At 43.1% G+C, this 72,089-nt stretch overlaps 1 protein-coding gene across 1 annotated transcript; it reads left to right on the top strand.

The window, feature by feature from the left end:
• The first annotated feature begins 10,602 nt into the window (after nt 1–10,602).
• On the top strand, nt 10,603–25,121 carry RCN1 (reticulocalbin 1). The gene is made up of 6 exons (XM_004369750.1): nt 10,603–10,982; nt 17,246–17,439; nt 18,474–18,652; nt 20,374–20,434; nt 23,452–23,651; nt 24,720–25,121. The coding sequence occupies exons 1-6, from the start codon at nt 10,729–10,731 to the stop codon at nt 24,825–24,827; spliced, it is 996 nt and encodes a 331-aa protein (XP_004369807.1). The 5' UTR covers nt 10,603–10,728; the 3' UTR covers nt 24,828–25,121.
• The last annotated feature ends 46,968 nt before the right edge of the window (nt 25,122–72,089 follow it).

Below are 72,089 nucleotides of genomic sequence, written 5' to 3' on the forward strand. Positions count from 1 at the left end.
TTTGGTTGCATCATCTTTCTTGGGAATAGGCATAAATATAGATCTCTTCCAGTCAGTTGGCCAGGTAGCTGTCTTCCAGCGCTGCATCCATTTGTTAAAACATTTCAATTGATATCAATTCCTGGAGCATGAACATCAATATCCTAGGCATTAGTGAGCTGAAATGGTATTGGTCATTTTGAATCAGACAATCATATGGTCTACTATGCCAGGAATAACAACTTGAAGAGGAATGATGTTGCATTCATTGTCAAAAAGAACATTTCAAGATCCATCCTGAAGTGCAACGCTGCCAGTGATAGGATAATGTCCATACGCCTACAAGGAAGATCAATTAATACGACTATTATTCAAATTTACACACCAACCACTAAGGCCACAGATGAAGAAATTGAAGATGTTTACCAGCTTCTGCAGTCTAAAATTGATCAACCATGCAATCAGGATGCATTGATAGATAATTACTAGTGATTGGAATGCAAAAGTTGGAAACATAGAAGAAGGATCAGTAGTTGGAAAATACAGCCTTGATGATGCCGGAGATAGCATGATAGAATTTTGCAAGACCAACGACTTCTTCCTTGCAAATACACTTTTTCCCCAACATAAACAGTGACTATACAAGTGGACCACGCCAAATGGCATACACAGGAATCAAATCCAGTACATCTGTGGAAAGAGACAATGGAAAAGCTCAATATCATCAATCAGAACAAGGACAGGGGCCAACTGCAGAACAGACCATCAGTTGCTCATATGCAAGTTCAAGTTGAAATTGAAGAAAATTAGAACAAGTCCACGAGAGCCAAACTACCACCTTAAGTATATCCCACCTGAGTTTAGAGACCATCTCAAGAATAGATTTGATGCACTGAACACTAATGACCAAAGACCAGACGAGTTGCAGAATGATGTCAAGGACATCATACAAGAAGAAAGCAAGAGGTTATTAAAAAGATAAGAAAGAAAGAAAAGACCAAAATGGTTGTCAGAAGAGACTCTAAAACTTGCTCTTGAACATCGAGTACCTAAAGAAGATTTCAAAAGGTGGCTCGAGAAGACAAAGTAATGTATTATAATGACATGTGTAAAGAGCTGGAGATAGAAAACCAAAAGAGAAGAACATGCTCAACATTTCTCAAGTTGAAAGAACTGAAGATAAAATTCAAGCCTTAAGTTGCAATAGTGAAGGATTCTATGGGAAAAATATTTAACTATGCAGGAAGCATCAAAAGAAGGTGGAAGGAATACACAAAGTTATTATACCAAAAAGAATTGGTCAACTTCCACCATTTTAAGAGGTAGCATATGATCAGGAACCGATGGTACTGAAGGAAGAAGTACAAGCTTCACTGAAGGCATTGGCTAAAACCAAGGCTCCAGGAATTGATGGAATATCAATTGAGATGATTCAACATAGTGGGATAGGCAGCAGTTATTTAAAGCGGCAGGACTCAATCTACAAGATTGTATTGTGTCTGGAGCAAATCTCTTTTGAGATAGAAAAGAGAGAAGCAAGCAGAGATACAGGGGGGACCTCATACCACTGAGAAAGCAGTGGCAGGAGCAGAGTGCATCCTTTGGACCTATGGTTCTTGTGTGGAGAGGCTCCTAGTCCAGGAGAAGATTGATGACAAGGACCTTCCTCCAGAGCCAACAGAGAAAGCCTTTTCCTGGAGCTGATGCCCTGAATTTGGATTTCTAGCCTACTAGACTGTGACAGAATAAACTTCTGTTTGTTAAAGCCACCCACTTGTGGGATCTCTGTTACAGCGGCACTAGATGACTAAGACACATGCTAATGACAGCCATTCTGCAGGTTCTCGAGCTGGTGCTCTCTTGATCTTGCCAGATGTCAACAGAGGTTTTCTGATAATAATCAGGATTCATATTCTTTCTTCAAACGGTCCTTGACTGGTGTGTTAACTGGTATGCTAAGGGGTTGCAGTTGTAATCTCTTAATTGCAAAGAGGCCAGTTTGATAAGAGCTGGAGGGGGGGGGTGGTTGTACGGGGAATGATGTGAGCAGTAGACAGGCATAGGATCACCCCGAAGGGCCTGATGTGTGATTCTGAATTTGACTCTGAATGAGATGGATCATTACTCTAGGATTTAAAGCAGTGGAGTGTCATCAGAGTTTTGTGGCATTCAGAGATTTCTCTGGCAGAGAGATCAGTTAAGAAGCTGTGGGTGGTAATCCTGGTGAGAAGCAATGAACACAGTTGGTAATGGAGGGGCAAGTAGAGATTTTTCGGAAGATGCAACTGAATTAGCAAATAGAGTAGGAGCAGGAGAGATCTGGAATGACACCCTTGGAGTGTGTAACCATTCACTGAGTTAGCATTAGAAGCAGTCCACTATTCTCTTTATTGGTTTAGCTATCATGCTGAGTTGCTGGTTGTTTTTTGTTTGTTTTTAACAACAGTTTAATTGAGATAGAATTGACAAGCAATAAACTGCACATAGTTAAAGTGTACAATGTGATGAGTTTTGACATATATACACACTTACAAAACCATCATTATAATTAAGATAATGAAAATATTCATCAGCCACAAAAAGTTTTCTCATATTCCCTTAATAATTTTTCCCTCCACCCCCCTCTCACCCCCTTCCACGACCAGACAACCATTGATCTGCTTTCTGTCACTGTAGATAACTGCATTTTCTAGAGTTTTATGTAACTGAAATTATACAGTATGCACTCTTTTTTGTCTGGCTTCTTTCACTTAGTGTAATTATTTGAGATTCATCCGATCTGTGTGTTAATTCCTTTTTATTGCAGAGTAGTCTTCCATTGTAAGGATATAGTACAATTTCTCTGTCCATTCACCCACTGATGAAGATTCAGGTTGTTTCTAGTTTGGGTCTATTACAAATAAAGCTTCTGTGAATATTTGTGGACAAGTCTTTGTATGTACATATGCTTTCCTTTCTCTTTGGTAAATATCTAGGAGTAAAACATCTGATTACATGGTAGATGTATACCGAACTATTTAAGAAACTACCAAACTGTTTTCCAAGGTAGTATTACGATTTTACATTCCCAACAGCAGTGTCTGAAAGTTGCAGTTCCTCTATATCCTCACCAACACTTGTTATGGCCAGTCTTTTTAATTTTAGTCACTCTAATAGGTGTTTAGCAGTACCTCAATGTGATTTTAATTTGCTGAGCATCTTTTCATGTGCTTATTTGCATCTGCTATGGATTGAACTATGTCCCCCCCCCAATAAAATATGTATTGAAGTCCTGGCCCCTGTACCTGTGGATGTGATCCTGTTTGCAAATAAGGTTGTCTTTTGTTATGCTAATGAGTTCATATAGAGTAGGGTGGGTCCTAAACCTAACCACTTCTTAGTTATAAAAAGAGCAGAATAAAGGGACACACACACAGGGGGAGGACAATTGTCAGGTGAGGATCCATCAACAAGCAAAGAATGCAAAGGATTTCCAGGAGACGCTAGAAACTAGGAGAGAGGCCCACAGTTATAAGCTTTGTCAAATTTTGTCTCACAGTCTTTGGCTTGTCCTTTCATTCTCTTAACAGTTTCTTTTTTTCTCCTTGTTTTTCAGTTTGGGAAGTTTCTATTGACATATCTTCAAGCTCACTGATTCTTTTGTTGTGCTTGGGAATTTTTGGGCTCTTTGGATCTGTGGATTTATAGGTTTCATCAAGTTGTGAAAATGTTTGTCCATTATTTCTTCAAATATTTTTTCTCTTCTCTCAGCCCTCACTTCAGGGACTCTAATCACCCGTATACGAAAATCAAACCAAACCCGTTGCTGTTGAGTTGATTCTGACTCATAGTGACCCTATAGGACAGAGTAGAACTGCCCCCATAGAGTTTCCAAGGAGCACCTGGTGGATTCGAACTGACGACTTTTTTTGGTTAGCAGCTGTAGCTCTTAACCACTATGCCACGAAAGTTTCCACCCATATATTAGGCCACTGGAAGTTGTCCTATAGCTCTCATGCTATATTTTTATATTCAGTTTTCTCTGTGTTCTTCATTTTGGATAATTTCTGTTGCTATACCTTCAAGTCCATTAATCTTTTTTCTGTTTAATCTGCTGTTAATTCCATACAGTGTTTTTTTTTTTATCTTAGTTATCATTGTTTTATCTCTATACATTCGATTTGTGTCTCTGCTTAAGTTTTTGAACACATGGAATACACTTATAACAGTTTCAATGTTCTTTCCTTCTAATTCTAACATCTGTATCAGTTCTGCTTCAGTTTGATTATTCTCCTAATTAAGGGTCAGGTGTTATTTCCTTTTTGCATTTTTGATTGGATGTTAGAAATTGTAAGTTTTACCTTGTCAGGTGGTGGATATTTTTGTATTCCTATAAGTTTTCTTGACCTTTGTTGTGGGATGCAGTTAAGTTACTTCGGAGCAGTCTGATCTTTTTGGATCTTCCTTTTATGTTTTGTTAGGCAGTTCCAGAACAGTGCTCAGTCTAGTGCTAATTATTCCCCATCACCGACTGCTCTACTCAGTACCCTATGATTTATGAGATTTTGCAATCTGACTGATGGGAACAGGCACTGTTCCTGGCACTCATTGTTCCTTCTAGTACTTTCAGATGGTTCTTTCCTCGGCCTCAAATGCAGCCACTGATCAGTAGTCCACTGAATACTAAAGGGGAGCCCTCTGCCGATCTCCGAAGTTCTCCCCTGTGCAGCTATCTCCCTTCTGGTACTCTGTTCTATGATCACTGGCTTACTTCATCTCTCTGGACAATCAACTCCATCTTTTCAATTCAGGGATTCTGCCAGGCTCCATCTTAGTTCCCCTCCCTGCATCATGGCCTGGAAATTCTCACAAGGCAATAAACTAGCGCAATTGTAGCACTCACGTTGATTATTTCTCATCTCTCAGGGATCACTTTCCTTAATTACCTGACTTCCAGTGTCTTGGAAACTGTTGTTTCATGTATTTTTTTTTTTCATTTGTTTATTTGTTTCAAATGGGAGGGTAAATCTAGCTTCTTTTTAACCAGAAGTAGAAGTTGGTAGCTATTACTATTTTGTTATTCACTCAAAATATTTATTGGGCATCTGCTAGGAGCCAGGCAATGTGGTGGGTGCTGGGTATCAGTGATGAACCAAACAGATATGGTCCTGGCCTCACAACGCTTCTGCCTTATGGGGAGCAACCACTATGAGCCAGGCAATAAATGTGCTGGTTCCTGGATTTCTGAAATTGAACATGAATCAGATGTGATCCTTTTTTCTCAAGGAATTCAGTATTAAGAGAGACTAAGGCAAATTTGTTAATACAAAGTAGACTGTGAAAAGTGTTATGTATGAGATATGAAGGCTCTGGGTGTACTGAGGAAGAAGCAATTAATTCTGATTGGAGGTATAAGGGAAGACTTCATGGAGAACGTGACATTTGAATTGTACCTTGAAGAATGAGTATAATTTTTAATGGTGGAAAAGGAGGAGGTAGAGATGCTTAAAGTGCTTAATCATGATTCTTCATGGCAGAAACAGCCATCCCACTTGTTTTTCCTTGTCAAAGGAACTTAATCACAATCAGGTTTCAGGTGGCCATGTGCTTCAAAGGAACCTCCAGGGACTGAATATTGATTGGTCTGAACCAACTACGGAAATCCCGTTTATTTCTGTTGGCTGTCACTGGATCAGGCATAGACACATGACATTGTTTTGGCCAATGAGATGTGAAGGGAAGTCTACTGGGAAAGTTTTTCTAATACAGGGAGGAAACACTCCTTTGTTTCCTGCCTTGGGGCAGGTGAGGAGAAACCAAAAAATCCTGGTTCCTTGATGATGTCATCAAGCCACTGAATTAACCAGCATGAAACTGATCAAACTTGAGACTTCTTTATTTATTTATTTATTTATTTATTATTGTACTTTAGATGAAGGTTTACAGAACAAACAGTTTCTCATTAAACAGTTAGTACACATATTGATTTATGAAAATGGTTAACAACCCCACGACATTTCAACATTATCCCTTCTCAACCTTGGGTTCCCTATTACCAGCTTTCTTGTTCCCTCCTGTCTTCTAGTCCTTGTCCCTGGACTGTTGTGCCCTATTAGTCTCGTTTTGTTTTATGGGGCTATCTAATCTTCGGCTGAAGGGTGAACCTCGGGAGTGACTTCATTACTGAGCTAAAAGGGTGTCTGAGGGCCATACTCTCAGGGTTTCTCTAGTCTCTGTTAGGCCAGTAAATCTGGTCTTTTTTTGTGAGTTAGAATTTTGTTCTACATTTTTCTCCAGCTCTTTCCAGGACCCTCTGTTGTGATCCCAGTCAGAGCAGTCAGTGTTGGTAGCCGGGCACCATCTAGTTGTACTGGACTCAGTCTGGTGGAGGCCATGGTAGTTGCGGTCCATTAGTCCTTTGGACTAATCTTTCCCTTCTATCTTGTTGTCTTCATTCTCCCTTGCTCCTGAAGGGGTGAGACCAGTGGAGTACCTTAGATGACTGCACCCAGACACTACTCACCAAGGAGTGCTATTTTCTTTATAAACTGTGTTATGCCAATTGAGCTAGATGTTCCTGAGACATGGTCTGCACAGCCCTCCGCCCAGCAATTCGGTCCCTCAGGGAGTTTGGGTGTGTCTATGGACCTTCCATGACCTTTCCTTGTACAACTTGTGCTGGCTTCCCCAGTATTGTGTACTGTCTTACCCTTCACCAATAACTCGAGACTTCTTGACACATGAGGTGGTAACATTTTCTTATTGCTTAAGTAACATCTAGTTGAATTTTTGCTGTGGTTGATGTTACTTGCAGCCAGACGTTCCCTGATAAACACACCTATTTGAAACTTTCATTTCCTTTCTATTGGTTCAATCCTCTGGTAAATTTTACATCTTTCACTTCTGTTGCTTCGCCTCATCAAAAATGGAGGTTAACCTAAGAGACGACAGTGTACGTAGCCAGTCTCCCCATGCATGCCTGTAGGGAAAAATAAAAAAGAAAGAAAACAATTACACAGTGCAATATCTTAATAATTTTGCATCATCACCATGATACAAAAGTATGGGGGAGGGGAACGGGGGCTGAAAATATAAAGGAAGAGAGTGTAGGCAAGCCCAGGGGAAATTAGGTAAACACTTCCGGATTCACAGCAGTGCTGGAATTCACTGGTAATTTCCACAGGAGCCAAGCCTGCCTCTGGAACAATCTAACCGTCTGGCAGGAAGTCAACTAGAACAGGGTCAAAGAATGTGCTGTCCTCATTCCTAAGACTCTGGATCAATCTCAGGGACCCAGACCTGCCCATGAAAAAAGTTGTGAAGTTAGCAAAGACACTCTTCAGTCCCTACCCTCTTACCTTTTCCCTTTCTAATCCTCTTCCTTTTTTATAGCCCTGATCTTTTTCTTCCTATGCCCCCCTTACTCCCCCTTCTACCTCTTCACTCAACAATTCACATCCTGTTTGCCTGATGAGCACAGAAAATACAAAGTCACTTACCTCAGGGCACTTGGATTTTAATAGTGAGTTCTCTGCCTACTCTCACACAGCCACATCCCTTACTGTTCGGTTTATCTTGTTGATGTTCAGTCTCAGTTTAGATGTACCTTCCTTCAGAAAACCCTCCCTGATCCCCAAGTCTACAGCCTGCCCCTCTGATGTGTTCCTGTAGTACTGAAAGCCTTCCTCCCTGAGCACTTGTCATGCTGATTTGTGATTAGTAGACGCTTGGTAAACCAACACCCAGCACACCCCTGATATTTAATAGGGGCTCGGTTTGATGAATGAGTGAAGAATCTGTTCTCATACACTATAGCTCTGCAGAGACCATCATGGTCCTATTTCCCATTGTACCCTTAGCACCCAGCCCAGTTAGGCTATCGTGGGCACATAATAATTATTTGCTAATTAATCGAAAGAGGTCTTCATAAGAAAGGTACTTACATCAATGCTATTGTTCAGTGTCCTGCCATCCGTATCACAAGGGCAAGAAAAATAGCCTAGTGACCTTTAACAGACTATTGGGGATGCCGAGGCAAAGCAAGATGGAGTGTAAGTTCTGGGACTACAGCTGTCCAGAGCAGTGGGGGCTGGCTCCTCTCTTCAACCATAGTTTTAATTTTCTAGGAATTCTTCCCCCTGCCCCCTTCTGACTTCTCATCCTGCCTCTGGACAGGAGCTGCTCATTTAGTCTTGTGTATCTACTTGAACTAAGAAGCACACTCTTCATGAGTATTATTTTATGTTTTATAGTCCAGTCTAATCTTTGTCTGAAGAGTTGGCCTCGGGAATGATTTTAGTTCTGGGTTAACAGAGAGCCCAGGGGCCATATCTTCTGGGATTCCTCTAGTCTCAGTCAGACCATTAAGTTTGGTCTTTTTATGTGAATTTGAGTTCTGCACCACACTTTTCTCCTGCTCCATCAGGGACCCTCTGTTATGTTCCCTGTCAGGGCAGTCATTGGTGGTAGCCGGGCACCATCTAGTTCTTCTGGTCTCAGGCTGATGTGGCCCTTTTCTTTCTTGGGCTAATATTTTCCTTGTGTCTTTGGTGTTCTTCATTCTCCTTTGCTGCAGGTGGGTTGGGACCAATTGACACCTCTTAGGTGGCCACTCATAAGCTTGTAAGACCCCAGATGCCACTCTCCAAAGTGGGATGCAGAACATTTTCTTAATAAACTTTGTTATGCCAATTGACCTAGATGTTCCCTGAAACTATGGTCCCCAGACCCCTGCCTCTTCTACTCTATTCCTCAAAGTGTTTGGCTGTGTTCAGGAAACTTCTTAGCTCTTGGTTTAGTCTAGCTGTGCTGACTTTCCCTGTATTATGTGTTGTTTTCTAGGAATTCTTAACCTGGGGCTCACAGGCAGGGTTTCAGAAGATCGATGAATCCTCTGACACTTTAATCAAACATCCATGCTGGTAAATATATGTGCATTTTTATGTAAGAGGGTCCATGGCTTTCAATGAGTAACAAAAGGAATTGACTCCCAAAAAATCATTGCTCTAGATTTGCACTGTCCAGTAGAGTAGACACTAGTCATATGTGGCTATTTAAGTTTAAATTTAGATTAAATAAAATTAAATTTCTAGTGCCTCAGTTACACTAGCTATATGTCAAGTCCACCACACGTCTGTCAGTCTGTGGTACTGTGGTGGCTTTCATGTTGCTGTGATGCTGGAAGCTATGTCACTGGTATTTCAAGTACCAGCAGGGCTACCCATAGTGGACAGGTTTTAGCCGAGCTTCCAGACTAACTCAGACCAGGAAGAAGGACTTGGCGGTCTATTTCCGAAAAAACTGGCCAGTGAAAACCTTATGAATAGCTGCGGAGCAGTGTGATACTGTGGTGGAAGATGAGCCCCTCAGGTTGGAAGGCACTCAAAATATGACTGGGGAAGAGCTGCCTCCTCAAAGTAGAAGTCGACTTTAATGAAGTAAATGGAGTAAAGCTTTCAGGGCCTTCATTTACTGATGTGGCACAACTAAAAATGAGAAGAAATAGCAGAAGGATATCGTGCTTGGTAGTGTGGAGGGTCAGCGAAAGACAGGGAGATCCTCAACGAGATGGATTCCCACTGTGGCTGTTAACAATGGGCTCAAATGGAGCAATTGCGAAGACGATGCAGGATTGGCAGTGTTTCATTCCGTTGTACATAGGGTTGCTATGAGTCGGAACCCACTCCACAGCACCTAACAACAACAACAAACTATGTCAAGTGCTCAACAGCCACCTGTAGCTAGTGGTTATCCTATTGGACAGTGCAGCTATAGAACATTTTCATCATTGCAAAAACTTCTATAAGACAGAGCTTCTGTATAATGGTAGCATTACTCCAGATTCAATGTACAAACAAGATTTACTTGATTCATAAACTGCTCTTGTAACATGAGTTGCCACTATTTAGAAATCAAAACATAAAAATCTGGAATCCTGATTTCTTTTGGGGAACGGGAGTTATCTGCCAGCTCGGGGCCTGCATTCCTCTTGACAACGGTAGGCTCCAGCGCACAGGGGCTGGTCCCTTTAGATATGCCCTCTGGGGTGGGCCGTTGCCCTTAACTTGCCTATTGTCTGTCATATTGAAGATACCCGCTTGGCCTTTCTCGACATTTGAGTTTGCGACCTCCGTTTCTAGGGAACCTCGCCCACTCTAGTCTCCTTCCAGTCTTTTGTGTTTGTAACCAGACTCCAAGTTTTGGTAAGTGGGTTGAATCTGGTTTAAGAGCATATATTGGGGGTGCGGCCGGGGCTGAGATTTGGGCTGCCACTTGGAAATTGAGGCGGGGCACCACCGCCTTCCTTTCCGTTCAGTTCGCCGGAACTGGAAGAATAGAGAGGGAATTTCATCATGAACATCTGTTGCTTGAGAAAGAACTTCTTCCTCGTCTTCCCTTGAGCCCTCCAGTCGCCAGCCCAGTTTGCCGCGGCCCGCCCCTCGCGAAGAGATCGCGGGGAGGGGCCCGAGTCGAAACCCGAGCCCCGCGCCCACCACCCCTGCTGGCGACGTGGCTCTGCGGCCCGGCCTCCTCCCGCAGCCGGGTGGGCCAATGGGCGCGTGAGCAGGGGCAGCCCGAAGCTTCCCTGCCCGGGTCCGGGGTGCACCCCTCCGCTCTGGCACGGGGCGGGCCCTGGCCGAGGGGTTGGACCATCCCCTCCCCCGCGCCGGCTGCAGCCCCGCCGCCGCCGCGCTCCGAGCCCCCATTCCCGAGCCGCCGCTGTCGCCGTTCGCCCCGCGCTTCTCTCCGGGCCGCCCTCTCCTCTGGACGATGGCGCGCGGCACCCGCAGTCGCCGCTTGGGGTTCGCCCTGGGGCTGCTGCTGGCGCTGGCGCTGGCGCCCCGGGCCCTGCGTGCCAAGCCCACGGTGCGCAAGGAGCGCGTGGTGCGGCCCGACTCGGAGCTGGGCGAGCGGCCGCCCGAGGACAACCAGAGCTTCCAGTACGACCACGAGGCCTTCCTGGGCAAGGACGATTCCAAGACCTTCGATCAGCTCACTCCGAACGAAAGCCAGGAGAGGCTGGGGTGAGGCTGCGGCCCGGGCCGCTCTCTGGGGCGGCGCAGGTGCCCGCGGGGCCACCTGAGCAGGAGCCACGCGGGACGCTCGAGGCAAAGCGAAAGCGAAATCGGGCGCCTGGGTCCGAGGGCGGAGCGGAGCCCGCCGGGCTTGGCGGCCGGGCGCGGGCACAGTTGCCTGCGGTCCCCGGGACCGCTGCGTGGAGATCGCCGGCCAGGGTGGCGAGACCGTGGCAGCAGTAGCGGGAGCTAGGGTGGCGAGGGCCCGCCCCCTCCCCATGGTTGCATCAGAGGGGGAGGGGATAGAGTATACAAAAGAAGAGTTTGTCCAGAGTGGCGTTTTTGTGACATGAGTTCTTCCCCGCCCTTGCAGTTGCTCTCGTTTTCCCCTGTTCCCTGAGAGAGGAGCTTGAAATACTGCTAGAAGATCTCAAGGATGAACATAAATGGATAGAAGATGAAGGGGGCAGGCAGGGAGAGGCTTGATTCCCGGCTGTGTCTCCGGGCCGGGGCCAGAGTGCGCTTGCCTTTTTCGTTCTGTAAATCTGGTGTAGGAATATAAAACTCTGGTTGTTAGGAAGGGAAGAGCAGTTGGGGGTAGGGGTTGGGGGGTAGCGATGGAAACCGGTCCCCTAGTTTCTGTCCCCAGCGGTTATCTACAGAGGGACTTAGTTCTCTGGCAAGTGGTGCTGGGGACAGAAAGCTAGAGGGTGGCTTGTGATTTCACTGTTGAAGGTCGTGAAGCAAACCAGGGAAACAAAATTTTGGTGTTTCTGGGCACCCTGCCAAGGTTCCCGGGTGAGACATGCAGGCACTGTGCAAATGTATCTGGAAACCCTTCTCTAGAGAGATGAGCAGCCAGTCTGGCCCCAGTCAGAGGCCAAGCAGGGGAGGGTCCCCAGCAGTCCTGCCTACTGGGCACCAGGCCTCTCAGAAGCCTGTTCTTGCAGGTGGAGGGTCATCCTGTCCTAATACAAGAAAAAGAACACGGTCATCCCTGTACTGATGGGGGCTACCAAAGATTAGGATGTGAGGCTAAATTTTATCTGTTGTGTAGGTGCACTATCTGCCTGCTCATGATAAAAAGATCTTTGAACTTCAAAGTCACCTCCAAACAATCACCTTTTATTTTACAGAGAAGTACTTTCTCTTCTTGTTCGGGACTTAACAATGGGGACCATTGATGAGTTCAGTCTATTGTATTGCTTTGTGGCACTTGGAGACTGATTTATTCTGGGGCCCTGAGTGGCAGCCATTTGCGGCATTGTCACTGGAGAGGAGGAGGGGCAGAGTTTTCAGAATTTGGATTCGGGAACTCTGGTGTGCATTCCTACACTTCAAGTTTAATGCTTTCCTTACGATCGATAGGCCTAGTGGTGAGAGCAAGTGCTGATGGGGCTTGTCCGGGTTTGATCCTTTTATGAGCACCTTAGTGTCTTTCATTTATTCATGCAACAGGCATTTGAAAGGCTACTGTGTGCCAGGTACCACCCTGGCAGGGACAAAGATGCACCCCATTCTCTAGGCCTCAAAGTGTTTATTTACATAGTCAAATGCGGAGACAGATACACGACCGACACTGTACATGATTGCTGTAATGGTGACATGTGAAAAGTACAGTGAGCACATCAGGGAGAAGGAGCCCTTAGCTTTAGGGTAAAGAGAGGGATGGCAGTTTGGGGGGAGGGGTGTGACACCTGATCAGAGCTTGAAGGATGACTCAGAAGTTGCCAGGTGTACAAGTAGGGGAAGGCATTTCCAAAGAGGGAACAACTTGATTATAAAGGTTTATGAAACCTGTTCTGGGGGATGACAGTTGTTGGGACAGTAAAGGAGCAGGGTGGGAGTGAAGGGGGAACCAAGGACCGAGCAGGAAGGAACTTAGTGAGAAAGAGATTAAGTATTATCCTATACGCGGTTAAAATGTCATTTAATTCTGAAAACCCGTTAGGAAAGTCAGACTGGCAGTAGGGCAGAGAAAGGGCCTAAGGCACGGTTGGGAGATGAGCCGCAGGAGAGAGGCGATGAGGCCCTGGCCAGTTCGGATGGGGAGGAGAGGATGAGTTCAGAGACAAGTGAGAGGTAGAACTGGCGGATCTTGCTCTTGACTCATCGTGGGGGAGATTTGGCAGGGACGAGTTGAGGGTGACATCTGGGTCTCTGGCATTAGACACCGGATGGGTAGTGGATGCATGCTCACCTGTAAGGCAAATCTGGAAGGGGGGGTGGTGGTGCAGGGATGATGGGTCTGGTTTCGGACATGGCTGGGCATAAGAAGCCGCGTCTCTGTCTACATCTCCTACTGTAACCGTTTCCTCCAGGTCTAGACTTGGAAGGGAGGAGCGTGGCCGGATTGGATAACTTTGTCACCAATACCTGACCATATATTCTGAAAATGTGACAGCTCCAAGGCCCCTGGATACAGTATGCCAGAAGGCCAGATTGGATAACTTTGTCACCAATACCTGGCCATATATTCTGAAAACGTGACAGCTCTAAGGCCCCTGGATACAGTATGCCAGAAGGTTGCAGAGCAGGGACCCATAGGTCTCATATGCCACAAACGTGCCACACAGAATCCTAGAAAAAATAGCTGTGACTTGCTACCATTTAAAATTTGGGTGATTTCACATACAGATCCCAATTTCTGGTTTCTCTTCATACCTATGGGCCTTTATTCCCGTGTGGCAGTCATTGTCTGGAATGGGGCAGCCTTGTTTGGCAGCTGAGGCAGGGGATCTCCCAATTGTCAGAGGCTTTGCCTATTTCTCTTACCTGCTGGGTGTTTGTTGAATTTTCCACCCACCCCCAATCAAGATTATCGTCCTTAGCAAGGACTTAACTACTTGTGCCACTGAGATCACACAGATAATAGGGACCAGAGCCAGGACTAGAATCAAGGTGTTCTAATTATAGTGTTTGGCTGTATCTACCTCATAGCTGCCTTTCCCAATATCTCACTCCTGAGATTTTTTTTTTTTTTTGATGGTTAGCATTTTTTTTAATCTTTTTTTTTTTTTGTACTTTAAATGAAGGTTTACATAACAAACTAGTTTCTCATTCAACAGTTAGTACACATATTGTTTTATGATATTGGTTAACAACCCCGTGACATGTCAATACTCTCTCTTCTCGACCTTGGGTTCCCTATTACCTACCAGCTTTCCTGTCCACTCCTGCCTTCTAGTCCTTGTCCCTGGGCTGTTGTGCCCCTTTAGTCTCATTTTGCTTTATGGGCTTGCTTGTCTAATCTTTGGCTGAAAGGTGAACCTCGGGAGTGACTTCATTACCGAGCTAGAAGGGTGTCCGGGGGCCATACTCGCAAGGTTTCTCCAGTCTCTGTCAGGCCAGTAAGTCTGGTCTTTTTTTTTGTGACACACACTCCTCAGATTTTTAAAGAGAGCGGTTAAGATTTATTTATCCTGCCAACAAAAATTTAGCCCTGGTGGTACAGTGGTTAAGAGCTACAGCTGCTAACCAAAAGGTTGGCAGTTCGAATCCATTAGGCATTCCTTGGAAGCCCCATGGAGTAGTTCTACTCTGTCCTGTAGGGTTGCTATGAGTCGGAATCGGCTCAACAGCAATGGGTTTGGGGTTTTTTTGGCACTATATGTCAGGCTGAGCTATGTCCTGCATGTTTAAAACAGATTAGATGCTGTCCTTTCCACAATGAGGGCTGTGCATGTATAGTCTGATGTTGCTATGTCTTTGTTCGTCTGATAATCTGTTCCTCAGTTGGCTTTGGCTAACCAGCGGGCATGTTCACCACTGCCTCCTCAGGATTTGAGCAGTGCTTGGCACATGATGGATGATAGGTGGGTAGATACATAGATATGTAGATAGATATATAGATATATCAAAAGATACATAGATACATAGATAGATGATAGACAGATGCCTGCTGTCGAGGCGACTCTGACTCATGGGGACCCCATGTACAACAGAACAAAACGTTGCCCAGTCCTGCATCATCCTCAGCATCCCTGGCATGTTCGAGTCCATCGTGCAGCCACTGTGCCAGTCCGTCTCACAGAGGGTCTCCCTCCAAACACAGTGTCCTTCTCCAGCGATTGATCCCTCCTGATAACATGTCCAAAGCAAGCAAATTGGACAGTGTTCTGTTGTGATCCATAAGGTTTTCATTGGCTAATTTCAGAAGTAGATTGCCAGGCCTTTCTTCCTAGTCTTTTAGTTTGGAAGCTCCACTGAAACCTGTCCACCCGGGGTGACTCTGCTGGTATTTGAAATACCAGTGGCATCACTTCCATCATCACAGCAACACACAGAATGACAAATTGGCAGATGAGAGGTGGAGGCACATAGTAGGTGGGCACAGTACTGCACACTGTTAAAAAATCCTGCATTATCTGGCTGTGATTTCCTGGAGAGAAGCCTGAAGTGCTCAAGGTTTAATCTTTTAGTCTTGAGACCTGTTAACACGGTATATGAAGGTACACTGTAAAGCTGTTGGCAACATTTACACCGTCCTGAAAAGAAGGAGTCTGGGCTCCCCAGGTTCAGGTAGGAGATGAGAAGACTGAAGGAGGCAGAAAATGGGGGCAGTGGTTCCCAATCTATTTACCACCCAGGAGGTATTTGATTATTTACTCCACCCCTGGGTCCCCCCACCCGCCAAAAAAAAAAACCACAGTAAAAGGTGATTTTGTTCATTAGTTTGTATTTATTCAGTGGTAATGAATTTGATTCTCATTTTTAATTAGTCAAAGATTACCTGTCAATCAGAACTTCATTCACGGTAAGAAAGTTTACCACTGAGTTAACAGAATTCCAGCACAAAGCAAACAAACAATGCCATAATTAGCATGTATAGCTTCATCACAGGTAAATGGACTGCTCGGGTGAAACTTTTTTAAATCTTGGAAGTAGCTTGTGGTTGTCTATAAAGTTCTGTAGAGGGATGATGTCCCTAGCTTGGGACCCTTTGGTCTAGAGATGGGGAATGATGAGTTCCTAGCCTGCAGTTTGCTCTGAATTGGGCTGTGGGTCAGCTCTGTGTACCCCGGTGGGAAGGTGCTGGAAGCTTGGCCAGCTGTGGAGCAAGAGACAACAGTGGACAGAGGGGTCTCTACCCTAAGAGCAGGGGGTTGGGGCTCCTGCAGCTGCTCAGCTGGTGGGATTTCTTGAATACTTGAATACACATTTTTTATGCAAATTAATGCAGTTTTTTTTGCCAACCGCACCCTCCCCATGATATATTTTCATAAGTGCGCTATGCTAACTTTTTTTTTTTTTTTAAACAGCAGATGCTTACAAAATACCTTGCAGGGGGAGGGTGCGGCTGGCAAAAAAAGGTAGAATGTGCACGTTATTTACGTAAAAATTTGGTAGGTTCCATGATGTCATCCCCCACATTGTATACTCTCTCCAACAAGATCAGATCTTTAAGATTCAAGTCTTTTGAGTCCAAGGTGGTGGTATTTTAAAAACAAACAAGTAAAGAACTCATGTATCTTTTGGTTTATACAGGTGTCCCTGGGTTACTAACTTAAGACTTAAGGGTAACTGGTACTTGCCCTTTAATGTTATGTAAATTTGCCCTTCCTTTGAAACAATTGAACCAACCTTACTCGCAATAAATTCTTCATCTAAATCACCTTCATTTGCTGTATGTGCAGCTTTTAAATCATTGAAAAGGCTTTGAGCTTTTTCTTGCTCTAAAGTAAGGCTAAATAAGAACCATATGCACCTGTTCCAACTTACGTACAGATTTGACTTAAAGACAGTTAGGAACAGATCTCATTCATAACCCCGGGGACTGCTTGCATAGCAGTGGCTTTTTTTGCATTGGACATTGAGCCAGCATACGGGTTCTCACCCAGGTTGTACTAAATACCAGCTGTGCAATCTTGGAAAAGCAATCTTAATTTCTCTGGGCCTCAGTTTCCACTAGACTGAAATGAAGGAATTAGACTACATCAGGGAAGGCTAATAGGTTTCACTGTATATATCAGCTGTAATCAACAGGTAGTGTCCATCCCCAGAGCACTGTGTTGAGAAGGATTTTGAGGCCCCATTCAGGTTTATCAGGGTGGGGGCGGGGGGCATCAGCAGTGTGTGCTGTAGAAGCACGGGTTGTGGGGAAGGCATATCATCCTTGGAAATGATAAACTTTAAGATGTTTTCTAGTGCCATTAGGTAATTGATTCCATTTTAATTGTTTGTGCATTTTAGATTCTGCAGGTGTTTGATCTTTTGCCGGACCAGGGTCACACAGCCTTGATAATAGCCTTGTGTTTATTTTTAAACTATAGGAAGATTGTTGATCGAATAGACAATGATGGGGATGGCTTTGTCACCACGGAGGAGCTGAAAACCTGGATCAAACGGGTGCAGAAAAGATACATCTATGATAATGTAGCTAAAGTCTGGAAGGATTACGATCGGGACAAAGACCATAAAATTTCCTGGGAAGAATACAAACAAGCCACGTATGGTTACTACCTAGGTAGGTGGTGCTGCAGGAGTGATTACACAGCTGGGGCCGGGTAACAAGCTTCTTGCAGAAGACGCTCTACTTTCTCATCATAGCCACTCCCTTCGGGGAGATGTCACAACCTCCTAAATAGAACCTGCTTGTGTAACATCCTCCTCTGCTCACTGAGAATGTACTGTTTGCTTCTGAGTGAAGTCCTAGGTGGTGGGTTGGGAGTGGGGGCAGTCAAGGGACTAATAAAAGATGCCTTAGACTTGATCACTGCCCTTCTTGAGCTTATGGTCTCAGAGGCACACACAGAGAACAAAGCAGAAAGGAAACACTTTGTGATACAATTTCAAAATGCTGCATAGTTTCAGATAGCAGGAATTGAGGGGGCTGGAGCAGTCAGAGAAGGCTTCCTAGTAGAGGGCGGTTTGGGAGCTGGGCCTTGAAAAACGGATTTATGTTTGGAAAGAAAGAGACAAGTAGGAAAGGCGGGCTGTTGGCAGGGCAGAGGCGCAGCAGTACACTCAGTAATGGGCAGAGTTTGGATATAAGCCAAACCAGATTAGGAGATGATGGGAGGGTGTGGGGCAAAGAGGCGCAGAATACAGACCTGCTAGGTACATGGTAGAGATGGCGAGGAGACAGGCCTGAGGAGAACCAAACACGCATACACCACACATACGGCTGGGCTAAGCGAGATCTTGAAAGCCAGGCAGAGGCATTTAGACAAGGGCTGTGGGTACTAGGGAGCCTCTGTATGTTCCGGATCAAGGAATGACATGATGAGAGCAGAATTTTGGAAAGAGAAGCATGGCATTAGCATTGTCTAAAGCCTGTGCACTTAACCACTTGCTCTAATGTCCCTAATAAGCCACTAGGGCCTGGATTATGGGATGGCATGAGGGGACAGATACTGAGGCATTCTGAAATAAAATGTTTCAAAGAACTCAGTATGTCAGGGCCTTTTGTCCCGTGTCTACCACATGGGCGTGAAGGATGCATAATTTGGAAGGAAATGCCTTCCTTGGCAGCAATTTAAACTTGTTTGCATCCTGCAGGAAACCCTGCAGAGTTTCAGGATAGTTCAGATCATCACACCTTCAAGAAGATGCTGCCACGTGATGAGAGAAGGTTCAAGGCCGCAGACCTCGATGGTGACCAGACAGCCACTCGAGAGGAGTTCACAGCCTTTCTGCATCCTGAGGAGTTTGAGCACATGAAGGAAATTGTGGTTTTGGTAAGATAGATGAAGAGCCTGGGTTGGGACAGGGCCGGGAAGAAAGCCGCACCAAAATCTTGTTCCTTCTTTCGAAGAAAGGATGTTTTTCAGCCTGAGGAGAATTGGAGGGCTCTGAAATAGAATGCATTGGCATACCTGTTTATCCAGTAAATTGGTCGGGGCAGGCTAGCTACTGTAACAGATAGTCCCCAGTCTTAACCATCTAACACAATAAAAGCTTATTTTTTGCTTATTCATAGTTCAATGCAGATGTTCCCAGTCAGGTGGATCTCTTGGGCAGTTCTCCTCTCAGTGCTAATTCAGGTACCCAGGCTACTTACGTCACGTGCTTTGCCATCTTGTGGCTTCAAGGTCATCCTGGCAACAACCATCTGACAAAAGGAAAGAGAGGGAATAAGAAGAAGGTGCAGTCTGTCCTAACTATTCTGGCCAGGAGATGAGATATCCATTCCATTTACATTCCACTGGCCCCACCTAGATATGAGGAGGGTGGGAAATATGGTTTGGATATGTGCATGGGAAGAGCATAGGGGTTTAGTGAGCAACTAGCTAGTCTCTCCTCCATTTTTTAGTTTTAAGAGAACTAGAAAAAGACTGAAATGGAATGCACTGGATTGTTAAAACCATATGGAAGCTTAAAACAAAAACTATAGCTGGAAAGGATGCTGCCCTTCAGGCTGGGTCTTTGGAGGGTGAATAATGGATCAAACTCTAGGCTTTGAGAGATGGCACTGCTTCAAAGGCCCTCTGAGTGCAGTTGTTTTCCATACTGTCTTGTTGGGTCCCAAATGTCTTCGTTTTCCACAACAGTAAAATCAGTGCCATTGCTTGCTTCCTAGGCAGATACCCCAAGCCAGTTCCAACTGCTTCAGTGCTGGAAACAGCTGGCTAAAGCTTTGTTTGTTGTCAGCTCTGGACTATTTCAGTTGTCTGGTTGGTGGATGGGTCTACTCTTGCCTCATCCTTCATGCTCATGACCAACATGACCCCAGGGACTGGGGAGTGGCTCCAGGAGTAAGTTCTGCTTACCACCCAACATCCATGTAGTGGTAGCTACTTTGGTAGAGGAGGATGACGATGGGGTATTATCCACAAGTAGATTAGGTGCCTTCTGAATCAGCCACTGCTCTTGGGTTGACCCAGAATGCCTTTGAGTTCCTGTGACAATGGACAGTAAACTCATTTAATTACTGACTCTAGCAAAAAACCTAATTAAGAAGTCAAATGTACTAAATAGAGAGCATCATACCTTCAAAAGTCAGATGAACTTTCATTTTGTAATCGTCCACTGTTTCATAATTTTCTGACACCAACTCAGTGTTCATAGTCCTAGCATGTTAGCACTGGACTGGATTTTTTGTGATCATCTCATCTAGTGGTTCTCAAGCTGAGTTCCTCGGCAGGTTCCCCAGGGGTTGTTTTGGCTGGACGGTGGAGATGGTTGGCCTGGCAGGGCTTTCCGATATGACCAGAGCAACTCTGGGCTTATGAGTACATTTTCATTTAAAGAGAGAGTTCTGTTGTTAAAGTTGCGGGGTGGAGGACTAGTCACCAAAACCACTGCCTATTTTTTACAGATAACAAATGCCCAGGAAGATAAAGAGACAAACCAGAAATCATCCAGCTTTCAGCCGTAAAAGGAAGACAGTAGTTAGAATTCTCAGATTCCCTCAGGGCACATGGCCTTCTTGCATTGTGTTTTCTCCTTTCCTTCCTAGGAAACTCTGGAGGACATCGACAAGAATGGGGATGGGTTCGTGGATCAGGATGAGTATATTGGTGAGTCCTGGTCTGTCCAACCGGGCAGCATACCTCCACCCACGTGTCTGGCTACTTTCCCCCAGATGTCTCTTTTAGCAACAGCTGCAAGTCCATAGGTCTCACTCCTGTGGTCTCCCAGTGGGGAGAGCCTTCCAGCCTGATTTGTCATGCCAGCCCTAGTGGTGCAGTATCAGGGAGGCACTATTAGACCTCAGTGGAGAAGAGATGAAAAGCCTGGCCCTACCACTAGGTTAGCCAACAGTGGCCCCAGGGCTCTGATAGGTGCCTTTCATCATCTTGCCCAGTTGTGCCTTTGTAAAATGGGATTGGAGATCCTGTAAGTTTACAGTAACGCTAGAGCAGACAGTCTCAGGGGGAGCAGACAGTCTCAGGGGAAAGACTCTAAAAAGAATGTGGGTCAGCAGTGCCTGGAAGCTCTGAATAGATGCAGCTGTGATCAAGGGAACTGTTTATACGCCCCAGTGGAGCTCTCTGCAGAAAGGAATTCCTTCTTAGAGAGGTAAATCCTTTTGCAAAGTGCACAGTAATACAGCCATTTGTAACTCAGGTTTTTGGATCCTTTGGTTGGGAGTACTGTGCCTGGCATTTTGTCCTGAAGGTCTCCATTTAAGCAACATTAAGGAATTATGTTTTCAAGGATGTAAGCACTGGCGGAATGAGACTCAAATTAACACACTTTCGTTGGAACTTACCGTTCCTGATTCTGGCCCTCCCCAGCAGCTCAGTAGCCCTCCAAGCATAAAGGCCTAGAGCAGGCAACAAGGAAATTTCCATTTGATCTTCATCAGCTGCTACTTCAGTGCTTTGCCACATGGCTCCAACTGCAGGCTGCCTTCTCACAACAGCTCTTCTTTTCCTAAGTCTCCATAAAGTTGTTCTTGTTGTTAGTTGCTGTCGAGTTGACTGTGACCCATGGCACCCTTATGTAAAACAGATTGAAACATTGCCCAGTGCTGCGCCATCATTCATGACTGGTATATTTGAGACCATTGTTTTGGTGACTGAGTCAATCCATCTCATTCAGGGTCTCCCTTGCCTTCACTGACCCTCTACTTCACCAAACATGATGTCCTTTTCTAGAGATTGGCCTCACCATCCTTGCTTCTAAAGAGCATTCTGGTTGTATTTCTTCTAAGACTAATTTGTTTGTTCTTCTGGCAGTCCACGGTATATTCAATATTCTTTGCCAGCACCACAGTAAAAGCTGAAAAAATGATTTGGGTGTTAACCTAGAAAGAGAGATGGGATATACATAATTTTTGTACACATTTAACAGAGACAATTACTTACTTTTAAATGTAAAACCAGAGCCCAAGCTCCCAATCCATGTCTGGTTCTGTGATTGTATTATCTTGCCACCCGTACACAAAAACAAGGGCCTTTAGTAATGAAGAGCCAAGTTTCTTCTAATCATTAGAAATTATGTTTGATCCTAAGACCCCAACGCTGTTCCCTGTCTGCCTGTGATAACAGACAGGTAACTCTCTACAGTAATTAAAGTGCTCTTGGTGGCACTACCTTTGTAGAATAACAAATACTGACAGCTCCCTTGTCAGTGCAAGCGGCGAGAGCCTTCCTGTCGCCTGGTACATGTGAGAGGGAAGCGTTCAGAGCCTCGGATGTCTCACCTTGACAGTGGTGACGGGATGAAGACCAACAGAAAAAGCTGACTGACTGAAAGAAACAGTGAAGCACTTTTGATTAAAACTGTGCTCTTCGCGGCCCTCCTGAACTCTGCATTGAAACGATGCAAAGTCAAGGGCACAACTCTTTGTGTGGCTTTGCCAGAAAGCAGCATTCCATTGCTGACACTGGACAAAGGAAGAGGTGGGGGCATGGCGCTTGACAGTCTAATTCTGAGCAGGTTATAGTCAGAGAGAGCTAATGTATCGACTTGTCTAGCAAGTGAGTTTTCATTTATGCAGGTGCCTTCTCAGGTGGGGACGGATGGAATACTGGAAGTAGTGTGGTGTAGTGGGGAGGGCATAGGAATTAGGAGTCCTCGCTTCTTTGCCTACTAGCTGTGCGATCCTGGAAGAGTCAGATAACCTTTCTAAGCCTCAGTGTGTTCATCTGTAAAATGGAGATAATAACACCTATGCTTGAAGGATCAGATGAGGGTTGAAGTAGCTATATATGTAACACTCTTTCTCAAAGTGCAAAACACTGCAAATCTCAGGTGTGGGTATACCTGCTGGCTGAATCAAGGGTCTTGCCTCTTTCTCCTTCATTTACTCCCTACTTCCTCTGCCACCAGACATTTTCAGCTGTGCTTCCATTAAAGAGAAACTGCCCACAGGGTATCTCTCTTGAAGAAGCAAACAAAGGATAAACATTGCCGCCTTTTTCCTTTCTCTGCCATTCTGGAAATGGTATAAGCAACAGTAGTAATAAGCACAGTGGTTAAGACTATGGGATGGAAGCAGAGTGCCCATGTTCTTATGCAGGCTAGAGCTCATATTAGCTGTGGGTCCTTGGGTAAGTCTATGCCTCAGTGTTTTTATCCATAAAGTGGGAATAATAACAGCACCTACTCCATAGGGATGTTGTGAAAAGCATATGAAAAATTACCGTAAAGCACCTTGTACAGTCTCTGTACCACAGAAAGTGGTCAGTGTTGGTTATTATTGGCTTTAACCTACACAGTGCCATTTGGTTTTAGAAAGGTTTCACGGTAAGTGTCCCATATGATTTTTATAGTAACCCTGGGATTGATAAATTATTATCTCCATTTTATAGATGAGGAAACTTAAGGCTTAGTTACTGACCTATGTAACTTAATCACAACTGCTGAACAAAGTCAAGAGAGGATTCATCTGCCGGCTCCTACGCTCAGTTCTTCCTATTCTACCAAGAGGCCTTCATAGTGGATAAATCATGGCATTATTCCACTACCTGTTTAGGTTAGGTCTCTTGACTGGTTGCCACCCTTCCAAAACCCCAAGGGGTCAAGTTTTCTCTGCCTTTTACCTTCCCACTTGTCTTTGTAACCAGAGAATAACCTTCCCTTCCAGCTGATATGTTTTCCCATGAGGACAATAGCCCAGAGCCAGACTGGGTTTTGTCAGAACGGGAGCAGTTTAATGAATTCCGAGATCTGAATAAGGACGGCAAGTTGGACAAAGATGAGATTCGCCATTGGATCCTCCCTCAAGATTATGACCATGCGCAGGCCGAGGCCAGGCACTTGGTGTATGAGTCGGACAAAAACAAGGTATTTGGCATTCTTCTGGAATCGTTGGTTGAAGGGAGGCAGTTTACATAAGATTAGTTTTGTTTGCTTCTTTGCTGATAGCATTGGCCTGCCTGACCCTGTCCTTATTGACTTTCCTCATTCTTGCTTTATAGAAGAAACCTGTAAACTTGACCCAATGATAACCCACAGTGAGCTCATTAGGCCCAGACCTTCCCTGATAGTCCGCTATGAGCCGCAAGACTTACATTAAGTCACACATCCTAGGATTGCAGAACCAGTAACTTTGTTTGATGTGGGCAAGGATGTGGATTTAAGAAGTATACCTTGTGTTGCCCTAGTATGAGCTTATTCATCCATTGGTTCAGCCAGTGGATATTTATCAAACACCTGTGATATATTAGGCATGTGGAAGCCCACTGCATTAAAGCCCACATATCCTTGGGCAAGCTCACACTGTGTTGGATGTGTTTTCTAGGCAGGCTTATTTCCGAGTAAGTCCAGGCCTGGATTTGCTTCCAATAGGTCACAGCCTTGAAAACTCTGTGTAGCAGTTCTACTCTGCCCACATGGAGTTGCCATGAATCAGAGTTGACTCAATGGCAACTAACAACACCAAATGTTTCAGATTCTTCTGGAAAGATGCCTAGCTCTTCAATATTTATTGATAAACATCAAAAAAATTATAAGATTTAGAAAGAAGTCCTGCCTCTTCCTACTTTGATCACCACTCCAAATTCTCAGGATAGACAGTCAAGTTATCCAGTTAGGCCATAAAAGGGAAGTGTAATTCTCTGGTCATGTTTTGGGAATGCCAGCGCTACTTTTAGACATAAATGGATCGTACTTCTGAATTATTCAAGGACTGAACTGATGCATTTTAGCACATCTTTTATAACAGGAGGCTGTTCTAGTTTGGGGTTTTGAAGGGCACATAATGGTAGAAGAGGGCTGTACCTAGCAGTTTCTTTGTTGTTAAATGTAGTGCTTAAAATGTTGCAAATCAGTGAAATAACATGAACTTCATGCTGAACTATTACTCATAGTTACAAGAGGTTCTATTACAGACCTCTTCCCTCTCTCCTACAGGATGAGAAGCTAACGAAAGAGGAGATATTGGAGAACTGGAACATGTTTGTTGGAAGCCAAGCTACCAATTATGGGGAAGATCTCACAAAAAATCATGATGAACTTTGATACACACTCATCGTAGCATGGCAGACTGTTGTAGGCTTTCTCACTGTCTTGAATGGTTGCTGCGATTGTCTAATTTACACCAGTTGTGTCTCCAAAAAAACAATATTATTACCTCAGATCGGGGTAAAAATTGTTTTTCTCTCAATATTTACTGGAAAATAGTCATCACTATTCTTTCAGTTTAAGATTTCTCTCAAAATACATTAAAATCTTGGTAAATTGCAGTTCTCCATGGGGATACATTGCTGAAATATGACTTCTTCAGTTTATTTCCATTAAGTTTAAACTATAAGGAACTAGAACTTGAAAAAGCCCATTATTCAGAAGCTTGGGTGGGTGGGTGGGACATTATATGGAATGACTGATAACGTATTTTAATTGACAATGTTTTCTACATTTGCCGCTGTTAAATAGTTTGTGAGAGAAAATTCTGGTTTTCTAGGTAGGTTTATTTCACAGCAAGTCTGGTATTTCAGATTCTTCCATTTTTGAGTTTGTACTCTGAGCTGTTACTATAAATGGCATATAAAACTTCTGTGCATTTTCCCATAGGGACCTGCTAATGTGCACAATGAACCCACTTCTTTGTTTTTTGTTTTTTGTTTTTTACAATGAGAAGCAATCAAGAAAGATAATGTGAAAAAGAAATGAATTTTAGAGGTAGAGAAAAGATGAATGTCAGACATTTGAAGAACCATAGGAAAATGGTAAACACTTTATACTTGAGAAAATTTTCTTGACATATCAGTGAGGGAGCTGGAGATCTGGTCTTTGGTCACCTATTGGAATGAGACTTTGGGGCAGTCGGGGAATGGAAGGCTTGTGGAGTGCTGGAACATGGCCCATCCTGGTCTTGGGGAATCTACAACCCTCAGACCTGCGCCCAGGACAGCTTACATTGTGGAATAAGGACAAGGTGATGTTCCAAGCCAATGACTGGTAGAAATTCCACCTTTTAAGTAGGAGGTGAATGAAATAAAGGATCCCACTGAGCATTTTCTGTGTGCTGTGGTGTTTGACTTCTCATATACTATTTGTGGCATGATTATTCCTATAGAATTAAACATGAGGATGGGATTACATGAGTAAGATAATAAAGGTTTTGCTTTTAAAGACCAGTTACTAAACTGTTCAATAAACCCATTTTAACTGAATAAATATATATGTACTTCTTTCCTTCTCTGTGCTAGTTAGGGAATCAGCAGGTTATTTTAACTGTAAGATCTTTTTGAGACAGGTTTCAGGCGGAAGACAGTCCAGACTTCTCACCAGGGCCTACCAGCCCCTACAGGATCTGGTCCCAACCTGCCTTGTCAACACTATCTCCTGCCTGTTCTCTCTTACCTCCCATACTCCAACTCCACTGACTTGCTTTCTGATCCTCAAACATACTATCTTAGTTTGCTAGTGCTGCTGCTGCTGCTGCAAAAGAAAAAACAAAAATCCCACAAGCGGGTGCTTTAACAAACAAGTTTATTTTCCCACAGTTCAGGAGGCTAGAAGTCCAGATTCAGGGACTGGCTCTAGGGGGACGGCCCTCTCTATTTCAGCTTCTAGTAGCAGCCAATAACCCTTGGCATTTTGTAGATGCATTTGCCCTGGGTGTCCGTCTTCACATGGTGTCTTCTGCCTGTGTATGTGCTTCTGTACCTATTCTGTTCTTTTTATAAGATACCATTCAGTTCAGATACGATTAGGTTTAGGACCCACCCTACTCTGGTATTATTTCATTGACATAACAAAAGATAACCTCTGTTTCCAAACAGGGTCATATTTACAGGTATAAGGGCTAAGACCTCAGCATACATTTTTGGGAAACAATTTAATCCATGACACTGAGTCCATTCCTAGGTTGGACCCTTTGTAGTTGCTGTCCCCTTGGACTCAGAACATCAATCTCTCCACATCCTCAGAAGCCAGGTAACTTAAATATTATCTCTAGACTCCACTATTTAAAGCAGTCCCTATTCCAGTCCCTATCTTAGTTCCCTATTTTATTTTCTTGGTACATACTGCCATTTGTAGTTTATTTCCTAGGGGTACCATAACAAATTACCATGAAGTGGGTAACTTACAGCAGATACTGATTCACAGTTCTTAGGGGCCATAAGGCTGAAATCAACATACCAGCAGGACCACGCTCCCTTGCCTCTTCAGCCTCTGGTGGCTCCAGGCACTCCTTGGCTTGTGACTTCCTAACTCTAATCCTCCATCTTCACATGGCTTCCTCCTTTCTGTGTGTCTCTCCTTTGTGTTTCTCTTACAAGGAAACTGTCATTGGATTTAGCGTCTACCTGGTTAATACAGGATGATCTCATCTCAAGATGCTTAATCATCTGCAAAGACCCTTCTTCCAAATAAGGTTGCATTCATAGGTTCTGGGGGTTTAGGATGTGAACACATCATTTTGGGGGATCAGCATTGAGCCCACTATACCATTTGATGTTTCCTGTTTTGTACATTGCTTGTCTCCTCCTGCTAGAACATAAGCTCCATGAAAGCAGGAGCCTGGTCTGTCTGATTTACTACAATTTCCCAGTAGAAAAGTAGAATCTAGCATGTAATAAGCACTTGGAAATTCATTTGCTAAATGAATGAAAGGTTGGTAGCTTTAACTGAAGCTCTTCCGGGGTGGGGGCAGTCTGTGGAAAAATATCTAACTAGCTGGTATTTGCTGAAAGGGAAGTTAAGTAATTTGCCCCAGATTCCACAGTAATTCAGTGGAAGGGCCAGAATTCAAACCCAGGTGTGCCTAGCTCTATAATCTCCGCTGGCTGGCACTCCATTTTCCTGCTCCAAATCTCTGAATCTGATACCAGTTCTTTTTATTTCTTTGTTCTCCCACAGTATATGATTATGTGGTCAGGAAATGAGAACGGCTCCTTTTACCTAGAATTAGACTGACACCTATGTTTAAAAAAATGAGAATATTGTGTAACCTAATCATAAGCATAACACTTTTAAAAGGTGCTAATGTGATTTTCCCCCCAAATGGGAGTGCTAGTTGACGTATTAATTTGTACACAGTAAGATGTTAAATATATTTTGAGCACAAAGTTTTTCTTTTCAAGTCAGTGCACATAAGAAGAGTAATCCTCAAAGAGAGGAGACCTCCTGGGGTTGAATTTAACACTATTTAAGGAAAGGAAACCTTTGCTAGGGGACATAACTGTTAACATGGAGATTTGTAAAGCCTTAGATTTCTAATAGGCTCTGACTGTTTCAAGGAAAACATATTTTGTTTCTAGGTAACATTTCAAGTCTGATTATGAACAAATGCTACAAAATTGATCTGTAATGGGAAATACTGTCATGTCACAAAGCATTATTTATATGATTAATGTGACTGAAAGCATTAATTGCTAGGAGCCATAATCTGTCCAAGCAAAACATGAACACACATTTTGTACCTCTTGTTTCTTACTGTAGGTTTTCATAAAGCGTTCGAGTATAACAAAACTGTAGCTAGAAAATCTGCAATACCTGAAGGTGTTATTTCACCTGCTTGGGTTATTGTAGCTGTTCCCTTGTTAGCAAAGTCCTGAGTCACATCTCCTCAGAAGTGCCCAGCAATCAGTAGCTACATGGCTATGCCTTAGCAGCTCAGCTGAAACATCTTGTGGAGCGCAACAGTGAATGGCTGACTAGGGTTTTTGTTTTAAGACTCTCTAGATTTACTTTGTCACCTTTATAGTAAAATCCTTTCCCCCTCCAAGAACATACAACTGAGTAGTCTTGTTGATAGTGTTACAATTTCCCACTAAAAACCAGGAAGTGCCATGATGTTCACTGCTTTGACTCACATTCAAGCATTAATTAACACAAGCAGTGGAAAGATCTTGTTATCAGTATTTAAATTCATGACATTTACATGAAGTTGGGGCAATTTCCAAAGAATCCATCCCCACTCCCAATTCTGGTCTGTTCCAAGGTCCTTGGCTGGACACACACTGTTATTGTTAGCTGCCATCGAGTTGGCCCCCGACTCCCGGCGACCCCATGCACAATGGAACAAAACACTGCCCTGTCCTGCCCCATCCCTATGATCGGTTGCAGACCAGACTGTTGTGATCCATAGGGGTTTCACTGAGTGATTTTTGCAAGATTGCCAGGCTTTTCTTCCTAGTCTTAGTCTGGAAGCTCTGCTGAATCCTGTTCAGCATCATAAGCAACACACAAGCCACCAATGACAGACAGGTGGTGGCTGTGGGTGAGGTGCATTGGCTGGGAATCAAACCTGCGTCTCCCGCACGGAAGGCAAGAATTCTACCACTGAACCACCAGTGCCCTCAGCAGACAGACAATACCCTAGGTATAATGCAGCCCACCATCCCATGTCCTTTAAGTACCGCTATACTTTTTTCACACAAAATAGAAAACAGTGTCTGATTCTCCACAGAAGCACCTGAAAGAAAATGAATACATAAATGGTTACTTTCCTAACATGGAATATGTTTGTGCAGTGGGTACACATAAGTATTTCATTTCTCCTAGGATAAATACTAATAGCTGTGTACCGGGCACTATGCCAAGTTCTGTACATACGTTTCTCATTTAACCTTCGAGTTCCTATGAGGCTGGTACTTGTAACAAAGAGGATAACTGGGTTACACTGAGGTAACAACTCCATCTTGGTGGTTTAAAAAACAGGTTTAATTTTTGCTTTTGCAAAGTTCACTGTGATCCCGGGCAATTGTCCATGACAGCTATGGTAGCTCAGCAGTGCATCAGCTTATCTACCCATATCCATCGGAGAGTCAAGGAAGGCATTCAAAGGCTGCTCTCGAAAATGATTCTTGTCACCCATGCTCACACTCATTGATTAAAGCAAGTCACATGGCCACATCTGACTTCAAGGGGCAGAGCAGTGTAATCCTACTGTTGCTCAGAGGGTGTGTGCTGAAACACTGATTAGCAGCCCTCTCGTTTACCACAGTACTGTTTCCCCATTTTACAGCTAGGGAGCTAAGAAGGTAACTTATGCCCAAAGCTATAGAACCCATAAAGTAAGTGCCTATATAATTGATTATTCAGACTAGGACATCTTTGCCAGTGAAAGGGGGCACCTTCCTAAATCCTGGGCAAGCTGCTCTGCCCACTTTAGAATTTACAAAGAGCCACTGTGGCCCTCCTCTGGCTGTGCTCCTCCCCATGGGTTGGGGAGCCCATGGGCTAAAGGGTTTTGCCCACTCAGATTACACTCGAAGTCCCCAAAGCACCCCAGAATTCCCTGCTCAAATGACACCAAGCCTCTCCCACAGCCTATGTGGGCGGGGGGCGGGGGGGGAACCTCCCTCAGATGCATCTTCTAAAGGGCAAGTGTGCACACTCTTAGGCCTAAAGAGTCGCCAAGGGGCAGATGCTGAGGAGTAAACATGGCTTGAACATGTAGGCTGGGGTGTCCACAGCCACGTACAGGGAGCCTGTTGGTAGGAAGAAAAAGAGGAGTGGCCCATGGACCTCTATTTGTACCACCACCCTGAGAGGCCCACCGTGGGCCAGCCATAATGCTGGCACCACCAGGACTATTGTAGGTGAACTGGCACATGAGGTTCCTCTACTTAGAAAAGGCAAATTCAGGACATAAATCCAAGTCTCTGTAACAGTGGAACGCACCCTCTTAATTGCCCCACTACATTGTCTCAAATTTAAGAGCCTCTTGGTGAAACCACTGCTACTATCACCACAATTTAATAAACTGGTGGCAAAACATGGGGTAATCTGAACATTCGAGACCACTGGTATGACATGCAGAGTTGGTGGTAGGGAAAGACTTGGGCTTAAACACCTGGCTGGACTCCCATTCCAGCCCTGCCACGCAGGAGTTTTGTGATCTTGGGCAGGCCATTTTCCTCCTGAAGAGCCTATTCTGATTGTACAATGGAGACAATGATAGTAATAATGAGACTAATGATACCCATCTCTCAGAGCAGGATTAGGTGAGATAAGCATATGGGCAAGAACTGTGAGGACTGAAAAGGGCTGTACTGCTGAGATATTGGAGACAAAGAAGGATGCATGCTGTAGAAAGCATGCTCAGTTTGTTTACAGCCAGGGAATGGTGCTCCTTTCAAGGAAGCAGACTGCCTCCTATGGTAATAAGTCTTCCTGATTCTGATGTTGGTGTGGATTGGAGATGCAGTATTAGTGTGGAGGTTGAGAGCATGGGCTTTGGAGTCAGCTAGACTCACTAGCTGAACGACTTTTGGCCAATAATTCCCACTTCATTTTCCTCTTCTGTAAAATGAGGGTAAGAGCAGTATGTCCCTCATTGGGTTGATGGGAGGATTCAGTAAGACAATGTGTAAAGCACTTAGCCCAGGGTCTGATGCAAGGAGATGCTTTACCAATGGAGACTCTGTATAAAAGAATGTGACTCTATATGTGACACTGTATAAAAATTTTAATGGACCTGACAATCATTTTAAGGGCAAAAATACATGCTAAGGAATCAAAATCAATCATTTAGAGAATAATCTAAACTTTATTTTATGAGCTCTGCAATTCCATGTAGAGATGATTCACACTGAAGCTGGGTTCATCAGCCTCAGGAGGCCCTCCTTGAAGTCTTCTGGAAGGGCTGTTGGCTTGCTGGTGGCTGGATTCACAAAGACATGGACTGAAGACCTAGTCGTACAGGCCAAAGCATCAAACTGTGCCAGCTTGGGGTGGCCAAAGAAAAAGCCATCACTGAGGTCATGGTGATCTACTGAAGGTAGCTCCTTAGTGGGCTTTGGTGGAAACAGAGCAAGTTGGTAATGCACTCTGGATTGGCCCACTTTCTCCACAGCCAAGGCAACCACTGGGATCTGAGGAAAGCTGATGGGTGTGTAGAAAGTACACTGACTGGTCACCATGAACCCCACCAAGGGGGATGTCAGCAAGCCAGTTTTCAGGCCACAGTACCTGAAAGGTTAAATCACAATTCTTATTCCAGGCTGCCATTATGCTCCTCCCAGTCTAAAGGCAGTGTGTTTAAGTGGTAGAGGTTCTAGCCCCAAAGGGCCTCAAATCACATCCCAGCTCTACCACTTACCAGCTGAGTTATTTTGGGCAAGTTCCTTAACTTCCCTGAACCTCAGTTTCCACACAGTATAATGTTCATAACAACAGTACTTACCTCATAGGCTGATTGTGAGAACTAAATGATGAATGTCATTAATGTATGTCATTTATATATATATATATACCATGTGTCATTTAATATATTGAGTTCCTAAACATAGTAAATTCTCATTAAACATTGGCTAGTATTAATATTATATGTACATCTTGTCCTTGCTTCTCTTGGTGAAAAAGCCAGGTACTTCTGTGTTAAAGGAGAGAGGAAACTCGTTAGGACAGTGATTGAGTCTCTATCAGTCAGAATGGACTCCACAGCAACGGATTTAACAGGTTATTGTGTCTCTTATCTCTGCTACTCAACTGTAATCTCTTCAAGGACAGGGACTGTGTCTTGTTCATTTGTTAAGTTTGTTGAATAGAAATGAGGTACACTATTTGAGATAAAACTTGGTGGTTGAACAGAATCGGGAATAAAAAGCATCATATCAAGTTGCAGCCCCCCACCCCCACCCCAAAGAAGTTAACTTATGATTCAAACATTTTAATAGCATTGTCTTCTTGTCTTGAGAAAATTAAGATTGAATGTGAGAATTCACTATAAGGAGACAATTATGGGTTGTGCAAAGGGTTGACTACACAGTTGTTCACCGAAGCACTGTTCACAGGAGGCGACGTAGAAACAAAACACCATGAATGCCTTGTGGCCGCCGCTCTTACAGTCCACCAATGTCATCGTGACATTAGGTATGCTCATTTTTTGACACAGAACGATGTTCAATGAAAAAGACCACGTTACAGAACAGGATGTACCATATGAGCTCATCTGTTGTACAAGAACATACTGGTTTATGTACTTACTGCCTAGACAGAACTTTGAAAGGCTGGACTCCAGAATATTTTCAGTAGTTATCCAGCAGTGGAATTTTGGATACGTTTCCTTCTTTTTACTTGTTCTAAAATAAACAAAAACGGGGAAAAAAGTTATTTTTAAAAAAAATGAGTGAATGCAAATTTCATTTTTAAAAAAGTACTCAAGAGATGAGCAGGTGATTTAGTAAGCAAGACTCCTTCTTCTGGCCCATTAGGATCCTGCCTCTGGCTCCTCTCCCTTAAGGAGACTACCTCATGAATACTAAGCAGGAAAATGGCAAAATCAAAGATCTTTGCTCTTTAGCATGATTGCCAAACCCAGTGAAAATCACATTCTCCCATTTTCATTTCCCATGCCTCTTTGTTGCTATTGCTCTCCTATTTCTCTGCCACCATTTTCTTCTTTCTTTTAGGGCATGGGACAGCAAAAAAAAAAAAAAAAAAAGGGCCTATTCCCACCGGGGGAGCAGTATTTCATGAGTTCTCTGTTTTCTGTGTGAGCCCTGCCATGATACTTTTAAATAATTAAAATGCAAGAGTGCTTCTAAATAATGGCATCAATGGAAGCACCCGGAATGTGCCAAGACTACACTAGGTGCTTTACATTTTATATTCACTCTTCAAAACAACCCCGCAAAACACACCCCATCTTCACCGTTTTCCAAAACCAAACCAGTTGCTGTCAAGTCAGTTATGACTCATGGCAATCCCCTGTGTTTCACAGTAGAACTGTGCTCCGTAGGGTTTTCAATGGCTGTGATCTTTCAGAAGTAGACTGCCAGGTCTTTCTTCCGAGATGCCTCTGGGTGGATATAAACCACCAACCTATCAGTTAGTAGCTGAGTGTTTAACTGTGCCACCCAGGGACCCTTCCTCATTTTACAGGAAAGAAAATAAAGTGAAGAAGTTGAATATGTTTCCCAAAGGCATGTGTACAATAATTGGTGAGCGTGGGCCCAAACCTCAGGCTCTCTAGGTTGAAATTTTACATTTATTCCCCATTCTGGCTTTCTTGATGGTAAAACAAAAATGTACATTTTAGCCCAGTGAATGAATTGCATGTTCTTTAAGAGTTTCTGTGGCTTTGGAACTTCGCATTTTCATCACTAGATCTGATTTGGTTGGTGGTAACAAGAAGGTAGCCAGTGAAAAATTTTGTCCATTGTGTCATTTTTTTAGGTTATTATTTTTACTAAAGTTTACATATGCATACATTCTTTAAAAAGTCAAATAGTTGCTCGAGGCTTATTACAAAAAATAGCAGTTCTCTGGCTGGTTATACCAGTGGTTATCATCTAGGCCAAGAAACGCTTAGAATGAATTCACTCGTTCAACAGCCTCTACTGCACACATGCTATTTGTTAAGATGCTGAGGATACAACTTTGAGCAAGACAGAGTTCCTGCCCTCAGGAGTTCTCAATTTTAGGGGGTTGGGGGTTGGGATGTATCAGCTCTTGTCTTCCACTTGGCAAGAAATAGATGCTAGTCTTGTTCTTTCTGGTTGTAGAACAGAGAAAAGTCAAGCTTCCCCCTTTCATTCTCCCCCTTTCCTTCTTCTCTCTCATCCTTCCTTTCCTCAATGAACATTTACTGTGCACCTATTACATTCCAAGCATGCTCCAGGCATGAAAGAGAGAGCAGTGAGCAAGCTAGAAAGTGATGCCCTCATGTAGCCTTAGTCTAGAGAGGAAGTAATCATCAGACAGTCATGCAATTCAATGAATGCTATGTCAGGGAAAGCACAGGGACTCTGAAAGCTCATAGCAGAAAACCTGACTTGGTCTAGGGAATCAAGGAAGACCTCCTGAGGAAGTGACAGCCAAGCCAAGACCTTAAGAAAGGGCAGGAGTAACAGTATGGAGGAGAGCTTCCAGGAGGAGGAATGGCATTCGTGGGGGTCCAGAGGCCAGAGAGAGTGCAGCGCATCCTAAAGAATAAAAGTCCCGGTGAATGGAACACAAACTGCCAGAGGAGGCTGGAGAGGAGGCAAGAGCCGGATTGGAAAGTGTCTTGTTAAGGAATTTCCACTTTATCCTGGGGCAAAGGGAAGCCACTAAATAGGTTATATGCAAGGGAGAGGCAAGATCAGATTTGTTTAGTAAAATAGTCACTGTGGCTTCAAACTGAACAATGGGTGAGATGGAAACAATAATGTCTGCAGGAAGAACAGTTAGACTGCTGCTGTAGTCCTGGCAAACATGATGGTGGCTAGGACTAGGGTGATGGCAGGGAAGATGGAGAGAACTGGGTGGATTCAAGAGAGATTTTGCAGAAGATTTAATGATAAACTGGGATGAAGGAGAAGAAAGAGCCCAGGATGACTCTCAGTCTTGGGTCACTTATTGATGATTCCATTCATGGAAAGAAGGAACATGGAAAAGGAGCAAGTACAAGGTGAAGTGAGAAAGAAAAGTAGTGAGTTCAGTGTTGAACAGGTTGAGGTGAGGTGCCTGTGGAGATTCAAAGAAGAGGTACATGGTAGGGATAATAATATCACACTGAGACACAGAGACATACAAGGAGAACACCGTATGAAGGCGGAGGTGGAGATTGGAGTGATGTGTCTACAAGCCAAGGAATTTTAAGAATTGTTGGCAACTACCAGAAGCTAGGAGAGAAGCATGACACAGACTCTCCCCCAGAGTCTCCAGAAGGAACCAGCCTTACCAATACCTTAATTTTGGACTTCTAGCTTCCAGAACTATGAGACAATAAATTTCTGTTGTTTTAAGCCACTCTGTTTGTAGTAATTTGTACAGCACCCCTAGGAAACTAATACTTCTTGACCCTGCCTCCTTCCATGGCTCATTAACTAGGTTCTGCCTTGACTCCTGTGCTTGAGCTCCTGCCTTGGGGCCTCCCCAGGCCCTGGATGCCTGCAGAGCAAGAACTGGGAATGCATGTGAGGGACACTGTGCCTCTGGGTCTGTACGAGGACACAGCCCCGCCTCCTCCTGAGGTGTGGAAAGAAAGCGCCTGTCAGATGGGAGGAGGCCAGTGGGCATATGGCACAGATACACCTTTCATAGGGGTGAGGCTATTTTTGTCACTTGCTATACATAGTATAGAATGGACCATAGTTTGTGGTCAGTTGGCTGGAATGCCAGAGCAGGATTCTGGCACGGAGTCTATCCCCTCAACTAAGAATAAACGTAAGCTTGGCAGCATGAATCCATGACCATGCTGAGGCCTCAAGGAGCATCACACGGGCAGCTGAAGGGTAAATCAGGCCTTGGGAGTCTGCACAAGAGAGGCCTTTGACTTTGTGGTGTTAGCAGGTTACATGGTTACAAGGAGAAACGTATACATTTAGAAACTATACCTGGGGAGAATATACCTTAAATGTGATCATGTACAAAGTTAAAAAATTAAGATGATGAAATTGACACTTAGAAGTATACTCTGTATGTCTTTATCTAAATAATTTATCTTCATCAAGCCTATGTGGATGTTGCCATTACCGAATGATTTTGATCTATACGGCCCAGGAAGGCTAATTGAAATAAATCGTATACAAATCACCATATTTGCCATTTCTACTCATGTTGTCTTGCAGTATAGAATATTGGTTAAGACCTTAAAATCATTAGACCTGGGTTAGAACCGTGGCTTTCCTGCTGTGTGACCTCAATAAGTCCCTCAACATCTCAGAGCCTTGGTTTTCTCATTTCTAAAATCCAGACAATAACATCAACCTCACAGGATTTTTGTGAAGATTAAATAAATAAGTAATGTGTATTTTACATGTCCTGGTTGATTTCTGGACCTAAAGAGTTTTTGTCATTGTTTGTTTTTTGAACTTTGATGGAAGTTGCAAACAGTTTTGGTCTCTAGGGGTGGAGACTTAACATTTGTTGTTGGGCTAGAATTTTCCTTTATTTGGTGAAGACTTCTTGTGTCAGGACCCTGGTAACCACTGGAGTATGGATGTTGGTGAACTTACAAGGGCCTGTAAATAAAGGCCACTATAATTGTTAGTTCAGGTGGCTCAAGGGCAAGGGCAGCAGAACAAGAGGAAAAGAACAGGACGGATGTGATGTGGTGCCTGCTACACTTTTAGAAATTTCAAGGAAGAGCTTATGGATGCTTTTAAGAGGAAAGGGGATGGGTCCAGCAACTGAGCCAGAGGAAGTTTGAGCCAATGTAATTTACATAGTAAATATTACAGAAATGAGTCAATTTTTACTGTATTGTCATAAAAAAAACAAAATCAAACTCATTGCCATTGAGTCGATTTCGACTCACAATGACCCTACAGGATAGAGTCAAACTGCCCCATAGGGTTTCCAAGGCTGTAATCTGTCTTGGAAGAGGTACAGTCAGAATGCTCCCTAGAAGCAAGGATGGCGAGACTACATCTCACATACTTTGGACATGTTATCAGGAGGTATCAGTCCCTGGAGAAGGACATCACGCTTGGTAAAGTAGAGGGTCAGCGAAAAAGAGGAAGACCTTAAACAAGATGGATTGATAAACTGGCTGCAACAATGGGCTCAAGCATAACGACTGTGAGGCTGGCGCAGGACCGGGGTCCTCAGGGTCACTCTGAGTTGGAACCGACTTGACAGCACCTAACAACAACAACAATCTTTACGGAAGCAGACTGTCACATCTTTCTCCCCTGAAGCAGCTGGTGGGTTCAAACTGCTGAGCTTTTGGTTAACAGTCAAATACTTTAACCACTGAGCCTCAAGAGGACAATGGAAGTCTTGTTTTGTCCCTTGGTGGCAAATGATACTAGCATAACCAATTTATGGAGCTAAGACCTCCTCAACAAAAACTGGTAAATAAATCTAGACCTTGTCTTAAATTTTACTAACTTACCCACATGCCTGGGTTTGGTATTGGTGATACTGCAGTGACAGATTCCCTTCTCTGGTGGAGCTTACATTTAATCAATGAGAGACATGATGAATACATAATTACAAACTGAGGGCAGGTGCTCTGCAGGAAAGGGGTATGGTTCTATGAGATCCTATAACTAAAGAGCCTGACCCAGATGAAGGCAGGTGGGAGCACAGAACTTCTGAGGAACTGAAAGGAGGCCAGTAAGGCTCTGTGGCTGGCCCATGGGACGGGAGGGAGAACAGTACTGGATGAGGCAGGATATAAAATTTGGGTCCAATCATGTACAAATTGGATTTTATCCTAACAGAATGGGAAGTCACTGTGGGCACTTAAAGGGAGAGGTAGTAGCATGATCATTTTTCCATTTCAAAATTAGCACTCTAAGGAATGGACAAGGATCCCTGGCCTCTCTTTCCCTAACCACAGAACTTCTACATAACCTTTAAGACTTTGACCAAGGGTTACTTCTTCTCTGTAGGCTTCTCTGACTTGCTTTGCATTCTCAAACCAAGGATACCTTGCATGGCAACTATTCGTTTGTAGGTTTCTTAGTCATTAGACTATGAGCTCCATGAGAGCATGGATTGCTTTTGCTTCTTTGTGTCCCAGGACTAGCAAAATTGCTGACACTTAGTGAATGTTTGTTGAATAAATGAACATCAAAAATTACTTGACAAGCCTCAATACTTGATATCCAAATACGTAATGCACTGAGGGCTTTTAATAGTTTATTATCTAAGTAGGTTAATAGGTCCCCTGAAAACTTTTTTAAAAATATTCTTTTGCTGTTAATAAAAATTCGAAGAGAAACCCTTAGCCCAGTGCAGACAAATTTAGCAAACATTTCCAAGACTGAGATTAATGAGACTTGACCATATTTGGTCAGATGTGGAATAGCATTTCTCCATGGCCTAACTCGTCCTTGACAGTATGTATTCTTTTTAGGGATATTCAGTGCAGGTCACTTGCTAATTATGTTAGATTATTCTTTAATCCTTATACTCCCGGGTGAATTTAAGACATGATGGGTCATGACATGATGTTAAAAATTCAACTTCTATTGCTGCCTGGAATTGTCTCTTCCTTTCCTCATGTTCACTGTGTGTATTTCCTATGAACAAGGATAGTCTCTTCCACAACCACAATACCATTACCAAATTCAGGAAATTTAACACTGATCTAATACTTTTACATAATACACAGTTTACATTCTAAGTTTACCAGTTGTCCCAATAAGATGCTTCATAAAATAAACAACTTTTTCTTTTTTCTGGTGCAGGATCTAATCCAGGATTATGTATTGCATTTATTTGTCATATCTTTTCAGTCTTTAATCTGGAGCCTCAGTCTGTCTTTATCTTTTATGACACTCATATTTTTGAAGAATACAGGTCAGTTATTTTATAGAGTGTTCCTTAATTCAGGGTTGTCTGATGATTGCTCATGATTAGAGTCAGGTTATATATTTTGCTAGAATGCAACATAAGTGCTGGCAGACCCTTCTCAGGTATAACATCCAGAGGTCAATGTTGTCCATTTGCCTGGCAGTTAAACACAGGATGGGTTAGAACAGGAGAATTTGATGGCAGGAAGACTAATCATAAGGTTGCTGCAGAAAAGATGACTCTGAAATTTTTTGTTTTGGGAACTGAAAAGATGGTCATGTCATCCACCAAAAATGAGACTATAAAAGAATGTCTGGTTTGGGGTGTGGTAGGAAGGAGAAGGTGATGAGTTTAGCTTCAGAAGTGTTTCCTTCAAGATGCCTGTGAAATAAGCAGGTGAAGAAGCTCAGTAGGCAGCAAGATAATAAAAGGCCTGGAACCTAAGAAAAGGGGTATGGCTGGGATAGAGACTGGGGAATCACTGATATACTGATGGGTGCTGAAGTCATGGAGTGTATGAGATTGCACGTGGAGAGCACTGAGGATAGGCAGAGAAGCGAGCTGAGGGCAATCCTGCATTTAAGGGGTTGTGGCAGATGCCCTCAGTGTCTGGCTCAGTGCTCACTGTCCCCCATGTGCCAATGACATCCTACTGAAACTCTCCATCCAAGGCCTTTCTCAGCCTGAGCTTGGTGCAGGTCAGAGTGCCAGGGGTCAACACCCCAATAACAGCCTTTGGACAAAGACGATAGGAGCTATAGGACAAATATCCCAGCTTCGGGGCCTTGGAACCATAGTCTCGGGGGACATCTAGGTCAACTGGCATAACAAAATTTTTAAAGAAAATGTTCTATATCCCACTTCAGTGAGTAGCATGTAGGGTCTTAAAAGCTGTAAATGGCCATCTAAGATACATCTATTTGTCCCATCCTACTCGGAGCAAAGGAGAATGAAGAAAACCAAAGATACAAGGAAAATACTAGTCCAAACTGCTAAAGGACCACATGAACTAGAGATTCCACTAGCGTGAAACCATAAGAACTAGATGGTGCCCGGCTACCACCAACGACCATCCTGACAGGGATCACAACAGAGACTCCCGGACAGGGCAGGAGTAAAAATGTAGACCAGAATTCAAATTCACGTAAAAAGACCAGACTTACTGGTCTCCCAGAGACCAAAGGAACCCCCGAAACTATGGCCCCCAGACGCTCTGCTAACCCAGAACTGAAAACATTCCTGAAGCCCACTTTTCAGACAAAGATTAGACAGGCCTATAAAACAAAAAATAACACACTCGAAGAATGCACTTCTTAGTTCAATCAAATATATGAGACCAAATGGGAAGCTCCTGTCCAAAAGCAGGACAAGAAGGCAGGAAGGGACAGGAACTTGATGAATGGACACAGGGATCCCGGGGTAGAAAGGGGGAGCATGCTGTCACATTGTGGGGACTGCAACCAATGCCACAAATCAATGTGTATATATTTTTCAATGAGAATTAACTTGAGCTGCAAACTTTCACCTAAAGCAAAATAAAAAAAAAAAAACAATAATACCAGCTTCCTTGGCCTTGAGTGAAACAACTCTGAAGCATGTTCTACAGCATCTCACAGAAGCCCCAGTGGGACTGAGCCCCAGTTACCCACTTCAGTAACCTCATTAACATACTCTGTACTGGTTTCCTTCACTTCCCTATCTCACTTCTCTACTCCCCTACTGTGGCCAATATGATCACCTCCCAAACAGACCACTTGCGCTCAAATCCTTGTTTCAAGGTCTGCTTCTGGGAGAACCCAACCTAAGACAGGAGTGCACAAAGACAGAAGCTCCATGGACAATGAGACTGAGGGTCTGAGAGGTGGGAGGAAAACCAGTAGACAATGGTTTCCTAGGAGCAAGAAAGGAAGAGATAGGACTTCATTGGAAATGTTTGAGTAAGGAGTCATATAACCTTGAAAGTAATAAAATTCCAAATATATACATATCTAATGCCCAGAGGTTTCATCAATCTAGCAAGGTCTTTCCCCAGGTATTTCATGGTCAGGAGACGATATGTAAGAAAAATAAGCCAAATTCACAATCTCCTGAAAAAGTAATTCCAAAGGCCTAGAACAATGGCTTCTGATGGGAGGCGGAGTTGGCAAACTTCTGTAAAGGGCCAGGGAATAAATATTTTAGGCTCTGCGGGCCATACGGTCTCTGTTTCAACCATTCACCTCTGCTCTTGTGGCAGGAAAGCAGCCTCAGACAATACATAAGCAAATGGGCATGGCTGTGTTCCAACAAACTTTATTCACAAACATAGGCAGCAGGCCAGACGTGGCCCAGAGGACATAGTTTGTTGATCCCTGGTCTAGACTAAAGACTTGAGAAAACGTTTAATAATGCAGATTATATTTAAAAGCATATCATACGCCCATAGCCGTGAATAGCAAAAACTGAAGGAATAGTCTTCCAGTATTCAAAAACTATTATCTTTTTTAGCTCACAGCATACTTCTTACCCATGAATATAAACAAATTATCAACCAACATTCATGCTAGAAGTACACTTGTTTGTCAATTGCAACTAAAGGTTGGCTATGAATGGAAGAGTTCAGCAAAAAAAAAAAAAAAAAATCAATAAAAGCATTCTGTGAGAACCCATTGGTTGTACGGAATTTACAATAGAGAATATTGCATATTTTATTATTATTTATAAATTGTGTGTCAACTATCTTTTTTATCAGTAAAATTCTTAATGAACTTATGTGCACGTACATATGCTGGTGGTTAAACATTTACCAGTACCCTACTGCTCAGGAGGCACCTGGTCCTGGTGCAAAAGAGTAGATACAAATAAATCAAGGGAGAGGGAGCTGCTGCCAAGTATCACTAGCCAAGTCCATCAGATGAGAAAATGGAGGCTTGCAGGTATGAGATAGCTTGTCCAGAGTTGCATAACCAGTAATTAATAGTGATGAAATCCAAACATAATTCTATTTGACTCCAAAGTCCATCCCTTGACACTCACCAGTTGTATGACCTCCATTTAATGACTTTACCTCCATTAGCCTCAGTTTCCTCATCTGTCAAATGGGAGGATTCACTTGTTTTAAATATACACCAAACAGCTATTATTATCCCCGTGCTACTTGCTCTCCTCACAACTCCTGTCCCTTCTGGTCACAGCATACAAGGGATATACGCCTCATGAGGAACAGTGTATTTGGCTGAGAAGAATATAGCAAAGCTATAAATGAGGCTGAGTTTGGAAAGGGGCTAGATGAGGCTTGGAGAAATTCCAGATGAGTCAATACCCGGGTGAAGGGCAGGTAGACCTACATGGAAGAAGGAGGCTGTGACAGGGATACACTCACAGCATTATAGATGTGGCTGAGAGCAAACATTTGGACACAGGAGGAGCAGAGGACTTCCTGTATCAAGCCTGCAGTGGTAAGCACTTTTCAACTCATCAATGATGGCTTATAATGAGAAAAATTGTGAGCACAAGCATCTATAATCCAATTAAATGGTTTTGTGATATGAAACAGAGCATGCTTTTCAAGTGGTATACAACCAGAGATTAATGGGGGTGCAGGGCCATAGCTGGGAATGGCGCTAGTTGATTACAAGGGATGCTGAATTTGTGCTGATGTTACAGCTTGGGAGTTAAGGAAGGGAGAGGGCGTAAATGGTCCTCTGAGCTCATGCCTACTTTCTGGTAGACCACAAGCAAATGAAAACAGAACATCACTGTGGCAGTACTACTTCTGCAAGGGGCCTTTTGTGGCCTCCAATGGCAATATGGCTCTGGTTGGAATGCATCATCCCTGGCACCTGAACTATGTCTCATCCATGCACCTGACTAGGGGAAACTGAGTCCCTGTTTCCCTCAATGCTCTTCCAGTTGCAAGTGACAGAAAGTCAACTCAAATGACTTGAGCAGAAAAGGAGAATTTACTGACTCTTATTAACTTGGAAGTTTAAGGGTGGCCCGAGAAACTCTAAGATTGAAACAATGTTTTCAGAAATTAGCTCTGTCCTGCTTCCTCTCTAGCTGTTTCTCTTTGCTCTTGCAGATAATTCCTGCAGCAAGGAGAAAGCAAGAATGGGGACAATTCAAGGCTAAATCATCCCAGCTTAACATTCTCCCCCCACCCCCCAAAAGAGAGAGCTCTTGTCGACCAACATCTGAATATAAATTTTCATTGGTCCACCCTCAGTCACGTGCCCATCTCTGGCTCAATCAGAGAGGCCACACAGATGGGGATTATGACTGCCCAGGCCTGGGTATAGCAGCCTCACCAGAACCATATGAAGGAAAGGGTCACAGTCCACCAAGGAATGATGTGCTCTCACCTAAAGGAGGGAAAGGGGTGCTGGATAAATAAAAGATGGAGTCCCCTGATGAGCAGAACTTTCGAGGGATTCTCAGACCTGGTGTAACGGCTAGTATAAACGCTACAATTATTAAAGGGTCAGGCCCTGAGTCTCATCTTGGCAAGAACGGGAAGGAGGGAGGAATTAGCAGTTACTGGATTACTTCTGTGTGTAAGTGACTGTACTTGGTGGTATACACATTGTTCACCTAATTTTTGCAACTACATAACCCCCATTTTACAAATGAGGAAACAGAGGATCAAGAAGGTTAAGTGATTTTCCCAAAGTCATACAGCTAGCTAGTAAGTTCCAAAGTTGGTAAAATCAATCCTAGAGAAGGCACAGGTCTCCATCCTCTGGAACTGAAAACAAACAAAAAAAACTCACACCTGTTGCCGTCAAGTCAATTCCGACTCATAGCGATCCTGTAGGACAGAGCAGAACTGCCCCATAGTGTTTCCAAGGAGTGGCTGGTGGATTCTGAACTGCTGACCTTTTGCTTAGCAGCCAAGCTCTTTATTTCTGGTCCCCTCTACTACCAGGTTTCATGGTCAGAGCCCTACAGATATCTATTAATGACCTTTCAACCAGGTTTTCTTTGGGCTGTTTTCAAAGTCTAATATGAAGTAAAATGTCTTCTTTTTTATCTCTGATTTTTGCTCTTTCAACATCCCTTAACAGTCACAGGAAGAAGGAAAGGGGCCAGAAGCTGGTGTTGTCTACATTGCTCAAGCTGTAACTGGGACCCTGTTATGAGTTGAAATGTGTCTCCCAAAAAGATATGCTCAAGTCCTAATCCCCAGTACCTGAGAATGTGACCATATTTGGAAATAGTGTCTTTGCGTATGTAATTAGTTAAGTTAGCATGAGGTTATACTGGAGTAGGGTGGACCCTAATCCAATATGACTGGTGTCCTTTATAGAAAGAGGAGAAGAGACACACAGACACAGAGGGAAAACAGCCATGTGAAGACGGAGGTAGAGATGAGAGTTACACTACCGCAAACCAAGGAATGCTTAGAGCTACCAGAAGCTGGAAGAGGTGAGGGAGGATCTTCACCTAGAGGCTTTGGAGGGAGCATGGCCCTGCCAGCCTTGATTTTGGACTTCTAGCCTCCAGAACTGTGATCAAATAAATTTCTGTTGTTTTAAGCCACCCAGTTTATGGAACTTTGTTAAGGCAGCCCTAGAAAACCAACCTAATTAACCAGCAATCAGCCTGAGCTTCCCCTCCTATACACCTGTGTAACAAACAGCAGGGCTGTTGCAGGGTCAGCACATCAAATGGAAAGCAAATTCCTGCCTCTGACACAAGCTGTAAGACCTCCAACTAATGACTTAACCTCCATTAACCTCAGTTTCCCCATCTGTCAAATGGGGAGGATCTCACTTGTTTTAAAGATACACCAAACAGAAATTATTATCCCCATTCTGCTTTCTCTACACACAACTCCTGTCCGTTCTGGCCACAGCAGACAAGGGATATATTCCCAAGGGCAGACAATCCCCTAGCTGGTAAGAAACCACTGACATTCTGTACAGAATTTCAACCAAGAAGAGTGGAGATAAAGTTTATTAGTAGTTACCAGGGGCAGGTCGGAGGGGTAGTTGGGGAGGTACTGCTCAAGGGGCACTGAGTTTCTGTTAATGGTGATGAAAAAATATGGAAACAGATAGTGGTGATGGTTGCACAATATGATGAATGGAATTAATGTTACTGAATTGTATATGTAAAAACAGCTGAAATGGTAAATGTTTTGTTACGTATAGTTCATCATAATAAAATTTAAAAAAAAAAAGGAAGAAGAAAGGCAGAGACTATTGCCAGGTAGAGGTGAGTACTTGAGGTAAAAGGCCCTGGGTGACTGTAGTTGGAATGGCTATTTGGACCCAAGCACAAAAAAGAAGAGCAGAGGAAGCTGGCCAAGAGAAAAAGAGAGCTGAAAGGCCAACAGATGCTCTAAGAAAGAGAGAAACAGAATAAGAACAGCGTAATGTGGCTCCTGAGTGACACAGAAAGAGCATGAGAGAGCTTGCCCTTATTTCCTTCTTCTGACCCAGCAGCTCACCACTTCCTGTCTTAGATTGAGTAAGATCACAGTCCCCATTTCATCTGAGCCAGCGTGAGGTGGTTTCCATTCCTTACATCAAAACAATACAAAACAAACAATGAGGGGAACATAAGCACACGGTAAAATCAAATCCATTGCCATAGAGTCAATTCCAACTCATAGCAACACTATAGGACAGAGTAGAACTGCCCCATAGGGTTTCCAAGGAGTGGCTGGTGGATTCGAACTGCCAGCCTTTTGGTTAGCAGCTGAGCTCTTAACCACTGCACCACCAGGGCTCCAGCACATAGTATGTGCTCAATAAATGCTATCACAGTTCTTCTCCCAGACTTGGTTGAGGCAGGTGAAACTCATGCAAACTAGCCTCATGTGATTGCAGCCAAGTCTGTATTTGGGTCATCTTCCCTTCTTTTCCAGAAATCATGGCCAAACTAACTCTGCAAGATATATGGCACAATTAGTGTGCACCTCTTAGCCTTGGCTAATTACCTCTTTTATCAATTAAAAATACTTTCCCATTAAGCCTAGGAGTTGAGAGGGAGAAAGGAATCTCTTCTCTATTTCTAAAGCCTCTGAAAAATCCAGCCAGATAATGTCACTGATTTGGTTAATTTCAGGTGCACATCGGGCTATTCAACCTAGGTGAATTTAATGACTCAGGACAGGTTGGGCGATGAATGTCCCTGTAAATCATTTATAATTGTGAGCATAAAAATTAAAAATCAGTCTGAAGAGCAAGATAACGTAATGTTAATGACGGAGAGCAGTAATCTGAAGATAGAGGTTCCCTGCTTTAATCAGGCCCATTCGGATGACAGAGCGCCAAGCCTCTAGGGGATTGTTCTGAAAACAAAAGGCTGGAAACCTACTTCAGTCTTTAATGACTCACTATGATAAAAGAAATTAACTGAATTTTCATATTATAATTATAAAACTTAATAGAGATTTTTCCCCTTCATACTCTTTATTTTTCTCATAGTCAAGATAAACCAACATACAATCTATTCTCCTTATAAGCATGACTTTAAAAGGCCAGTAATGTTCTGCCATGTCATCTTGAAAGTCCAGTTAAAAAGTTATGTTCAGAAAAAGGAAGTGCCAGTGATATAATGGGGGCAGTTTCTCGAAGCTACTACTTTATGAAATTTAGAAAAGTCTTTACCTTATTTTCAATGTTCATATGATACTACAGCACTTCACCACCATCCGTTTGTCAGTCTGTCATGTTGTGGTGGCTGTATGTTGCTATGACGCTGGAAGCTATGCCGCTGGTATTTCAAATACCAGCAAGGTCACCCATGGTGGACAGGTTTCAGTGGGGTTTCCAGACTACGACAGACTAGGAAGAAAGGACTGGTGATCTACTTCCAAAACTCAGCCAACGAAAACCTTATGGATCACAACAGAACAATGTCTAACTTCCTTGCTCTGGATATGTCATCAGGAGGGACCAGCTGTTGTAGGAGGACATGTCTGGTGAAACAGAGCGTCAACGAGGGCAAGGGAGACCCTTGGTGAGATGGATTGGCACAATAGCCGCCATGATGGACTACAACGTGTTGACAATTGTGAGGATGACAGAGAACTGGGCAACATTTCGTTCTACTGTACATAAAGTACCTCTGAGTCACAGTTGACCTGAAAGCAGCTATCATATCATCTCATATATCATATCCTCATAACACTCCAAATCAGCCAGAATCAAGAAGGGAGTGAGCACTAAAACACCAAATTCTTCCCTTGTGATGCATACTGAGCAGTTCCCAGGAAGAGGAGCTGGGCAAATAACCCAGCATGTCTTCCATGAGAGACAAGGGAGTCTTTCATTTTTACTGGACTAGTAGAAGCTGGGATGCCTTTATCATAGCAAAAGTTCATGACTCAGGAAACCCACCCTCAGCAGAAACAAAACTCAGAGTTACTTCCATCTTGGAGTCCCTGGGTGGTACAAAGGGTTAATGTGCTCAGCTGCTAACCAAAAGGTTGAAGGCTGAAGTCCACCCAGAAGTGTCTTGGAAGAAAGGCCTGGCAATCTACTTCCAAAAAAATCAGCCATTGAAAACCCTATACAGCACAATTCTACCGTGACACACATGGGACCTCCATGAGCTGGAATCCACTGGATGGCAACTGGTTTACTCCCATCTCTGCAGAAATGAAACTCAGAGTTAAAGGCAGTCCCCAGGTTACGAACATCCAACTTACATACAACCCGTAGTTATGAACCAACTCCTATAAAGTCTAATATATTAAAAATCCAAGGTACATACAATGGTTCATAGTAACAAATACGCACTAATTTGCAACCTGCATCAAAACACTATTATTGTTATTACTGTGTTTTATGTTAAAGATGTTTTAGTGTACCTGAAGTGTTTCTTTAATGTTTTTTATGCATATAAAGGTACACTTTACACTATATACTAAGACAAGCATTTGACTAACTGATGTTAGATATGAATCGTACCTAACTGTTCTGATACACGTACAAATTCAACTTAAAGACAGATTTAGGAAGGAACGGAACTTGTCTGTTATCTGGGGACTGCCTGTACTCTTTATCTCTGCAAACAACAGCTTCTCCCAAATATCCCCAAGGCAGGAAGGAAGCAGGACTTACATCAGGCTGTGTGAGGCACTCTGGAAAAAGACTGAAGAGCACTGTCTAGAACAGCGGTTATCAACAGAGGTGACTGTGTTCCCAGGGGACACTTGGCAATGTCTGGAGACAGTTTTCGTTGTTACAACTGGGTGCAGGGGAGGGGGGCTGCTACTAATATCTAATGGGTAAAGACCAAAGAAGTTACTAAACATCTTATAATGCACAGGACAGCACCTCCAACAAAGAATTAAATGGCCCAAAATGTCAATAAAGCCATGGTTGACAAACTGTTCTAGAGTCTACAAGATTCCTTGGAAAAATTACAATCTGCACAGCTGAGAGACACTGCTCTACATAATTGATTTTCAGCTCTGCCTGCTGGTTTGGGTTCCTACACTGCTGCTTGCTGGCTGCGTGAGCTTGGGTAAGGCCACAACCCTCTAAGCTTTCAGTTTCCACATGTGTAAACAGGTATAAGAGGGCATTAGAGGGAACTTAGCCTAGTGCCTGGCACATAGTTAACACTCAATACATGGTTGTTATATACCAACATTATTGTTATTATTATTATTATTATTATTATTAGATGCTTGTGAATGAAAATGTGGAGGAACTCTGCCATGTCTCTGGGATGTAGGGTGATGGCTCAACTAACTCAAGAATTTTTATATGGGTGGAAAAAAGAGGGCTAAATTTTCCTGAGAAAAAAGTTCTTTCAAAATGGAGAAGACACTAGAACTTGTACATGACATCATTCTGTATCCTCTCCATCTCATAGCAAAGTTTTCTTATGCTGGCACTTTTCATACTGAATTAGGAAAAGTGAATTTTAATACGAGCTGATACTAATCACCCATGACAGAATATTGCCACTTTGATCAAACTTTCATAACATATTAGGAGGAAAAAAGCCCTCTCTTGCCTCATACAGATCAACTTCCATGTTGCCTATAAATGTATGGTAATAACAAGGATCTGTCCATCTGCAAAAGGCTCCTTAACACAGGCCAGTGAGAACATGAAAATCAAGATTGCACTGCCACTGCCAAATGCTCAAGTGACAGGGCCAGCCTCCATCAAGTCGTCTGTACTAACCACTGTCCTTGATGCTCAGAATGCTGGCACAAAGCTCTGCCCACAAAGATGTCACATCTGGAGGAAAGCATTAAATCTTGGAATTTCAGAGTTGAAAAGGCCTTAGATATCTTCTAATCCAATCTGCTCACTTTTGAGCTATCAGTTCATGGAAGGGACTGGATGAATTTTTTTTTTTGGTAGCATCTGGACATTAGCCAGAGCCAAGGAATAACCTGAAGGGCCTCATTTTCTAATGTAGTTTATGGTAGACAGCCTGTTAGAAGAGTTCTGGGCCAAAATCTAGCTTCACTTTGGGGTGTTTTATTTTTTTTATTTTGTTTTGATCCAATCTGATAGGCCTGTCATTTAATAGGTTAGTTTACATTTCTTGTGATTATTGAATTATTTCTGCCTTGTTACTTTCTGTTTTCTGTTGGCTATCCATTTTCTTGGCTTATGTATTTCCCCTCTTCTTCTGACTTCTTTTGGGTTGATAAAGATTTCTATATTTCTCTTTTTTATTTTGTTGGTTTGGAAACTATAGATTGTATTTCTCTTCTTCTAATGGTTACCCTTAATATTTTAACCTACCTAGTTAATTATATACGTGTAAACAAAATCTAAAATTTCTATCTTCCTCCCAAATGTGACATAGATCTTACTTAGCATGTGACAATGCCCATATGACCCCCAAGCTTAAAATATGTACTATCTGCCCTTTTAAGGAACAGTTTGCAGACCTCTGTTCTAGAATAATAGTTTTAACAGGGTAGAAAATTTTAAGCTGACATTTACTTTCCCTCAACACTTTGAACACAGCACTTCACTGTCTTCTGGACTTCACTGTTGTTAATAAAACATTTTACTTTACGCATTGCAGTTTTACGACGATGTGCCTTGCTGTGAATTTTCCTTTATACTGACTTTTTAGAATTTGGCATATACTTTGGACCTAAGGAGGTCATGTCTTTCTTCAGTTCTTTGTCAGATACTGCTTTGCTGCCATTTTCTATGTAGGTGTCCTTGATCTGTTCTCTATGTCTCCTGTTATTTGTTTTGTTTTGTTAGAATATGCCACATTCTGAGTTAACTCCTCAGTGCTATCTTCCAATTCACTAATTCTTTCTTCAACTGTGCTGAATAGTTCATTCTATTACTTCTTTTTGTTTCAATGACTATTTTTTTATTTCCAAGATTTCTAATTGGTTCTAACTCATACTCACCTGTTCTTGTTTCATTTATTAGTTTGTTTTGCCTTCGCTGCTTGCTCAACTCTCCTTGTCTGGTAGCTTTGAAATTACCTCCACCTAGGCTACCCCTAACCAGATCTTTTAATGGCATTTCAGGGATCTTGTCCCATACGTTGGAAATTCTGGTGGCATAGTGGTCAAGAGCTACAGCTGCTAACCAAAAGGCTGGCAGTTCAAATCCACCAGGTGCTCCTTGGAAGCCCTATGGGGCAGTTCTACTCTGTCCTGTAGGGTCACTTTGAGTTGGAATCAACTCTACAGCAACAGGTTTTTTTTTGGTCTCATGTATCATTTAGGTTATCATAGATCTGGTCATGAGACAGTGGACATCTTAGTTCAATTCCTGCTTGGGAAGCTCTGTGTTCTCCAGCCTCCACAGCCTGCCATCATTCTCATAACCATTGCACGGTGGTTCTCCACCAGGGGTGATTTTTCCTTCAGAGGACATCTTGCAAAGTCTGGAGACATTTTTTGACTGTTACAACTTGCAGAAAAGTGCTACTGGCATCTAGTGGGTAGAGGTCGGGGATGCTGCTAATACTATAAGGCACAGAACAACCCCACTACAAAGAATTATCTGGCCAAAAGGGTCAATAGTGCTGAGATTGAGAAACTCTGCTATGGCCTCAGGTAGATCAACGCTTTTTAGCCTCCTTTCACAATTAAGGGAGTCACACCCCATGCTCACTGCTTTAAACAGCAGTGAGCATGGCCTTGTTGAAGGAGCCCTGGTGGTGCAGTGGTTAAAGCACTTGGCTGCTAACCAGAAGGCTGGCAGTTCGAACCCACTAGCCAATCCATGGGAGAAAGATGTGGCAATCTGCTTCCATAAAGATTTACAGCCTTGGAAACTCTATGTGGGCAGTTCTACTCTGTCCTATAGGGTCACTATGAATTGGAATCTATGGCAATGGGTTTGGTTTATGGTCTTGTTAATTCTTTTTATCCCTCAGAGGTAGACTTCCTAATCACCATTCTCTGTCTCCAGATACAGAGATTCAGTCCCATTCATGATGTTTCTCCTGCATTTCTGGTCCAGAGAGTTGCATTACTTCTGAGCTATGCCTTTTATACTTTTTTGGCTTTCTAGTTTAATATTTTATCTCTCATTGCTACATGTCTGGAGCAGAGATATTGGGCCAAAGCATGAACTCACTGAGCTATCTTGACCCAGGCCAACTTCTTAGTGAGGCAATGCATCCTTTCTTTTTACTTCCTCTTTAGATAAAAACACTGGATGTTTTGCAAAGATGCCCTGACACAACTCCCTGTATAATGAGATAACACTTCCTAGACAGAATCTTTTCGGTTATTTTCAGGAAAACAGCTAAAAAAGGCCTTGTTATGGGTTGAATTGTGTCTCCCAAAAAGATACGTTAGAGGGTCTCTGATGTTATCAGTTAACGAGGTCATACTGGAGTAAGGTGGGATCTAATCCAATATGACTGATATACTTATAAAAAGAAGAGAAGCAGAGAGAGAGAGGCATGTAGAGGGAAGATAGCCATATGAAGACAGAGACAGAAATTGGAGTGATGCATCCACAAGCCAAGGAACACTAAGGATTGCCAGAAACCACCAAAAGCTAGGAAGAGGCAATGACTTTCCCTAGACTCTTCAGAGACAGCATAACCCTACCAACACCTTGATTTTGGCCTTCTAGCCTCCAGAAATGTGAGACTATAAATATCTATTGTTTTAAGCTGCACAGTTTGTGGTACTTTGTTACGGCCGCCCTAGAAAGCTAATACAGACTTGTAAAAATATCCTCATGTAGAAGCTTGCAGCTGGCAGGGTAAAAGGATACTCCAGATGGATGCATGCACGTTTCACAGGTGCTTTTTCTGCATTCATGGAGATTTTTGAGGGTTGCATTTCAACAGATGCAGATTTCTTCCTCTGCAATTTTTCCTTGTTTCCCTGTGTCTTAGTGACCCAATGAGAACTGCTATACACAGAAAAAAGATAGCTATGAAATGCCCAAAGAAGGAATCTCAGTCTCAAATGAGGCAACAGGATCAGGATGTTCAAAGTCAGACCCCCAGCAGACCCTAAAGTTTCCCTGGCACTGGAGTGAGCACAGCTGTCATCAACATCCAATGTCTGGCAGTTCCAAATCCACTGGGTCCAAGTGCTTTAGGTATGAGACCAAGACTCAGTTACATGTAACATACTACGAAGTTCCATCTGATTCAGATGCCATGCATCCATTCCAGTGTATGTTCTCTCAGGATTGCCCCAGCCCACTCCAGGCAGAGATGTGGTTCTTGGAGATGCACAGTGTCTCTTCCTACAGCCCTATTTATCATGTATCTGTTCCTCGCCCACCCTAGATGTAACAGATTGGATGAAGGATGGACACCTGGCCCAATTTCTCTCTCTGAGAAGACTGAATGGAGACATAGTCATTACCTGTGGGGAGCCTTGCTAGAAGTCCTGTGGAATTGGGGGCTGAGGACACCATTTCGGGATAGCCAGCATAAGGCCAAGCAGGGTCACCATGTATGAAGGCACCAAATTGAGGCGCAAGTGAGCACTGAAATCCAGCTGCCCTGGAGGGGCACTTTTTCCTAATTTGTACAAAGCTGTCATGTGGGCTAGTAGATGAGTCTGTAGAAAAGATGTCTGCAGACATAACAACAAAGCAAATGGCAGCAGCAATGAGAGACATGTAGCCCCAGTGAGAAAGACAGAGATGCAGGGAGAAGTTTCTTGGGTCCTGAAAGCTATGGAGAACCTGGTTCCAGCCCCAAAATACCCAGCTCAACTTCTTGCCCTTAGCATATGGAAGACGCCCTCGTATCCTGATAATAAATTCTCTTTTGCTTAAATTAGCTGCAATAAGTGGGTTTCTGCCTCTTGCACTGAAACATATCCTGTTGTGATTAAGCTTCACAAGGGCAGGCTGTGTCTTGTTCACTATTGTATGCTCAGAGCCTAACATAATGCCAGTACATAGTAGCTGCTCAGTAAAGATCTGCCAGATGAATACATGAATGAGAGAGCTGTGACCTGAGTAGTATAAGAAAGTGGCAGCATTTGAGATTCCTCACCAAGTCCACCTGGAATAAAAGAAAAGATGAGGGTTTCTATGGTGAAGTTAAATCGTAATGCTTTTCACCAGAAGCTACTGCCAAAATGTCAAGAGTGCAAAGAAATACAGTGTGGTCTTCAGTACAAGCCACAATATTCAGAGGGCTATGATGCTCCCCTGGAAAAAACAAAATTTATCTATGTGGTGAAATAAAACCCAGGATTAAAAAAAAAAATTACCCAGAAAATGTTTTGCAAAGTAAAAATAAATAGGAAAATTGTAATTTCTTTCTGGAATCATAGATATTACAACTGGGATGGTCTGAGAGAGATCAGTCTATCCAGCACTACTCTTTGAAGAAGTAGCTCAGAGAGGTTTAGTAACTTGCATGAGGTCACACAGCAAGGGTGGGAGAAGGGAGCCTAGATTCCATATCTTTGGCCTTTAAATTCTGTGTTTCTACTATAACAAGCTTCCCCTGGCAAAGGGGGTTTGTATCCTTTCTCATTTCTCTGCTACTATGATTAAAAAATAACTTTTATGATACCCATTGAAACAGTCCGCATTTACTACTCTCGGTCTTTTAACCCTGGTCAAATGGTTGGACTAATGTCTGCATTTATGCATTTATAAATTGAGCACACATTTAAGAAACAACAACCCATCAAATATGTCAGCTTCACTGCAGTGCCATTAAAAGAAAAAAAAAGTTTTAAATGATCAGGTTACAAAAAAAAAGTGTACTTTTCTACTGTATTATTGCCCGTGGAATATTACAAGTGCAACATGTAATTACCTTAATGCTCTTTTTGATATCATATCAGCAAATTATGCCGAGTCCCCACTGTGACACTTCTATCAGGGTAAGCATTATCCTGTTGTGAGTGTCGATGCTGGGGGAAATGAAGTCGCTCCAATGGTTGCCATGCTCCAGCAATTAGCCACCTCAAGATTGTCGGGAAGGGCAGATTTCAGAGCCACTTATGGAATGTTTAACCTCTAAACATCTAGAACCTTTACCTCCTGCTTGTTTTTCCCCCCAATTAAGCCCCAGAGAATCATCTACAAAGAATCATTTTATATAACAACAACTTTTCTCCCTCTATTTTCCTTCTTAATCACCAGCAAATCCCCTTTGCTATTAATACACACACGATGAAACTGGAAAAACAGCTAGTAAGTGTATGTTGTGCTGAGGACTAATACCCTAACGCCGGGAGGAGAAAAACACACACAATGTGATGTGTTGGCGGATTTGCGGTCTTCACGTAGAGCAAACAAAAATAATAACTTCCAGCTACCTTTGGAAGCCAGTGATTTGTTTTCTAAAGTTCAGAAGCTTTATTTAGAAGATTAAAAAGAAAAGCAGGGGGAAAAACAAACTTATGGCTTTGAAAAATAGCTCCATTTACTTTGGGTATAAAAACACAGTGTGCTGAAGTCTTACCCAACTTATAGGCAGGAGGAAGATGACTGGGCAAAAATGATCCTCTGTGCATTTAAGGCACAAATATCAGGCAAATTTTAAACAATTTCTCTATCAAAACAAGGGATCCCTTCTTCAGCTCACTCTTTTGGAGCACTATTAAAAATTACCTGCAAAGATCTTGTGATACAAATGCAATAATATAATTGAGCCTTCTGATTGAATTCTGTAAAAATTAAATTTTTGAGGCTGAAGATTGTTCATAAAGAGCTATTTTATTCATAGCATAAAACTGATCTCTCAGAAAAGGAAACAGTTGGCTCCGACTCAGCAGCTTTTTTAAGCTTAACTGCAAAGATGAAAACATTCAGGTCAGTTACTGGATTTTGAGCATCTCTGCATTTTCGGTGTCCATTTTAGGTAGAAAAGTATCCCTTAGGCTGCCATTCCATCTGGAAAATATAATTAATAAATCATCTCTCCACTCTGCACAATGCCTTATAAAGTGTACAAGAAAGAGAAGGAAAAATGAAGACCCATTTATTATATATCACCCCCTAGCCCAGCCTTGCAAGCTTAAGTACCCTCGGACCCCGAGGAAAACAAACAAGGCGGTTGAACTTACATGCAGAAACCCGGCCCTCTCCTCTGAGCGCACAGAATTGTCCCTGCTCTTTCTAACTGTCTGGTCTGCAATCCCAGGCTTATCACACATCTCAACCTCATCAGGCTGAAGAACAGAAATACCCTGAAAGGTCCATAAGGCCTGACCAAAGCCACCCTCCTGTGAGAACAGCCTCAAGAAAGCCCAGGGAGGGGAGGAGTCCATGGCGGAGCCCACTCCAGAGATAGGTCCTTCCAGGAGCAGAGCATCCTTAAATCAGAATCAAACTGAGTAGGTTCAAACCCAACCTCTGCCTGGCCTGTGAACTTGGGAAAATGCTTAACCTCTCTCAACCTCAGTTCCACTGCAGAGTAAGCACTTAACTATTAGCTATGACTATGATTAAAATGCAATTAATTATTAGTTAGAATACAGGGAATGGCTTCTGACCTCCAGGAGACACCCCTGGTGGGCTCTGATTCATCAGGAGAAATCATCCCAAAATGCTTGGTAGAAGTTGTTCAATAATGTGAGCAAGTATTTTTATTCCTATTTTTTGGTTAAGGAAACGGATGCACAAAAATGTAGATGTCCATGCCAACGGCAAGATCACAGCTCAGCTCCCTGCCCTAAAGCCTTGTCTGAGACCACAGGTCCCATCTTCATGAAGCCTTCCCTTCTTCCAGCTAACCCAAGTCTCTTCATCAACATCCTTAGGCCACAGAATCATTTTAATGCTACATTAAACTTCAAAGGCTTTTTTTTTTTCATCCCAGCCCTTTTTAGCTTTGTATTTACAACATTTACTCACTGCATGCAGTCCTGACTAATGTCTAAATTTGGGCATTGTGGTTGTGTGTGCGTGCGTATGTGTGTGTGTGTATATATATATATATATAGAGAGAGAGAGAGAGTGTGTGTGTGTGTAATTCCAATCCTCCACAGCTAACCAGAGTGCCGTCTTTCTTGGCTTCTTGGTTTCTGTACCTCCCTGCTTCACAGCGCCAGGTACTTGGGATTAAATCCAGCCTGAAATGTTATTTGCTCTGTTTAGTGCTTTTATGATGATTCTGTTATTATCTGCCTGTGCTTCCGTGCTAATTGTACATTACAATTGTTGTATGCAGGCAGCCTGTGAGCAAAACAGGAGGATGGCGGGTTTGGAAGAAGCCAGCGTTCCATAGGATCCAGGCAAGGGAAGGGCCAAAGGCAGAGACGCCAAAAGGAAAAGGGGACAATCTTATTTTGCAGCTCTTTGGAAACAGAGCCCTGTGCTGCCCTGAGGCCACATCAGTTGATTCAGGGCATTTAGCAAATGTTCCACCAAGAAAAAGTGTAGAAGAGAAAAATGAGTGCTATTCCTAAGATCCTATGAGGGTGCCCAAAATAAACCTGAATTTTCAGACTCTTGAATCCATCTATGACTAATTTGAGGAATGTTTAGAAAGGGAAATATACAATTTACATTTTTAAAATAGCCAAAAGGCTTTTATGATAGTTGGCATACTGATTTAAACATGAAGACTAAAATAGTTAAATGATAATTCTGAAACCTGACTTAAATTTTTTAAATTAGCCTTCTGATATTTATGTTAATATAAGAACTCATAGGAACAATTATGCTTCACCTTCTACAAGAACATTCCAGTAGTTTAGAATTCACAATGAGCCCGGAGATCATGATCTGTAGTGAAATATTGGACTATGCTGCGCAGAGATGGAAGCTATTTTAAAAGACCACATATGGCACTAAAGTGCATCTATAGAAGTATGATAAATTGCACACAGAAAACAAATCATGTAGTAGTTCTTGGCATTTTTATTAGCTTAAAAATGATTTTAGCACTGAGATTTTATACAGTGTAATGAAACACAAATTGTAATTAGAAAACATCTCGGTGTTCATTCTCAAATTCATCTTTTGCAATTCCCAGTTTTCTGACAACTGCTCAGCCACTGGCCATGAGGGCCAACCCACCACCGCCAACCTTCAACTTGACTTCCCCATCAGTCTCTAAGATTCCTTCCACCTTTCACCCTTGAAAGGGACAGAATAGGTGGATTTACCAAGAGGCTATTGAAGCCCTGGATCTATCTTTTTCCCCTTGAATCTAATTTTGTATTTATAACTTTATATTCTTTTTGTAAATTAAAAAAATTGTCATAGAATCAATTCTAACTCATGGAGACCCCATGTGTCATAGAGTAGAATTGCTCTATAGGGTTTTCTTGGCTATAATCTTCACAGGAGCAGGCTGTCAGTTCTTTTTTCTGTGGTGTCACTGAGTGGGTTTGAACTTCCAACCTTTAGGTTAGCAGCCACGGAAGGCAAACCACTTGTATTGTATATATATACAATACATCCTGTTGTGTACCTGTTGCCGTCGAGTCGATTCTGACTCACAGCGATTCTACAGGACAGAGTAGAACTGCCCCATAGATTTTCTAAGGCTATAATCTTTACGGAAACAGACTGCCACATTCTTCTCCTGCAGAGCTGCTGGTAGGTTCAAACCACCAACCTTTCGGTTAGCAGCCGAGCACTTAACCACCGTGCCAAAATAGGACCTCCCAAATGCACAAATTTTAGGCCCCACTAAAACTGTCCCTGAGTAGAATAGATGGACTTTGTTTAGCATCTGAGCCAAATCAGGGATAGCAAAACACCAGTCCTTCCTAAGTCCCTTCACAACAGGGCATGGTTGGCTGACATTACCATACCGCACGCAGACACCACGTGGAGACACTGATACCATGATGACAGTGTCAGTGGGTGGCTCTCCTTGTACAATTAGGCAAATACTACAGTAAAAGATGTTCTGATATGATTTTTGCTTTTTTAAAAAAGAGGCATGTTCTCAACACTTTGCTAGCCCTTGCTTTTCATACACAAAAAAAATTTGTAGATACCTCTGAAGTGAATCTTGGCATTCCAAAGCAATCATTCTGACCTAGTTTGATTCAGTTGTAGGTCTTTTAAAAAGATACAAACTTGCAAAAATGGTATATAGTTTGGCTTTTTATCTAAACACTTGAAATGTTCATAGATATTCTATTTCTAATTTTACTTCTGTTTAAAATTTTAATGTAGCACAGCTCAATTCAAATGTTTTACAACCTCTATAAAAATATCTAAAATATATGGCCTCTTTTTCATTTTGTTTTTAAACCTCAGTAATCAAGAGTTTGCAAATTTCACAAAGTAATTATTTCTCTAATGGCTGTGTGGAGTCTTTTTTATCATTTTACAACTACGGTATATTTCATCTTAGAGCTTCTGATGAATAGGGCACGAAAGGATCTAATTTCATTAATCACCTGGCTTTTGTCAGGTATTCGGACAGTATGCAATCTAACATAAACTTCAGAATAATTCTCTGAAGTAAATACGATTATCCTTATTTTACAGTTGTGGAAACAGCCTCAGGCAAAGTAACTACCTAGTTACTAACTAGTTACAGAACGAGTATGGAGTCCAATTAATTCCATTACACTGGACAATATTTAAGTACACACACAGGCATTCTCACAGTACACATAAAGAGAATTACTATGAAAAGTACAGAATTCTTCACAATCTATAGCTCTCAGAAAGTAAATAATACAAAGAATATAGGGACTCAAGGGAGGTGAAAGCATATCAAGAACAAACAAGAGTTAAAGATTGTACAGAATAAACTTCTTTTTCAATTCTGGTCATGCATTATTAGTAGTATGATAAGCAGAAATTATGAAGAGTCATAGGTAGGAAATGACATAATATTTCTTTAAAAAAAGTGCTAAAATTCTTGGGTTGCAGCTAAAAACTCTGATTAAGGTTACCAAGGTGGGCATCCTGGGAAGTGTGTTTGATTTAACAATAACAACAACAACGACAAAAATACCAGGAAACTAAACAGCAACCAAGACTTATCAGCTTCTATTTCTGTTTCACTATTAGCACCAGATCATATATACCAAGAAGAGGGGAAAACTTCAGGATGGGATCAAGATAATATCAGCTGAGAAGTAACTTAAGGATTCTGAGGCTGTAAGTCAGAGATCTGAAACAAGGTCCTTTATTCTAGAAAGTGATGTTGAAATTTCTCAGTGGGTTTCAGTGGAGATGGAAGAGTGTCCACCCAGTTATAAAGCTGGAAATGGACAGACTGAATGAGAAGTGGACAGAAGTTAAAACACCAAATCAAAGATGGACGGTGTTTGGCAAGTGAAGAACAGGTCTCTAAAATGAATTTGGGACATAAGGTTGATTTTCGGTCTTTTGGCATCGATAAAAAATGACAGCAGTGCTCAATTTGATCCTGGGAATCAATGGGATTCCTTATTAAACTGTCAGTCTTTCTTAGTGTAATTCTTAAAGCTCTTGATTCAGAGATTGTACCAGTGAACCGGAAGGTTGCAAGTTTCAACAGCCCTCCTGGCAAAGTAAACACCAGGCTCCCACCTGGGGTTTCTGAGAATGTTCAGCGCTGCCATCATACTAAGACATTGGCAACACTGCAGATTTTCCTAGCAAGCTACGCTGAATTATTTCTTTGTGAATAATCTGCATAAAATGTCTAATCTTGAAAGCTAATTTTCAGAATTAAAATAAATAAAAACCTCTTGCCGTAGAGTCGATTCTGACTCATAGCCACCCTACAGGGCAGAGTAGAACTGCCCCATAGGGTTTCCAAGGAGCAGCTGGTGGATTTGAATTGCCGACCTTTTTTGGTTAGCAGCCGAGCTCTTAACCACTGCATGCCACCAAGGCTCCTAAAACAGATCGCTGGCATTGAATTCCCTAGAGCCACCCCCACCCCCACCCCCATCAACTATAAAGCTGATCACTCCCCAGCCACAGAGTGAATTCTCGCCAGAGCGCACATGGAAAACTGGGGGAATGGCCACCCTCACAAGCTGAACTTTAAAGTGGAAATTTACAAGATCCTAATTGAAATTAATTACTCTGTCTTAATCATTTCTCCCTAAAAGACAATTCCTGGGTCATCATGCCGTTTGAGTTACTCTGAGGCTGTGGAGAAGCCAGAAAAACGATTCAAATCACTGGAGCCTAACCTAAATCCTGATGGGTAACTCCAAACCTCCTTTGGGCATAGGATATGGGGAATCCTTGGATCCCAGCTTCCAGAATCATGCAATAACCTGGGTCACTCATTTAAAAGGTAGGCAGATTCAGAAAAATCCAGAGCGTAATTCACCTGTGATCAATCAACTGCAATTCAAACCTCAACCGGAAGTCTGCACCAAGTCACAGAATCCTGAATTGTACCCCTCACCATCTCTTATTTCAGGTTTGGGCAAGGGAAATATATTTACATACAAGGTCTTTTACTTTGCCGGGCAATGGATTTCTCTTTTTATATGGCCTTTCTGGCCATGGTCTTGTAACTCCCACAAAACAATTGTGTGGGACTATGCAAATAAGGTGTGTAAAATTCTTGCTGGGATTGGATGAGACTATGCAAATAAGGTGCCTGTGGCCCACCAAGGGGATTGGTCAGTTTTGCCATCCCGTTAAGCTTAAAAAGAGGGGGGACCTCGCTACCATCAAGAAGAAGAGCCAGGAGCAGAACACGTCCTTTGGATGCAGAGTCCCTGCACTGAGAACCTCCTAGACCCAGGAGACAGAGACAGAGTTGTAACACTGAAGATCATGAGAGACCACGAGAGACAACACACCAAGAGTGGCAGCAGCATGAGTGGTGAGAACCAGGAGACTAGTGCAAGATGGCTGTGGTAGACTTCTCAGCCCATGAAAATAAGGTGGCTGCAATGGGCTCACCGACCCATGGAGCAAGAGACCGGAGCGCCTTCAGGCAAGAGGCTTCCTGGTGGAGTGGGATGCCTCCAGGAACATTTACAGAGCTAAAGAGCTATAACACTTACCTGAGCAGGGCAGAGGCCAAGAGCGAGGGCTGGCAGAAAGCACTGTCAAGAGGGAGGTCTGCCTGCCTGTGGGCATGGCAGAGAAGGAGCTGAGAGGCTGGAAGCTGTCCTGTAGAATAACTATATCCTGAGTTGTTCCTATTACTTCCAAGTTGATCCTGATCCTGATCATGAATTGTAATCTATTAATTCCCTAATATACCCCATAACCGTGAGTATGGTCTGTGAGTTCTGTGTGGACACTGCAACAAATTATCAAACCGAGCAGAGAAGTTCAGAGTGCTGTGGGAGGGATGGCTGGTGTCAGAATTGGTAACAAGGTTGGAGGATAGAGGTATGTCTGACGTTAACCTCATAGGAATCAGCTTTGGGCTGATGCTGATGGTGATTCTCATCTCTCACCCTGAAGTTAGACGAGCTCTGACACCACCGCTTTACACACTTTCATCCCAGTAAGGGTGTATTTTTCCAACAAAAAAATGAACAGAGGATCAAGAATATTAAGGACAATATAGTCATAAATGCATATATGTATAAAAACAACAACAAAAACCAAACCCGTTGCCACTGAGTCGATTCCAACTCCTAGCAACCCTACAGGACAGAATAGAACTGCCCCATAGCGTTTCCTAGGAGCAGCTGGTAAATTCGAACTGCCAACCTTTTGGTTAGCAGTCACAGCTCTTAATCACTGCACCACCAGGGCTCCCACATATGTATATATAATGTATATACGACTTTGCGAGAGCCAGACATTGTGCTAAGCACTTTACCTATACTCTCTTTGATCAAAATCAAAGTATTTGATTTGGATAAAAATCAGAGCCTAGCATTGTGTCCATCACATAGTAGGTGCTCAATAAAGATTCACTGAATGAGTGAACGAACTAAGGTTGTAGGGTATTATTGTGTCTATTTTACACTGAGGCTGAAAGAGGTTAAGAGAAGTCAGCAAGCAAAGTCCCCCAGCTAGCAGGGGCGAGGCCAGAATTCAAACCCAGGAATGACTGTCCACATAATACTTAACCACTTGCCTGCCTTCTTTTAAAAATACTACTTGAACATATATTGTGCGTCAGATATTGTGCCACGGCCAGGAGGTATCACAATGAATCCTACCCTTGAGGGGTATACAATCTAGGAGAGAAGACGGGGTCACTAAATAAATTGTTGTTGTTGTTGTTGTTAGGTGCCGTCAAGTCGGTTCCGACTCATAGCAACCCTATGTACAAAAGAACGAAACACTGCCTAGTCCTGTGCCATCCTCATCATCGTTATGTTTGAGCCCCTTGTTACAGTCACTGTGTCAGTTCATCTCATTGAGGGTCTTCATCTTTTTTGCTCACCCTCTACTTTACCAAGCATGATGTCCTTCTCAAGGGACTGGTCCCTCCTAATAACGTGTCCAAAGTATATGAGAAGTCTTGCCATTCTTGCTTCTGAGGAGCATTCTGGCTATACTTCTTCCAAGACAGATTTGTTGATTTTCAGCACATAACAAATGCAACAAGTGAAGGAGATACAGGGTCAATAAGATATTCCTCTGTCCCATGGGATGCAGTCAGAGAACATCCTAGAAGTGACTCCTAGCACTGGGCCAACAGAAGTCTGAGTTTGGGCAAGTTCTGGAGGTCATTCAGCAAAGCATCCTGAGCAAGCCCAGGCTGAAGTACATCGTTCCTCAACATCTGACCACTTTCACTGGTTTGTGGTGGTTTTTCCAGGCACAACTCAGAGATATGTTTCTTGAAAGACACCAGCCATAAGCATCAGACTCGGTCTTCTGAGGCTGCCCACAGAACAAGGATCTCCACAGCAGAAGGCAGCCCGCTCTCGGGCTTCTCTTTCACCTTGGGACACCTTACTAAGCTCTGCTGCCACAACCACCTCAGCTCACCCTTCAACTCTGGTGACTCAGCACGGGCCAGCAGTCCCCGCTCTATAGAGGCGAGGCAATGGCATGTGGATCAGGATTTACTCAAGAACATTAACACAGATTAAGACACACCTGGGTGATCTGGATTACAAGGGTTAGCTCTTTTTCATCACCCATGTGGGCCCCTCAAACCAATTCTTTACCTGCTTCCAGCCTGCCTCTGTGTGGCAGATGTTACCTCCCCTATCTCCATCCAAAAGTGTCCTCAGGCATGTCTAGAACGCTCTTTGTCCAGATACAAAGGGGTGAGGCCCAGGGGCAGACAGGACTCCCTTCTCCTACCTTCTAAGGTCTCCTTTCCTATCTGAGGCCCACTGCTTCCCAGGAATTTGACTCCAAGAATGGTCACTTTCTTCAGAAAAGATTTTACCTTACATTCCCAGGCAGTGCCTTACCCAGAACCACATCAAGATACACCATCTACAAGAAAGGCCACTCATGCTCGAAAAACAGGCTTCAGATGTTTGCTGACTGAAGTTCTCAATGGCAGGATTCAGTCATGCATCTACCACTTAAAAAACAACATGGAGAAACAAGAGCCTTCTGGGCCAAGCACTGGCATACAAGCCAATAAAATGTAGTCTCTGTCCGTTAGAGAGACACTGTCTGACAGAAGTAGAATGCAAGCCACCTATGTAATGTTAAGTGTTCTAGTAGCCACAGTAATAAATGGAAAAAGAAATAGGTGAAATTAATGTAACTAATGTATTTTATTTAACCCAATATATTTAAAAATTATCATTTTGACATGTAGTTAATATACACAGTTATGAGTAAGATACATTTTTTTGGTGCTAAGTCCTCAAAATCCCATGTGTGTTTTATACTTACAGCACATGTCAGTTCCAACCAGCCACATTTCCAGTGCTCAGTGGCCACTGGTGGCTACTGGCCACTCTAATGAAAAGCTTAGCTCTAAAGGCTTACAGTTGAGTGTAGCTGGAAGGTGTTCCTGGTAACTGCAATCATTTATCCATGCCAAGTGATGTTCAGACTCAGAACATGTCTCCTCACTTAGCCAGGGGACAGTAGCCTGGGACTTTTCAGGATGAATTTCCTTAGGTTACCCTTTAACACACAGTGAGTAACTACTCTGTACCAGGCTCTGTATTGGCCCATGAAGTACAGCCAAAAGAGTGGAACTCAGCCTCTGCTAGACACTGTCAGTATCCCAAACTGCCGGCCTCCAGTGGTATCAACCTTCCTTCAGATTCCTGCTATAGTAACTTTTTATATGGGGAAAAAAGAGCCTCTTGATACTTCCCCGGCTAAGCTACCCTACTCAAAGGTTTTCACAATTGTCTTTTGCTAAATTCCATCCCATTACTGATCCTTAACCAAGCTGATTCTTAGAGAGAAGACACTTTGGATATTAGTAATCAGTTAGGAATTTTTGGTTGGAAGTGACAGAGACGCCAATTCAAACTGATGCAAGCTAACGACAGGAAAAGGGCATACATGCTTTATCAGTTCACACAACCAGAAAGCCCACTCAGTGCAAGCTCCAGGAGAGGCTTCACCAATTTTACCAGTTCCACTATGGACCTGATTTCCTGCTTTTTCCACTCTGCATTCCTCCATGTCAACATAATCTTCTACCTTCACATAGCATCCTCTGGCAGCTCAACCTCCTGGGGTCTCACATCCAGGGGAAGAAAAAGAGCCTCTTCTGCAAGCTCTCCACAAATCCTGGGATTCACCCTCTGCCATTGGCCCAAACTGGGTCACATGCCTATCTGTGAACCAATCACTGTGAGAGAAGGCTGGCTTCCCTGGCTGGTTTAAGCCAATCAGGCCCATCCTTGGATCTGGAGGAACGGTTAATCCCACCCAAACTGTATGGCTGAGAATGGAGAGGGCTGAAAAATCAAGGTCCCTTAGTGTGAGAAGCTGGAGTTAGATACTGACGAGGCCCCAGCAAATGTCCACCACAATCAACATTATATGCCCAAGCGTGTTGCTTTATCTAGCCTGATGTGTCGGTATTCATATGAGGAACTGCTGATTCCTTTGGTGGCTTCAACTATGTCACTCAAAATTAATTTCAATCTCTCCATATAACTGTCATAACCACTGGATTCCTTTGCCTGGAGAAAATCTCCCCAGCACAATGCTCTTTAGAAAATAACCCCCCAATCCAGGGTGGGATCTCCCCAGACTGCTCTACTGAAAGCCTGAAGATAACCCAGGGCTATTAAGACAGAGATGCCTAATAAGAGTTAGAAATTATAGAAAGATTTTATGAACAAAGTAAAGGTATTATCAGATAGTACCCTAAGATTATACCAGTAAAGCCTGGTCAAGCATGAGGTTGGCACATCTTTCAACATCTAGTAAAAAGATCTAAGGAAACTTGTGATATCAAATTTCTGGGAAGGGTTCTTCAAATAATTTTTTCTTAAGCTCATAACTTGCTGTGCCAGCTCCCTCTGGTGACAAAACTGAACCATGTGTGTAAAGGAGGGACTCCAGGTGTCAGAAAGCAAAGGATGCACTTTGAAAGAGAATAACTCTTGATACTAGGGTACTCCTTAGTACCTTTCTGCTCCAGGGGGCTTTAAAATAGAAATCACATTTATCTGAAAGATGAAATACTCTTCTCATCTATAATCTGTAGCAATTACAGTAATTAACCATCAGTGACATCCAGGAGGGCAGGAAATGTGTCTGTTCTGTTCACCACTAGGTACTCAAGTCCTGGAACACAGTAGGTACTCAGGAAATGGAATTTATGTTGTAGGAGCTGACCCATTTTAACACCCAGGCTCAGCTGAAGGAATTTCCATGTGCCCGAAAGTAAATACTTTCAGGTGACTGGGATTCAGGAGGTAGGGGAATGGTTGAGGGCCGAAGGCTTAAAGATGACCTAAAAGCAATAACTCCAACAATTCAATCAGGAGTTGTCCAATGCTGGGGAGCCAGAAGGAGCCCTGGTAGTGCAGTGGTTAAAGCGCTCAGCTGCTAACTGAAATGTCAGTGGTTTGAACTCACCAGTTGCTCTGCTGGAGAAAGACGTGGCAGTCTGCTTCTGTAAAGATTTATAGCGTTGGGAACTCTGTGGGGGCACTTCTACTCTGTCCTATATGGTCGTTATGAGTAGGAATCGACCCGACAGCATTGGGTTTGGTTTGGTTTTAGGGGACCCAGGGATGGAAAGGACAAAAGTGCTCATACATACTCAGGGCAAGAGAGACACACAAGTAGTAATAGCACAATGTGATAATATGTAACAGAAGTCAGGGTAAAGTGCTATGGGCACAAAGATGATGTTCTCTGGCCCTATGAGTCGGAATCGACTCAACAGCAATGGGTTTAGCCCTCGTGGCACAGTGGTTAAGAGTTCACCTGCTAATCGAAAAGGTTGGCAGTTCAAATCCAACAGCTGCTCCCTGGAAACCCAATGGGGAAGTTCTGCTCTGTCCTATAGAGTTGCTATGAGTTGGAATTGATTCGACAGCAACAGGGGTTTGGTTTTTCAGTTTAGCCCTCATGGTGCAGTGGTTAAGCACTCATGCTAACCGAAAGGTCAGTGGTTCGAACCCACCAGCCGCTCCGCAGCAGAAAGATGTGGTAGTTAGTCTGTCTCCATAAAGATTACAGCCTTGGAAAACTTATGAGGCAGTTCTACTTTGTCCTATAGTGTCCCTATGAGTAGGAATCAACTCGACGGCAATTAAGTTTGATTTGGTTTTAGAAGGGTCAGGGAGGATTACCAGAAAGAATTCTGGATTGCAACTGGTCCTACCAGAAGCTTCCACAAAGACAATATTTAAGGTGTCCAGAGCCCTAGAGCAGTGGTGAGTAGGAGGGAAGATCAAAGGAAACACTCTAAGTCCTAATCCCTAGAGCCTCTACGAGTGGCTGATTTGTCCTCACGAATGGGTGAGTCTTCCCTTTGCGCCCTCCAGAATTCTGTATGTCCCCATCACAGGCCCACGGGTTTTGGGCCTGCTAGAACAAAGCCCCAGCCAGGAGACAACCCCATACCCCAGGAAATGAGTTTACCAGGGAGGGACTGAAGGTTCTCCTCTGAAAGGAGGCAGTGGCTTGTTTCCTGACACGCTACTTTGTTTCTGGCTATATTTTTAATAAACAGTGGTTCAGAAGAAAAGAACACATCCCCTCTACTAGACAGATCTGTCTGTGCCACATGGTTTTCAGTGCTCCTAATGAACTGTTAACAAGCTGTCAATTAGGTGCACAAATTAGAAGAGATGGCACGGAGAGGTTTCCAAAACAGAGTGTACTCCTGGCTGCAAACTACAGGCCCCTCCAGAGAGACTGAGGGCCTCACATGTGGACCTTCCAAGGAATCCCTTCTACTGGTCTAGAGAAAATGTTGCAATTAGGACCCGATTTGGGAAGTTAAGACCTAAACTGAACAGTGAAATCATCTTTTTCCCACTCTAAGTGCCGAAAATCCTCTAGGCTTATAGCACATCAAACAGTTAACTCTCTGCTGCAACTTGTAAACCTGTTTTACTTAAATGGGTGCTGACAGAAGACTTAATTCTGTGTAACTTTTATTGTCATTTCTCTTCCAGCCAATTGGTTCTGCAGGCTTTCTGCTGTTTATCGAGCACCTCTATGGGGAAAGAACTCCATACAAAGGAAGAAAGCTGCACAAACGAAGAACAAAGTTTCGATCTAATTATTCTTCCTCTCTGCCTGCCACTTCTTCCCAACAGAGCCTCCAAAAAGCACAGCAGACTAGCAGAGCCCTAAATCTCCCTCGCCCGTTTTATTGTCAGGGATGAGCTGTTAAGGGAAACAGCTGAGAGGACTGTCAGCAGTGCTGAATAAAACGAAGGTAGGTTAGCAAACTGAGTGGCAGTGTGGAGTTCTCTGGGACACAAACAGACATGAAAGGTTTTCTGCAGACCGTAAAGAGAAAGGAAACAAAAATCAGAAGTGCTCCCTTGGCAAGGACTGTTGGAAGGGTTCCTCACACAGAAATGGGATAACAAAAAGACCAGTTACTGGTTAACTTTTAAGAAAGAGCTGGACATACTGGGGAGGAAGAAGGGGCGTTAATACAGAGAATAAAATGGCCCCTGTTGAAAGGTTTGTGGTCAAAGGAATCGGTGGGAGTAATTCTGAAAAGGGGCTGTTCCCTCCATGGGGCTGATGGGAAACAACTGTTCCCATTTCACATCCCATAGTCAATCATTTTCCCAAAAAGACACTGGCAGCTCTGTGGGCTGGGCCCTAAAATCTACAGAGCTGATTCCTGGCCAGCTCAAGTACTCTGTGACTCCGCTTCCTAACCTGCTGATAGAGTGGGATGATGATGACAACCTCAAAATGAAAGGAGATGGCCAGGCAGGATTCTTCGTCCCTCCAGGAGTAGAGAGGCCACTGGGGAGGTGGGTTTCGCCGGAGATGAGGCTCCTAAGCTTCGTCTTCTCCCCTTCCTGAGCCACTGCTGCCTCCCGCTGTCCTGCAGCTAAATCTCAGCGTTTCCCCTCCTGGTTAATCACCACTGCCCTCTCCTTCTAGACTTCTTCTCTCTGTGTTGTCACCCAGTTCCCGCTGGTTTATCTCCATGGCCCCGTCCAAGTCTGACCTTAAGCTTGAGGCATTATGAAGAGCCTGATGTACGGCAGAAGTCCTGAATTTGGAATCCAAAGACCCAGGCTCAGTCCCACTCTGCCACTCACTGTGTGACGACAAATAGAATTCTTGACCTTCTTCTTCTGAAAAGAGACCGCGGTGGAAAAAAAACCTGTCATGAGCTCAAATGAGATAACGGAAAAGAAGTTGTAAACTAGAAGGCAGTAAACCAGAGGTTTTTAAATTCTCCTCCCTCTCTCTTTTTTCCTCTTTTAGCAGTATAACCCTTCTTTTCCAAATGTAATTTTAAGTGGAGCCCCAAAATATAAAACAGATGAAAAGCAGAGTGTTCTGGTTGGAGCAGGAGCAGTGCCTCGACCCCTTTGGCCAGACCATATAAGTTTGCCCCCACCTCATAGTTTGAAAACCACTGCCCTTAAATAATATTCATTATTAACAGTCGTGGCCCTGTGGTTAAAGAGCTCAGCTGCTAACCAAAAGGCTGGTAGTTCAAATCCACCAGCCACTCCTTGGAAACCCTATGGAGCAGTTCTACTCTGTCCTATAGGGTCGGACTCAACAGCAGTGGCTAATCAAAAGTACTTTAAAAAATAAAATTCCCTGCTGTTTCAGATAACCTGCATGGAAGATGGACAAACAATGCCTTTCAGATGCTTATTATCCACATTGACAATTTTCAGTCCCTTAGGGGGTGACTCCCACCTCTTTCAACACAGACTTATTACAACAACCTGACATCCTTTAAGCTTCCTCATCGTGACTCCTCTTCATTCACTGATTAACCTGCTCTCACCCTGTCTCAGGGCTGTTTATCCTTTAAAGGAGGTATATATTATGTTCATTTTGTAACTCATCCCTCCACACGCACATACTTAACGCCTGGAGAAAAGTACAAGTTTCTTAAAACCAGTCTAAGAAAAATAAGCCACATATTCATTCCTAAGAACGCTTTTGAATCCCTAACACCAGCCATGTTTCCAAAAGTGACCACAGATAACTGTCCCGGGCAGACTAACATCCCTGTGGGCAAGCATGGAGTTTGCTGGACAGAGGAGGGGCTGGCAGGTTTGCGCTTGGCACGTGTTAGCAGAACTCTGATCAGCTTCACCTGGGCTGTTTTAATTCAAAGTAGGTATTCCTGCAGGATTCACCATTGGCCACCCCCCCCCCACCTTTTTTTTTTTGCACTCTGCCGATTTCATTAAGCAATTCTTCCAGATCTAAATGCTATCTGTCGTGGCAGGCTGAAAAGCCGTGTTCCCCACCCCCAGCCCCTCAGAGGCCCAGAGGGAAAGTCAGCATGCACAATTATAGCTTTCATGTGTCTTTCTGGGGAGAAGAGTTAAGTGTTATTTTATATATTTTCTCTGCACCATGTCAGTGATTTTCTCGGGAAGCACAAGCCTTGGGTTTTCTTCCCCCTACAATGAAAATTTTATGGAAAAGTTATCCAGGCTAAGAAAGGAAAAAAAAAAAAGGAAAAAAAATATATTTTCTTCTTCTGAGAGCCATGTGGGCTGCTTTCTGCCACATGCAGAAATAGACACATAGTCACAAGTAAATGTAGAAAGACAGAAGAAGGGTATAAAATATGAACAGGAAAGGAAAGAAAAAGAATGGAATTAGAGAAATCAAGTGAGAGCTCCACATTTATAGGAAAAAAAAATAATAAATTGCTTTATTTCAAAATGAGAGAAAACAGCCCTAACCTTTCCTCCTTCCATTCTCAAAACCATCACCTGGAACCACAGGCATTCATGGCTTTCTTCTGCCCTCTAGTGGGCAAAGGTGGTCAGTGTTTTTCGTTGAGTGACAGCCAGTCTCTCCTGCACTTGTCGGGCTTCTTATTACATCATGAATTTTGATAAGCCCATTAGCCAGCCAGGCAGCCAGGAGGAGGATGTCTTTCTCACTTGATGACTACACAATGAGGAGTAATATATTTTAATTTAAACACCATAAACCTATTGAGTGCTTAATTAACTTTAACCGTCTTTAGGGGAATGAAGCCAATTTGAGGGGGTCAAAAGGAGTTGTTTCAATATCAAACAGTTTTACATAGTCAATCCATTCATTCGGCCTACAGCTACTGATTAACACACAAAATTAACATGTTAGTAAAAATTCATATTCAGGCCTCCGGGGAAATTAAGATGCACATGCACAGGGCATGATTAGCACAGCTATTGTTTTCTCCCAACAATATAATTTAATGGGTTTTTAGAATTACAGAAAAAGAGACTCGGTGCTGGTTTGAATTGATTATTTACCACAAAGCTTTGAAATATAGAAAAGATAGAAAACATCTCAAGCCAAAAGGGCCAGCGAACAGAGGTGGATGGACTCAGAGTGAGTCTATCTCACTAAGAAGCTTGGCCAGAACACACTGATCCTGCGGCAGGCTGGGCACCATGACCAGACATGAGCTTGGGCCAACAGGATGAGTGGGGAGAAGCTTTTGGTTGCATGGAAAAGCACAGTAAGAGTTGCCTTCCCAGGGAGGAGGAAATTATTTCATTTAAAATTTACTCATATTATACACCCAGCCTATCTCCCAAAAGGATCTGGAGCATACATTACTCAAATACATATTTAAAAAAAGAATAAGATTTTGTTTTAAAAAAAAGACAAGGAATTAATGAGAAAGAGAAAAGAGCAACAGAACAAAGTAGTTACCACATTCACACAGCAAATTTAGTTCTGAGCTTCCTGGCAGCCAAGGCAAAAATGCTAAATACACTGAGATGTATACTTCTCATTATCTGATATACGTAAGGTAACATATAAGTTTGTCTGGATAGACACGTTTTCCTCCTCATGCTGAATTTTAGAGCAATTGCTTGTGTGGTTACTTAAAGAAAGGCCACTGTGTAAGAGGACTGTCAATGTGTTTAATTACAGCTTTGCAAAAAAAGACACGAAACATTCCTCATAAAGTTCTTCTTAAGTTAGTGCTCCACAAAAGGCAAGCACAAAGTTTTAAGCTGAAACCGGCGGAGCCATTTCTGTAGGGTGCTAAATAAGACAATACAGTTTAAGTGTTTTCTCTAAACTCTGTGAGGCCAATAGCTCTAGGGCCCAACCACACAGGATGCAAAGAGGGTATTCTCTCACATGGAAGTTACAGGATTTCTACAAGAATCTCGTAACTGACCGGGTTGCCTTCAGTCTCTCCCCTCTCCAAACCATCTGTACAAGCCCAAGAAATGAATTCTCTTAAAACAGTTACTTTAATATATTCGTCTTTGCTTAAAATCCTGCAATG

This window comes from Trichechus manatus, unplaced genomic scaffold, assembly GCF_000243295.1.
Source record: "Trichechus manatus latirostris isolate Lorelei unplaced genomic scaffold, TriManLat1.0 scaffold00006, whole genome shotgun sequence".
Taxonomy (NCBI): Eukaryota; Metazoa; Chordata; class Mammalia; order Sirenia; family Trichechidae; genus Trichechus; species Trichechus manatus.

What these genes read in the sequence shown, in the direction of transcription:
- RCN1 (XM_004369750.1), top strand. Translation starts at nt 10,729, where the DNA reads ATGGCGCGCGGCACCCGCAGTCGCCGCTTGGGGTTCGCCCTGGGGCTG. An exon ending in GGATCAGGATGAGTATATTG is followed by an intron (nt 20,435 to 23,451) that starts GTGAGTCCTGGT and finishes CTTCCCTTCCAG; the next exon opens with CTGATATGTTTTCCCATGAG. An exon ending in ATGAGTCGGACAAAAACAAG is followed by an intron (nt 23,652 to 24,719) that starts GTATTTGGCATT and finishes TCTCTCCTACAG; the next exon opens with GATGAGAAGCTAACGAAAGA.